This window comes from Cryptomeria japonica, chromosome 3 (assembly GCF_030272615.1).
Source record: "Cryptomeria japonica chromosome 3, Sugi_1.0, whole genome shotgun sequence".
Classification (NCBI taxonomy): domain Eukaryota; kingdom Viridiplantae; phylum Streptophyta; class Pinopsida; order Cupressales; family Cupressaceae; genus Cryptomeria; species Cryptomeria japonica.
Genome location: NC_081407.1, coordinates 241,069,109 through 241,141,197, shown reverse-complemented (window position 1 = coordinate 241,141,197; position 72,089 = coordinate 241,069,109). Strand labels below are relative to the sequence as shown.

General features: G+C 34.7%; 1 protein-coding gene and 1 pseudogene across 1 annotated transcript; one reads left to right on the top strand and one right to left on the bottom strand.

Annotated features, from left to right (window-relative positions):
* Positions 1 to 34,101: 34,101 nt before the first annotated feature.
* LOC131074431 (BURP domain-containing protein 16-like) lies at positions 34,102 to 35,440 on the bottom strand. The gene is made up of 2 exons (XM_058011060.2): positions 35,369 to 35,440; positions 34,102 to 35,127 (listed from the first exon to the last, which is right to left on the bottom strand). Exons 1-2 carry the CDS (start codon positions 35,438 to 35,440, stop codon positions 34,102 to 34,104), a joined length of 1,098 nt encoding a protein of 365 aa, XP_057867043.2.
* Positions 35,441 to 53,150: 17,710 nt separating this feature from the next.
* On the top strand, positions 53,151 to 66,576 carry LOC131074432 (putative leucine-rich repeat receptor-like serine/threonine-protein kinase At2g14440; annotated as a pseudogene).
* The last annotated feature ends 5,513 nt before the right edge of the window (positions 66,577 to 72,089 follow it).

Below are 72,089 nucleotides of genomic sequence, written 5' to 3'. Positions count from 1 at the left end.
AAGGACAACTTAAGTGATCCCCACAAATTCCTTCATGTACCTCTTCTAAGGCCTCTATTATCTAATCTTGTTCCAGACATCGAAGGAGAGTACCATCAAGACTTTGCCTGTATAGGGTGTAAAAAATGATGGTGTATAAAATGGTTTGGCAGATGTTGGTTTTTCGTTGGTTATTGGATTGGTTTGGAGGAAGTGTGTGATCATGGAGGTAAGTGAAGAATTCACCATACCATGGGGATTCGAAACCGACAAGGCAACATATCATTTCAGTTTCAGGGATATCATACATGGGGATCCAAAGTTGTTCTACCAAGAACTCATATCATGTCAAATTTTGCAGAAGATGTAGGAGAGATGCAATTGTAGCCATTGCATTGGCGGATCGATTCTGATTTCTAGGTACTTGCTCAAATGTGATAGTTATAAATGATTCTTTGTAATTATCCACTATCCTTTCATATGGCATGAGCTTATCATCCTTATTTTGGTACTCATCGGTGACTTGTCGGATGAGTAGTTGAGAATATCCATATACCTGTAGCTCTTTTAGATGCCATTGTATAGCCAATATGAGTCCTATGATTAAGGCCTCATATTCTGCTATATTATTGGTGCATGGAAAAGTGATCCTGTATGACTTCAGGATGCTATCACCTTGAGGTTTGATGAAAAGAATACTCCCCCCTGAGCCATGTCTAGTGTATGAGCCATCAAAATAGAGCTTCCAAGGTTGTGATGTTGTGATCATGAAGATCTCTTAGTCTAAAAAATTGGAAACAAGAGGATGGTCACCTGCGAGGGGTGTATCAGCCAATTGATATGCAATAGCTTGCCCATTGATAGCCTTGCAGTCCAAATACTTTATATCAAATTCACTCAAGATCATAACCCATTTGGCCAAGTATCCTGTTAATGCTTCCTTGTTGAGTAGGTACTTGAGTGGATCGATTTTGGTGATGAGTTGTACCTTGTTCATTAGCATGTAGTGCCTTAATTTGGTGGCTGCCAAGATAACTGCTAGGCAAGATCGCTCAATAGGTGTGTAATTGAGTTCATATCCTACCAATGTGTGACAGATATAGTATATAGCACCTTGTTTTCCTTCTACATTGTGTTGTGCCAGTAGTACTCCTAATGTCGTATTTGTAGCTAAAATATATAGCAATAGAGATCTACTTGGATCTGGTGGGATAAGCAATGGTGTATTCATCAGGTAGTCTTTAAGCATTCAGAATGCTTACTGGCACTTTGTATCCCATTGAAAGTGGATATTCTTATGTAATAGATGTGTGAAGGGATGACACTTATCAGCCAATTATTCAATGAATCTCCAAATTTATTGTATACACCCTTGTAGTGTTCTTAACTAACTAATGTTCTTTGGAGGTGGAATGTCCATGATTGCTTTGACTTTCACTGGATCTACTTCAATGTCTTTGGTTGAGAAAATGTATCCTAGGAGTTTCCCTAAGGTTACTCCCAAGACACATTTCTTTGGATTAAGATGGACATGATATTGCTCTAATCTATCAAAGATTTGACCTAATATTGCTAGATAACCTTCTCTTATTAATGATTTAGCTAGTAAATCATCAACATAATCTTCCATTATGGTGTGCATCATGTCATGAAAGATGGTAGTCATAACTCTTTGATAGGGTGCCCCTACATTCTTCAGACCAAATGGCATCACATTCCAATAGTAGGTTCCCCATGAGTATGTGAAAGCAATTTTATGTTGATCTTCTGGGGCAATCTTGATCTGGTTGTACCCTGAAAAGACATCGATAAGAGAAAGCATTGCATGACCCACTATTAGATCAATGATCATGTTGATGTTTGGTAAGGGGAAGTCATCTTTAGGGCATGCCTTATTCAAATCTCTAAATTATATACAGATACAGATGCCCCCATTAGGTTTGCCGATAGGTACAATATTGGAGATCCAATCTGCATAATCGATTGGTCGGATGAAACCAACATCTAAGAACTTTTTGATTTCTACCTTGACAAGAACAAAAATTTGTGGTTGCATCTTTCTGAGTCTTTGTTTTATAGGTTTAGCTCCTTTTGCCACTGTTAGGTGATGCATGACCAAATCAACATCTTAGTCAGGCATGTTTGCATAAGACCATGCGAAGTTGCTTTGACGCTTCTGAAAGAATTCCATAAATTTTGGTTGTTCCTCTGGAGTTAGTAGTGATGCCAAATATATTTGGTGAGGAGTCTTAGGGGTCCCCACATTGAATTATTTTTTTTCTTTGATTAGGATCATCGATCTCTCCTAATTTGTACTAGAGGGGAGGATGTCAAACTTTTCATCCCTAGGCGCCTCAGAGAGGTTTTCACCTTTGGATACACTCTTTATTTTTACTTTTTTGGGATCAATAAGTGCCATGGTGTTGTTTTCACTAGAAGATCCATGTTTTATTGTGATATTTTTGCAACTGAAAGGTTTGGCAATTGCCCCAAAATATGTTGCGCTATTAAGTTCAATAGCAAATCTAGCTTTATGATCCCCACTTGGTATGTTATCCCGTATTTCTAAAAAGTTGATGAGCGCCTCATCCTTTTGGAAGTAATCAAGACATGGGGCATTTGGCTAGTTCCAATCGATGAGTTTAGGGTGGATGATGGGCATGACCTCATCGATTAAGTTGAGTTTAGAGAAGGCTTTAGTGAGGGTTAAGATAGATGAGTGAAGTTTGTCAATGGTACTCCCCTTGTCAGATTTTGGTGTAGGATTTGATGTAGGGCCTGTAGAAGTTGTTTCTTGCTCACGAACCCAAAAGGTTTTAATAAATATTTTCTCTCTTTTGTAGGGGATGTTTCTCACACCTTTTTTTTCTCCTTTTCTCTAGTTTTGAGAGTTTTCATTAGTTTGCACATGGGTAACTAATAAAGCCTTTATTGTCGATACCTTTTCATGCTTGCATTCTTCATTATTACTTTAGCTTATCACTAATTTTATCTTAAGGGGTATCACATGTATTATTTTCTTTTCTTTTTTCTCTCTTTTTGAGAGGATTTTCTCCCATTAGGCCTTTCTCCTTCTCTTTGATTGTGATATGTGGGATTAATTTGTACATGGGTACATAATGAAGACTTTATTGTTTGGACCCATTCAAGTTTGCATTTTGTATTAGCTCTTTTTCTTATTCCTAAGTTAATCTAAGGAGGGTTGTTGGAGTAATTAGGAAATTTTTTAATTAATTCTATAATTAGGTCCCCATTACATTATTCACTTAAGCTAAAATTACGTAATTTTTTCTTTAATTAGATTAGGCTAATAATGGCTTGTGTTGTCACATTCATTTTGATTATGACACTTGGCCCTAGCAAATTTAATCTTACTTTACGGTTTGCATCTAGGGTTTCATTCATCCTTTTTATTGGGATTCATTCATTGATTATAAAATTAATGTGTGTTCATAAATACACAATTATCAAGATGTTGAGAAATTATTCATGCTTTATCTCTATTTCTAATAAGTGTTGTGATTGTAGGTGATTCATGGACTTGTAAGGTTGAACAAATAACTCCAACAAAAGGAAACCACTTTTTGAGAAACCATGTTTGTAGGTGGTAAGCTATAATAGTGAATTATTTACCATTGGTGGTTGCCACCCCAATTTTAGATTTGAGAAAATAAATAAAAATTAGGAATAAACCCCAATTCAAAAACCTAAAAGAGTGTTTGACACATTGGATTTCCCAAAATAAAAAGATAAAAATGAATTATTTTCAAATATGTAGGACTAGTAAATTAAGTTGAGAAATCAAATACAATTAATAGTGCATATATAAGTCTTTGGACATGTAGTGTCGCGGTTAAAACACTTCGTTGGTGTAGCAGTCACCATGGTTCAAATTCCTGCTGGGCCTTTGTGCTCGCAAGGCCTTCTGCCTTCGCTTGGCCGTTGTGCTCGCGGATTTGAACAAGTGAAGTGTGGGGTGTTGGTATTTTGGTATGGTTTTGTCATTGATGTCAACACCTACTAAAACACTAGCACTTTGGAGATCTAGCAGCATTCATTGGCAAGCAAGTAACTATTGCACAGTTACTAGTATATAGTTCATCAGTAGTATATAATGATCACCGGCACTTGGAATGATATGGAAGACACCTGGTAATGTCAAAGACATCATGTGGACACTTTTTTTTGAAGAATTAATCATTGATATATTCATATTTGCATATTTTCTTTTATCGGTAAATAGGTCTAGGGTTACCTAGGGTTACACCGGCAAGTTTATCTTTTCCAGATCAGCATGGCATGCTATGAAGATGATTTATTATTGTTGTAAATGCATTAAGCCAACATGTTTAATCAGTTATTGCATCAGATATTATATTGATTGTAAAATGTTTTTATTGTAATATCTTATAGAGCTGACCTACAAAAATTGGTCTTAGGTTATGGTATAAATGTAAGATCTTATTTGTAAGATCAAATGTGGAATGCAAAAAAGAATTGTGTGAAGGTATATGCAAGATTAAGCAGAGGTATACATGAAGACATCATTTGAAGGTGAAGCTAGGTTTTTGTGAAAGCATATCAACATTACACCGGTACTGAATCCAACGTATGAAGATGCTATTTTGGGCAGTACATTCTTATTGGATTTAACCATCCAACTGTAGTTAGTGTGACTCCCATTTTGTGATTGAGCAGTGAGCTCTAGGTTGTTGGCCTTTCTGCATGTGCAGACCCAATTTATGTACTTTTACTATATGCAGTAGTATCATCTGATTGTGAGTAAGGTTTCCAACCATAGTTTTTCCCCTTATAGGGTTTCCACATACAAATATTGGTGTTATGTGTTGTTCATGACTTTGTATATATGTTTCATGCATTAATCTTTACCGGTATAGTAATTTATTGTTAACACTATCTACCAGCATACTTAACTGGTTTACTAGTATTAAGCATTAAGTTGGTTAAGTGGTTTCTGGTTTACCGGTATTTTTAAGCATCACTTTGTTTAAGCATATTCAGTACAATGGGCCACTACCCCATCACTGCTTCGGAAAGCAAATCTAAATGCCATCAATAATTCACAATCAGATAATCACCCTTGTGATATGTATGCACTTCTTTTTTTACTGTCTTAAGCTATCAAAACATTACAAAGAGTAGTAGAAGATATTTTTGGTTGACATGTGATTTCTTATACATCCCCATTTTTAAGAGTTGAAAGCTCAATGAGTTCTTAGGTTATTATTAATGATGGAAGGTGATTCACAGTCAATCAATAGGAACAAAGTGGGCTAGGAGTGGCACTGGGGTTTCCCATTAATCCCCATATTTTTGGTTCAGAAACGACGTGTGATTTCCTATCCATCCCCATTTCCAAGGATTGAATCGAATCACAATATCATTAGAAAAGATTTTTTTGGTTTTGAGATTTTTTATATACTTTAATTAGAGAGAGGGATTAGAAATATAATTAGAATTAGAATAAGTAATTGAAATATTTCCTTGTAGCCCAAGCTTGAGAATGGTAGTGCCAGCCATAGTGATGAGAAACGCCAAACACCACAAATAATCTAAATTGAAAATAAATGAGTCCCTTTCAAAATAGACTGTCTTCATTGCATTAATGTTGTGGGTGGACGCTTATCATAATGATAATTTACAAGTAGCGCTAATACCAATTAGCAATTAAGGTAAATTCATTTATCTTATCTTGATTGCATTATTGGGAGACAAGCATCACTATGCTTTTGTCTGAGCATAAACGGTACAATGGACCACCAGCCGTCACTTAGGAAAGTATACAAAAATGCCATCTCTTAAGCAATAATTCACAATCAGATATTCACCCATGTGGGTGGCTTGGGTAAGGTCTTTTGGAGGTATCTATTGTACTTTATGTCACAAATTGATTAAAAACTAGGTGCATGAGAAGAGTATCTTTCAAGATATTTTATATAGAATTGTTTATTAACATGATAATTTTTAATTTGTCAAGAGTCAAGGGAGGTCACAAATGGGGGACTTCATCCATAGCATGAAAACACAATCTTAAATGAATAGTATTGTAGGACACAAAGCCCATGAGCACACTAATCTAATGAGGGTTTGAAGAACTAAGTCACTTGGCATGAGCACCAACAACATCAACCTAAACGTTCAAGATCATGAACACAATGGATTAGTAAGGGCACAATATTTGTAATCACAATGACCTCACAAAAGTTCGAACAATAATGACTACAATAACAATGCTATGATTTATATAGATTATTGAAACATATGTATGTTAACATCACTAAAATTATTATAATATTAGTATCATAAATATTACTAAATAGTATTATTATTATTAGATAAATCTAACTCTAACCTAACTTATTTCCTCACAAATTTTCTCTTTTTCTTTTACTCTATTAAGCTTTCTTCATTAAAAGTAATTACCAATTCCATCTTAGTGCCAAATAGATATTCCAAATTGGTGTGGAAGGTCAATTAGGAAAAATTTTGGTCTATTTTTTGTCAATTATATTTTTTTCTTAAAGACTATTATCTATCTAGCCCATAGAAAGTACATTTGAACACGTTTATTAACTAATTAATTTTATTTTTTTTTAATTTTCAATAAGTTAATGAATATGATCACATGTGCATTCTAGAGGCTGCATAGACATGACATATAAATGATACTATAAATCTTAATTTTAGTTTAATTTTTAGTAACATTTATGATAAACATTGAAGTACAACATAGATTTTTCAGAGAAAAGAGTGGTCATTTCTATAAAAGATAGACATCATGAATATGATGGAGAAAAATCTGTCCAAATAAAATACACCAAAACATTTCTAAAAAACAAAGAAAAAAATGAATAATCTACCAAAATTTAATAACATATTCAACAATATGATATTATTAGCTCCTTTGGTCTTGCATAACCCTTTAAAATTTTGCCCAAGTATGAAGCCCTAAAACCCCTAGCAGACGGCGTAAACCCTAAGTCTTTTTTGTTGTCTATTTAATCAATGTCTTGCTATGTTTGGTTGCTAGTTTTAAGTTGTGGCATAGTGCATGCCCATGGGCTCCAAATATCAATTATTTATCAGAGCTGTGTCATTGTGCGATGATGCCATCTATGGAGCAGGCCCCAGTCCTTTGCAAAGTCGATCAAATAGATAGTCCAACAAAGGAATTTTCAATTGCTTATGTGCTAGTGCAAAGCCTTTGTGTCAAAGATGACTGGGTGTTGCACTATTGCGTTTTGGTAACATGTGTCCTAGGCCCACCATGGTTGTTCAAGAAAAGAAAATGGTTTTAGAAAAGTGGAACCACATTTCAAATGTGAGGTTGTGAAATGTTAAGATCTAGAGCCCACCGTGCACCAGGGTGGAAAGTGCTATCTAAATTCGCATGTTGTGATTGCCTCTGATCTTTCAATGTACATGAAGGATTTTTCAAATCTAATCAGACCAATCAAAATCGTTGACATTGCCATGCCAATCTAAAATCAACAAACTACATTAAAAATTTATAATGGATAGTTGCAGTCACTTTGTTCGAGCATGCACGCAGTAATGGAAGAAGTGATTGTTATTGTTCAAATTGTTGGTCATTGGAGGTAAATAAATAATGCAGCTTGATCATCATAACATCTAGTTTTATCTACATCCAAAATTTTTAATTGAATTGTGCTCTCTACGATATTTATATCAAACTTAAGGTTTGTTGTGAAAATCAAATGAGTGGTTGTTTTGTGTTCGAATTTCTTCAAATTGTATGCATTATATATATTTGATCTCGTATATGATAGTATAATTCAAATTTATGTGAAGTAAAGATGAAATCAAAGAGAATTTCAAACTTTAACTATAAAGAAAAACCCTAACATCTGCAACTACGTAAAATGAGTTACTCAGTGAACTAGTCATCTAATTCAAAGAGAGAACTCGTTGAGCAATTTTTTATGCAATTCCATAGATCATTGAAAAGACTAACAATTGTCTGTGGCCCAGGTGGTCTAATGTATTGCTAATGTAGATAATAAGATGAAAGTTCATGCTCTTATTGTGACTAATGTTGATCGATTTGTAAGATGGATACTTCACTTTGGTGCTTTAGATTATTTGACAAGATCATTAGACCAGCTCTTCTCAATTAGGAATTCGTGGATAACTAAGTTCTTAATGGCTAATATTGGCTATATTGATGTTTATACTAAGGGGGATATCGATATGGGTAATAGATGTTTTAATGTTGTTGTTTTCCTATCTGATTTCCCATTATCTTATTTTATTATATTAAATAGCATGGAGCATTCAATAAATTGATTTCACTCCAAATTTAATGTTCATTTGTGATCTGGATAGCAGACATCTTGTTGCAATGGGTAAATCTAATCCTAGAATCAAATATGTACCTGATGCACTGTAAAAATGATGTTAGGAACACAATACAATTGATTCAAACATTAGTATTAGTATCAATCAACAACGAAAGATGAAAGAAACTACAAAACTAAGCATGCATATCAAGAAAGATCAAACATATTATAGAAAACACACAAAAATGGAGGAAAGGCACTAAACCCTCCCGAATGCTCTCCAAAATGCTCATAGTTGCTCCTCCCTTGTTCCTCTCCTCTCCAATTTCCACATGAGTGTATCCCTCAGCTTTTTGCACTACTATGGGTGTCTTATGCAAATTCAAGATTTATGACTATGAAAATGCAAACAAACTAGATATGCGAAAATACTTAATTAATCTATATTGATTTTAGTCAAAATAACAAACTAGATATGATTTTGCTCCTAAATGCTCTCTCAATATCACTATAGGTTAGATGCATACAAGATTTCTGAATCTGGATTAAGAAGGAATGGGCTTTATTTATAGGAAAAACAGGGCAATGGATGGTTGAGATTGAGTAATCTTAACAAGGCACAAAATTGATGGGTTTATGATCCATGTGAGGGTTTTGAACCCAATCCCAGGATGAAAAATGTCAACATGAGATGGCTTGAGACGAGAGGGAAGAAGCATTAAATGCTTGAAATAATATGAAGCTTACCTTAGGAGGTAAGGTTAGGCTTAAGTTGAATGAATAAATCCATTTATGAAATAAATAATGCCTTTATCCAATGGATAAACTCTTGTGCAAGAGTTAGTGAGGATAATCATGGTCAAAGCAATAAATGTTTGAAGAGACCCATGAGTCAAATGAGGGTTGAGTAAGAGGGAAAGTTTCTAACCATGTGGGTGACTTGAGTTAACCATTAATGGTTATGTAAGAGCCATTAATGGTTTGGAAGTCTTTAGGGGTTAACTTGTTGAAGACATAAAACTTTTAATGCTTTTCAAAGACTTTGAGGCTTTGAGAAATGACTCCAAGTTGCTTAGGAATGTGATAATAATTAGGGAGAGTGATTAGGCTAATTAGAAATGGTTTAGAAGAATCTAGAATGGGTTAGAAGAGTCTAGAATGATTTAGAAGAGTCTAGTGGGTTTGGTGGGTGAGAGAAAATAGGATTTTAATTAAAATAAAATTCATTATTTCAATTAAATAGATGCAACTTGCATTTGTAGGAGAATGCAAGTGGGGGGTAGTTTAGGGATTTAAATAAATGTTTTATTATTTATTGAAAAGAGGAAAGGGGGTTAAATTAACTAAATGTGTTTTATTCATTTAATTGATTTAGAGTGTGTCTTAGTGAATTAATTTAAATAAATTCAATAATTTAATTAATTAATAGGAGAAGAGCCTGAGGATGAATTAATTAAATATTAATTTAATTAACTGATTATTGATGGTTAAATAATCAAATAAATACTAAATATTCATTTAATTAAATGGATAGATTTATGTGACTACATTTGCCCCTCTTTCAGATGGTGCAGTCTATCACGTCATTTCAAAGAAAGAAAAATAGGTGTAAAAAAAATTGCCCCATTATTGTTAATTTAGTGGCTGGTATACCCCTTTAAGAGAGGGGCCAATTTTTGTTGAAAAATTACGCGATCTCTTGAAAAAAGAACAAGAAGTAGAGGGGAGGTAGAAGAGAATAAATTAGCAGTAATTGTGAAAGAATGGGAGAAAAGGGGGGCAAAACAAAGAAATCAGAGGCATTGGAAGTTCACAGGGACCATGGTAGTGAGCGAGCTGAATTAGGGTTAGGGTTGGAGGGTATATATGTAGGGGAGGGGTAAAAATGGGATCATTTCCACCTATCTCCCTAGCTGTTTGGAGCTTTGATAGTGAATTTTGGCGAAGGACTGAGCAGCGGTCATCATGCCTATGTCTATAGCAGATCACTAGCTAGAGCAAATCCGTCAATTCCACCGGCCAGACGACTACGGACCAACGATATGCAAATTTTGAAATTTCCTTTTTATGCATTTTTGTCATGTTTTTTCAAGCGTCAAAGTCCAAGCAAGACAATAGCTCTAAAACCATGTTTTAGCACTATTGTCGCCTAAAGTAGTGCTACTGTGCTGCAGTGGCGCTATTGCATAGGAGTGTTAGCGCTATTGTCCCTTTAGCGCAATTGTGTCATAGTAATAGTGCAATTGGACTTTTAGAGCGACCGGGTAGAGGTTGTAGTGCATTTATCATGTAATAGCACTATGGGGTAGTTGTTTGAGCATGTTGGTTGTTTGTAGCGCATTTGTGCACAAGTTGTAGCGCTATTGTAGTAAAAAAAGTCCTAGTGTTAGAGAAAATATCTCCCGATGCTTGTGTTTGAGTGATTGATGAGTTGTTTTGATGAATCATAGCAGCCCCGTTGAGACTAGGTCATTTATGATAAATGTCTATTGTAGTCTAGGTTTGCCATGATTGATTACCTATTGAGACTTGAAGATACTTGATAAAAGTGTTTGGTCTAGGTTGAAACTTAAGAAAGTTTGTAACAAAACAACTTATATGTGTGTCGATATGTGTAGGTGGAGCTTTGCATTTTACAGATGCAGGAGAGGCATCCTGCCACACAATAGCTGCAGCCATAGTTGACGGAGGTAGAGATAGATTGTGTCTATGCAACTGGCTTGTATGACAAGATGTACCTACCTATGATTTAGATGAATTGTGGTCTACTGACGGCCTTGGCGGAGCGATGGCACCGTGAGACATGCACGTTTCACTTGGCGATGGGAGAGATGACAGTGACTCTGGAGCAAGTATGGAGGATTTTGCACATCCCAGTCAGAGGGGAGCTAGTTACATATGATTTCCATTTAGGAACAGTAGCCATAGAGAGGATCTTTGCAGATGATGTATACATAAAGGATGATGCACGGCAAAAAGGTTGTTAGGAACACAATACAAATCATTCAAATGTTAATTGTTAGTTAGTATCAATCAACAATGAAAGATGAAAGAAACTACAATCCTAAGAATGGATATCAAGAGAGATATCAAACATATTATAGAAAACACACAAAAACAGAGGAAAGACACTAAACCCTCCTGAATGCTCTACAAAATGCTCATAGGTGCTCCTCCATTTTTCCTCTCCTCTCCAAGTTCCACATGAGTGTAGCCCTCAATTTTTGCACTACTATGGGTGTCTTATGGAGATTCAATATTTATGAATAATGAAGATAAAAGACTATGCAAATGCAAACAGACTAGATATGATAAAATACCTAATTAATCTATATTGATTTTAGCCAAAATAACAAACTAGATATGATTTTTCTCCTAAATGCTCTCTCAATTTCACTATAGGTTAGATGCATACAAGATTTATGGATCTGTATTGAGAAGGAATGGGTTATATTTATCAAAAAAATAGGGCAATGGATGCTTGAGATTGAGTAATCTCAACAAGGGTTAGGACTAATGGGTTTATAATCCATGTGAGGGATTTCAACCCAATCTCAGGATGACAAATGTCAACATGAGATGGCTTGAGAGGAGAGGGAATAATTATTAAATGCTTGAAATGACATGAAGATTACCTTAGGAGGTAAGGTTAGCCTTGAGTTGAATGAATAATGTCATTTATCTAATGAATAATGCCTTTATCCAATGGATAAACTCTTGTGCAAGAGTTAGTGAGGATAACCATGGTCAAAGCAATAAATGCTTGAAGAGACCCATGAGTCAAATGAGGGTTGAATTAGAGGAAAAGCCTCTAACCATGTGGGTGAGTTGAGTTAACCATTAATGGTTATGTAAGAGCCATGAATGGTTATGTAAGAGCCATTAATGGTTTTGAAGACTTTAGGGATTAACTTGTTGAAGACATAAAATTTCTAATGTTTTTCAAAGACTTTGAGGCTTTGAGAAGTGACTCCAAGTTTCTTAGGAATGTGACAATAATTAGGGAGAGTGATTAGGCTAATTAGGAATGGTTTAGAAGAATCTAGAATGGGTTAGAAGACTCTAGAATGGTTTAGAAGAGTCCAGTGGGTTTGGTGGGTGAGAGAAAATAAGATTTTAATTAAAATAATATTCATTATTTCAACTAAATAGACGCAACTTGCATTTGTAGGAGAATGCAAGTGGGGATGTAGTTTAGGGATTTAAATAAATGTTTTATTATTTATTCAAAAGAGGAAAGGGAGTTAAATTAACTAAATGTATTTTATTCATTTAATTGATTTAGAGTGTGGCTTAGTGAATTAATTTAAATTAATTAATTAATAGGATAAGACATTGAGGATGAATTAATTAAATATTAATTTAATTAACTGATTTTTGACAGTTAAATAATCAAATAAATAGTAAATATTCATTTAATTAAGTGGATAGATTTATGTGACTACATTTGCCCCTCTTTGAGACAGTCTGGTTTATCACATAGTTTCAAAGAAAGAAAAATAGGTGTGAAGAAATATGCCTCATAAATGTTAATTTAGTGGGTGGTATGCGCCCTCGAGAGATGGGTCATAAAATTTTGAAAAATCGGGCAATCTCTTGGAAAAAGAACAAGAAGTAGAGGGGAGGTAGAAGAGAATAAATTAGCAGTAATAGTGAAAGAATGGGAGAAAAGAAGTGTAAAACGGAGAAATGAGAGGCGTTGGAAATTCATAAGGACCATGGTGGTGAGCAGGGTGAATTAGGGTTAGGGATGAAGGGTATATATGGGGGGGAGGGGTAAAAGAAGGCTCATTTGCACCTCTCCCTGGCAGTTTGGAGCTCTAATAGTGACTTTTGGCGAAGGATTGAGTGGTGGTCACCATGCCTGTGCCTATAGAAAATCACCGGTTAGAGCGAATTCGTCGATTCCAACAGCCAGACGACTATGGACCATCAATACACAAATTTTAAATTTTTATTTTTATGCATTTTTGTCATGTTTTTTCAAGCGTCAAAGTCCAAGCAAGACAATAGCGTTGTTGTCACCTAAAGTAGCACTGTTGTGCCACAATGGCACTATTGAATAGTAGTGTAAGTGCTATTGTCCTTTTATCGCAAATATGTCATAGTAATAGCATTGTTGCACTTTTAGTACGACCGGGTAGAGGTTGTAGCATGTTTGTCATGTAATAGCACTATGGGGTAGTTGTTTTAGCACATTGGTTGTTTGTAGTGCGTTTGTGCACAAGTTGTAATGATATTGTCAGTAGAGTAGCATGATTGTAATAAAAAATGCCCCAGTGTTAGAGAAAATATCTCCTGACACTTGTGTTTGATTGATTGATGAGTTGTTTTGATGAATCATAGCAACTCCATTGAGACTAGGTCATTTGTGATAAATGCGTGTTATAGTGTAGGCTTGCCATAATCGATTACCTGTTGAGACCTGAAGATACTTGATCAAAGTATTTGTTGATAGTTTAGGTTGAAACTTAAGAAAGTTTGTAACAAAACAATTGATATGTGTGTCGATATGTGTAGGAGGAGCTTCCCGTTTTACAGATGCAAGAGAGGCATCCTGCCACACAGCAGCTGCAGGCACAATTGATGGAGGAAGAGATAGATTATGTCTATGCGACTGGCTTGTATGACACGAAGTACTTACCCATGATTCAGATGAATCATGGTCTACTGACAGCCTTGGCGAAGCGATGGCACTGTGAGACATACATGTTTCCCTTGGCGATGGGAGAGATGACAGTGACTCTGGAGGACATACGTAGGATTTTGCACATCTCAATCAGAGGGGAGCTGGTTACATATGATTGCCATTTAGGGACAGTAGCCATAGAGAGGATCTTTGCAGAAGATGTATACATCGAGAAAGATGCACTGCAAAAAGGATGTTAGGAACACAATACAAGTCATTCAAACATTAGTGTTAGTTAGTATCAATCAACAACAAAAGATGAAAGAAACTACAATCCTAAGCATGCATATCAAGAGAGATATCAAACATATTATAGAAAACACACAAGAACAGAGGAAAAACACTAAACCCTCCCGAATGCTCTCCAAAATGCTCAGAGCTGCTCCTCCCTTGTTCCTCTCCTCTCCAAGTTTCACATGAGTGTAGCCCTCAATTTTTTGGACTACTATGGATGTCTTATGGAGATTCAAGATTTATGAATAATGAAGATAAAAGACTATGAAAATGTAAACAAACTAGATATGAGTAAATACCTAATTAATCTATGTTTATTTTAGCCAAAATAACAAACTAGATATGATTTTGCTACTAAATGCTCTCTCAATTTTATTATAGGTTAGATGCATACAAGATTTTTGGATCTGGATATGAAGGAAATGGGTTCTATTTATAGGAAAAATGGGGCAATGGATTGTTGAGATTGAGTAATCTCAACAAGGGTCAGGATTGATGGGTTTATGATCCATGTGAGGGCTTTCAACCCAATCCCATGATGAAAAATTTCATCACGAGATGGCTTGAGAGGAGAGGGAAGAAGAATTAAATGTTTGAAATGACTTGAAGGTTACCATAGGAGGTAAGGTTAGGCTTGAGTTGAATGAATAAATCATTTATTCAATGAATAGTGTTTTTATCCACTAGACAAACTCTTGTGCAAGAGTTAGTGGGGATAACCATGGTCAAAGCAATGAATATTTGAAGAGACCCATGAGTTAAATGGAGGTTGAGTTAGAGGGAAAGTTTCTAACCATGTGGGTGAGTTGAGTTAACCATTAATAGTTTTGTAAGAGCCATAAATGGTCATGTAAGAACCATTAATGGTTTGGAAGACTTTAGGGGTTAACTTGTTGGAAACATAAAGAATTCAATGATTTTCAAAGGCTTTGGAGGCTTTGTGAAGTGACTTCAAATTTCTTAGGAATGTGACAATAATTAGGGGATGGGTTTAGGATAATTAGGAATGGTTTAGAAGAATCTAGAATGGGTTTAGGGTGTAAGTGGGTTTGGTGGGTGAGGGAAAATAGGATTTTAAGAAAAATAAAATTACTTTATTTCAACAAAATAGGTGCAACTTGCATTTGTAGGAGAATGCAAGTGGGGGGGTGGTAGTTTAGGAATTTAAATAAATGCTTTATTATTTATTTAAAAGATGAAAGGGGGTTAAATTAACTAAATGTGTTTTATTCATTTAATTTGGTGGTTAGTGTGTGGCTTAATGAATTAATTTAAATAAAATGAATAATTATTTAATTAATAGGAGAAGAGGTTGATGATGAATTAATTAAATATTAATTTAATTAACTAATTATTGATGGTTAAATAATCAAATAAATATTAAATATTCATTTAATTAAGTGGACAGATTTATGTGACTACGTTTGCCCCTCTTTGAGATGGTGCGGTTTATCGAGTCGTTTCAAAGAAAGAAAAATAGGTTTTAAGAAATATGCCCCACAAATGTTAATTTAGTGGGTGGTATGCCCCCTCGAGAGATGGGCCAAAAAATGTTTAAAAAATCAAACCATCTCTCGAAAAAAGAATAAGAAGTGGAGGGGAGGTAGAATAGAATAAATTAGCAATAATGGTGAAAGAATGGTAGGAAACGAGGGTAAAACGAAGAAATGAGAGGCATTGGAAATTCACAAGGACCACAACGATGAGTGGGGTGAATTAGGGTTATGGCTGGAGGGTATATATTGGGGGGGAGGAGTAAAAACAGGCTCATTTGCACCTATCTCCTTGGCATTTTTGAGCATTGATAGTGACTTTTGGCGAAGGAGTGAGCAGCAGTCATCATGCCTGTTCCTATAGGAGATCACCGGCTAGAGCGGATTGATCGATTCTAATAGCCAGCCGACTATAGACTAGTGGTACACAAATTGTGAATTTTCTTTTCTATGCAGTTTTGTCAAGTTTTTACAAGAGTCAAAGTGCAAGAAAGACAGTAGTGCTAAAATTGTGTTTTAGTGCTTTTGTCGCCTAAAATAGCACCGTTGTGCTGTAGTGGTGCTATTGCATAGTAGTTTTAGCGTGATTGTCACTTTAGCGCAATTGAGTCATAGTAATAGCACTTTTGAAATTTTATTGTATTTGAGTAGATGTTACAGCGTTGTTGTTAGGTATTAGCGCTATGGTGTAGTTGTCTTAGTGCGTTTGTTGTTTTTAGCATTGTTGTGCATAAGTTGTAGTGCTATTGTCATAAGAGTAGCGGGATTGTAGTAAAAATGTCATAGTGTTAGAGAAAATATCTCTTGATGCCTGTGTTTGATTGATTGATCAGTTGTTTTGATGAATCTTAGTAGCCCCATTGAGACTAGGTCATTTGTGATAAATGGTTGTTGTAGTCTAGGTTTGCCATGATCGATTACCTGTTGAGACCCGAAGATACTTGATCAAAGTATCTATTGATAGTCTAGGTTGAAACATAAGAAAGTTTGTAACAAAACAATTGATATGTGTATCGATATGTGTAGGAGGAGCTTCCCGTGTTATAGATGCGGGAGAGGCATCCTGCCACACAATGACTGCAGGCGTAGTTGATGAAGGCAAAGATAGATTGCGTCTATGCGACACGCTTGTATGACATGATATACCTACCTGTGATTTAGACAAATCACGGTCTACTAACGCCCTTGGCGAAGCAATGACATAGTGAGACATGCATGTTTCACTTGGCGATGGGAGAGATGATAGTGATTCTAGAGAACGTATGGAGGATTTTGCACATCCCGATCAGAGGGGAGTTGGTTACATATGATCGCCATTTAGGGACAACAGCCATAGAGAGGATCTTTGCAGATGATATATAGATCGAGGATGGCTCTGTGGCATGGGAGGAGATAGCAGCATTGTATGAGCTTCTAGCAGTAGTTCTAGCAGGTATCGTTGGGGGTTTGTGTTGCCCCGATCGATGGTCACATGGATTGGCAGTTGGGTGGGGTATAAAGAATATGGCAACAGAGGGGACCCGCTATGCATGGGGGCCATGTGTACTAGCACACCTTTATAGGGACTTACATGAGGTAGTGTACCGAGAGGCTAGATCACTAGGGGTAGGGATCACATTGCTGCATGTCTGGGCTTGGGAGCACCTGTCAGTCACACGCCTGGTTAGCTTGAGTTTTAGGGCGATAGATCAGCCCTATGTGTATATGTATGGAGGGTTGATGAGCTAGCCCCATCTAGGGAAGTTGGAGTTTTGGCAGCGGGCTTTAGATGATTTAGATATAGTCATATGGAGTTCATACCTTGAGTGCCAGCCCTAGGAGGATGGAGAGGCTCTACCATATGTATTTATGACTCAATTTTTTATTGCGCGGACATCCTGCTTGGTAGAGAGACAAGTGCCAGGGAGAGTGATGAGGCAATTTGGATGAAGGCAGGGTTTGTCGAGGGGTTCAGAGGAGTATGCACGGGTAGTACGGGAGAGGTTTCAGTGGGGACTAGTGTTACCTTATGATCAGGCCCTGGCAGAGTTTCGTATCTTACAAGCGAGACTATGGCAGATGAGGCTAGAGATTGTGGATGCAGGAGTGATAGAGGAGTACACACAGTATCGTACGACGCATTTGATTCCACACATTTCAAATACATCTGAGGAGGAGGAGATGGAGGAGGAGGAGATGGGGGAGATTTTGGTGGAGTAGAAGGAGGTGGAGGTGGTGGGGGTGTGGGATTTGGGGGTTGGGGTGGATTTGGAGGTGGAGGTGGTGGAGGAGGACGATTACAAAGGAGAGGTAGAGGGGGACAACCATTATGACTATCACAGGGTCCACTTATACAGGGGGCATCTAGAGAAGGAGGTAGGGATGTTCGAAGGGGTGCAGAGCCTATGGAGATGGGAGAGGGAGCCACAGGTGGAGGAGGGGATCCTATGGATATGAGAGGGGGAGGTAAAGGCGGAGGAGAGGGATATCTGCAGGAGTTTATGATTATATAGTTGTAGACTCGGTTAGAGGATAGAGAGGTAGAGATTATAGCCAGAGATGTCCAATTGTTTGCACGGGAGGCTGAGTTGAGTGTAGTGGTGCAAGAGAGAGATGATCTAGTGGATAGATTGAGGGAGGTACAGGATAGAGTCCAAGTATTCGAGGGAGCATAGGCATAGGGTCTGACTGAGGTGGTGTTGAGGGAGATGTGGCAGGCAGGTGGAGAGATTAACTATTGGCGGGCACTATATGAGCAGGTTGTGCTAGTTAGTCAATGAGCACTGAGCTATTCCCAGATGTGGCGGGTGAGATTAGTGCAGTCGTAGAGGGCTTAGAGTAGTGGTGGTGTTTTGGGTCCTCGTTGGTGAGATGGTGGGGGAGGAGTAGGGGTTAGTGGTGGAGAAACATTTGGCCAGAGTGCTATTTGAGAGTTTCTATGCACTTGTTACTTTGTTATTTAGATTGTTACTTGGATGGCTCTTGGTAGCCGATATATTGTGACATCTTTGTACTCTGATATATGTATTCTTTTGTGATGCGATATATGAGCAGATCCCATGTTTAGTGATGATGTGATAGGCATATATATAATGACATGTATATTTTTATGCAGGATGATGATTTATGAGTTATGCTTAGATTCATGCTAAGGATGATTTTCTTTCTATATGTACATTGATGATGATATGATTTGTATATGCATGCTATGGATGAATTTTCTAATCATGTGGATGTAGGTAGAAGATGGATGATGCTTGTGTAATGATATAAATATGATGCAATGGTGATGATGTATGTTAAATGATGAGATGAGATAAAATGATATTTGTGATAGAAAATAATTGCTTATGTTGATGATATGATTTGATGATGATATGAGTTTTTGATGCATGTTTTTCAGATGAATCTAAGTGAATCTAAGTGGATCAAATGTTTATGTATGCAACTAGATGAATGCACTTAAATGGATGAACAAATGTTATGTATGAATGCCCTTAAATGGGTGTATCTAAATGATATGATGTTGTTGAGATGAATCTAAATGAATTTAAATGATTATAATGATTCAAGATATAACTAAGTGATAATGAGATTAAAATGATAATGCAAATAAATGCAACTAAGTGATAATGAATAACTGCACCTTAATGCAATTAAAAGATAATGAATAACTACACCTTAATTCAATTTAAAAGATAATGAATGTATTTTATGAATCTAGAGGAAACTAAAAATGCACCTACTAAATGAATCCTAAATGAACTTAAAGGATAAATATTTAATGTTTTTAAAGAAATGCACTAAATGGATGAAGGAATGTTCTTAATAATGGAGAAACAAATCCACTTAAATGAAATGCAAGTAAATGATAATAAATGCACATGATGTGTTAAATTCCCTAATGTGATGAATAAATCAATGCACTTAAATGAATATCTAAATGAATTGAAGTGCGACTAAATGATAATGAACTGAACGCAGTTGATGTAACTAACATGATAATGACATGCCTTCATGATATATCAATGCAAGTTGGTGAGAATTTTCAGATGTGGAATGCAGATGTAAGATGATGTACCAGAGAACTCCATCATGATTTTGTACCCAAGACAAATTATATTAGGTTCTTTCTCATATAAGCCTGAATTACTTGCATGCAAACAATAGATATGAATATTGAATGAGCAAATGGATGGGTGATATGCAATGGAATGCAATATACACATATGAGATGAAATGACAATCCATAGAGTATTCATAGTGCTTTATTTTCCTCATCGAGCATGGTAGTATCGTTCTTGGCTGAGGTAGCAGGAACCAAGTTTGAGAATTTTACCTATAAGCAAGCATTTATAGACAAGGAAAAGTTACCCTCCATTCCGATTCATGTGCAAATGGTTGAGGTATACGCTGTAGTGAGTAAGCCATAGTGATCTATGACTGTATTTTTGCATATGATCGTGTAGCTTAGTGAACTTCCCACATAGACACCATTAGTAAATGCCCCAAAACTTCATTGGAATAATTCGTAGATAGAAAACAAAATGATATTTAGCAACTATCCTAGCTACTCTAATCACTTGTTGATATCCCAGAGTAGCGTAGGAAGTTGATATGAATAAATAAATAACAAACCGACCAAGTGCTTATTAGCTTAAACAGAATTTTCTTATCAAAGAAAATGTTATCATGTCTCTGTTTCGTGAGGAAGGATGCCTCCTTGTGAAGACGATTGTGTGTAGATGTTTTGACTTGGTTGATTGATTTGATAAGTGATCATTGTTTGAGTAGCTCAAAATGTATGTTTGGTGTCTATTGTGGTGCGTATGTACAAAGAATATTATATTTGTTTACCATGATTTTTATTTTTGATGTGTTTGACATGTTTTTGGATTTTGTGAATATTTTTTAATGCTTTTGAATTTTGTGAGTGTTTTTTAATGTTTTTTAATTTTGTGAGTGTTTTGAATGAGGAACTCAATGAATCATAAGTAATGTAGAATCCACTTCCATTAGTAGGTTAAGAGCATTGCCCCTAGTTTCAAATGTCACTATGAAAGTGGGATGTAGGACACATAGAGTACTAACCCTGATTGGAGATCAATGACAAGCCATGGTTTAAATAATGGATGGATGGATGCAATGGATGTGATCGCAACAATTCTAAAAGATAATGGAGCCATCGCTTTGTACGAGTGGCACCTGTTTGCTAGGTTTTCACCATCGTACTTACCCAAGGTGCCAGCACAGTGATTTTCATTGTTTGGATGTATGATTTTGCTTTACTATTTTCTGAATGCTTTTGGTATTTTTTGATATAGTGGACGAGCTTGATGCTCTGCACAACTTATGTATGAAACCGTTTGAGGTGCATGTTGTTGATCGGATCTGCTAGCGGTTCTCCTTTTGAAGTTGCCAACTGATATGCCCTAGACCCAAATACAACAGTGATAACATATGGACCCAGCCAATTGGATTCAAACTTGTTGGCAAATGCACACTCCAATGAGACATTATAGGTGATTGAAGGTTTTTTCATTGATGGAAACCTTACAATCCTATGACACCGGCAAGGCAATTCACTAGCACTAGCAAGATCAGACTTTACACTGGCACACAGACCACTAGCACCGACAGTGAAAGGAAGCATACCGACATAGAAGCCGACAGGGATTTTGTTTATAATTTATTTTGTTTATTATTGTAAAATCATTGTAAGCCAACTTGGCAAGTTGTAAAATGCCTCTTATATAAGAGAGTTCATTATAGAACATTGAAAGAAGTATAATATAAGCATGGAAGAATGTAATTAGGCAAAATAAGGCAGACCTATTATGCGAATTATAGGTTAAGGGTTTATGTAATAAGCAGAGCTATAAACCGGTACTAGATTTGGCATAGTAGATGCTATTTGAAGCAATACATCACATTGGATTTATATAATCCTTTTTATAAGTCAGTGAGACTTCCCATTTTGTAATTGAGCAGTGAGCTCTATGCACTTGGCCTTCCTGCATGTGCAGGCCCCTCTTGTAGCAATAATATTCTCTTATTGGCCAGTAAGTGAATATTGTGGGTCACAAATCCCACCGAGGTTTTTCCCACACCGGGTTTCCTTGTTAAACTAACGTGTTATGGTGTATTTTTCATGTGGTTGTTTCTATCTTTGTTTATTGCATTACTTTCTATTTACCGCTACATAATTTTAATTTGCTCTACATGTTTTAAGTTAAGAAATTCATCAAACCGGCTAGATACTAATTCACCCCCCCCTCTCAATATCTGTAGGAATCCTAACAATTGGTATTAGAGCCTGGTCCTCTATTTTCAAAAGCCTAATAGCTTGAGGAAGATCTTGACACCGGTAGAGATGGAAAATTTAATGAAGCAACTAGAAGCAGCTCTCTTAGACTATGATACAGAAAAGTTGAAAAATATCAAACTTGAAGATGATCTAAAGGCAGCTCAGGATATTATTCAAGCACTTCAAGAGAATTTTACCATTGCAAGAAATAAGATAAGAGAACTTTGTGAAAAGATGCAAAATGAGAATGATGAAAAGGAATCTCTTAATGAGTAGATAAACAAGTTGAAACAAGAGAACATGACAATAAAGAATGAGATGCAGGATATGACTACAAGATTTTGTAAGTAAATTGAAGATAGAAAGAAGAATGAAGAAGATTTGACTAGAAGACTAAGTGATGTAGAAAATGAGAACACCAGACTTAGCTATGAAAATGATTTGTTGAAGACAAATCTGATGCATACACAAAATGACTCCAATGAACTTATGAGGCAGAAAGAGATCTTAGAAAGAGAACTGGATACTGCAAATCAACACAAAGAGAAATTCAAGAAAAGCTCAGAAGAACTTGGTGACTTGTTGAAGAATCAAAAACCTAATGGTGACACTTGTGGACTTGGCTTTGAAGTTGGTGAAAGCTCTGGTATTGCAAACACACAGGATCATAGCAAACCAGTAAGACAACCTACTACTTATAAATTCAATGGAAAATGCTTTAACTGTAATAAGTATGGTCATAGAGAAAATCAATGTAGATCTAGAAATTATCAGAATACTAATACACCCACCGGTCAATGTTCAAAATGCAACAAAGTTGGTCATAATTCTGAAAATTACAAAATGAATGTGAGATGTTATGTTTGTGGAAGATTTGGACACTTATCTAATCAATGCAGAACGCAAACCGACATAGGTTATGGAAAGGCTATTCAAAAAAATAATGTGACTTGTTATGCATGTAACAAAATTGGGCATATTGCTAAATTTTGTAGAAGCAAGTCCTCACCGATAAACAACAAAGGTCCTAGTTTGAAAAGAAAAGAAATAGTTGAAGAAGTTAAGCATGAATTTTCAAAATAATGGATCAGGAAATCAGAATTGAATGTGGATAGGAATACTCCTCCACCTGCAGAATAGAGTAGCACTCCACCAGTAGGAGACTCTTCATCTAATTGAAGAAAATTCCCTTGAGGGTTTGGCAATCAAATGTGAAATATGCTATTATCCCCTCGGTTGATGGTAAGAAGTTGAAATTACTTCTAAACCAGCAGATAAAGTTAAGTGATTACTTAACTGACATGCATTAAATATGGTAGTTGACAGACTAACATTATAAATCATTGTTTTTGGCTCCATTTTACTTCACCTAGAATTCAAACATTCGTAGAGCGCGAAATTTCCAGAGCTAAGGCATTTCGAGCAAAGAAGCAAAGCAATTCAGCAATCAATCTTTCCAAATGTAGAAAAAGGTATTTATAATCATGGCATCTTCTTTTGTACCTGAATTCATAGCAAACCCTACTATAGTGGAAATAATCAAGCACCCTAGGCCTGTATTTCAATTAGTTCCCAAAATAGCAAAGAAGGATGATAATGTTGGTGTATTTTCTCAAATCCCCAAAGGAGTAGTTTTTGCAGAAGACCCTAGAATGTATATTCATTGCCACATAGAAGAATTAGGTGATGAGGAAATTTAAGACATGTACAAGACTATCATATGTTACGATTCCGGTAATGTGAAACCTGAACACAAAATAATTGAAACCCTAGGATTCACTGAAATTCTTAGCATTCTGGATTTCCCTAAGGAAGTTATAAGAATAGTATTGAGCAAGGTACATGGTGCATTCTTTTGGCTAGATTCAGTTCATAAAATTAATAAGGAGGCTGTAAAAGCTGTAACAGGGTTACCCTCCACCGGTAACAGACCTGACAAGACAAAGAAGGTCTCAAATGACCTAGTAATGAACCTAACAGATGCAACATCCAACAAGAGATCTTTAAGGTTGAATGTTATAACTAAAATCAATGTGAGATTCATTAGCATGATTTTAGGCTACAAAACAAGACATGCAAACAGACTAAATTCAGTTTCCAGCTTATGCATAAAGAGTGCTTATGGCATGATCAATGATAATGTGAAAATTGATGTGTGTGAATGGTTGAAGGATGAACTTATTGACAATCTGGGAAAGATCAAGAAGGACAAAAAGGGGATATTTAGATTTGGTAATTTTCTTGTCTGTTTAATGCTACATATAACAAAACAGGTGCCCAATATAGGTAACAAAAATATTGGTTTTGACATACTGGTAGGCAAACAACTGTCCGACTTATTGAGCAACATGGATGAAAACAAAGAAAAGAATATTAATGAGTACTTTCAAGCATTAAAGGCCCAGATGAACACTAGAATCAGATTATCACAATAAATTGTAAATAAATATTAGGGTGACATGCTTTTTGTGATTAAGAAGGATGAGATCTGGATGGAGGCGGTTATCCCAAGAACAATTTGGGTTACTGAAATGGGTTATGAAACAGATGATCACATAATTAAAACTTATGCAAAAGCCCTTCTGGAAGCACCCAAGGAACTTGAGGAAAAGGTATTTGGCAGTGCTAAAACCATTGAAAATCAAATTCAATCTAAGAAGAGAGTGAAGAAGGTAGAAGCAACTATGAGAAGAGGATCAAGGTAGGTTGAGGCTATCAAAGAAGATGTACTTAAACAAACCGGTATCACTGAAGATGAGTTAGAAGCACTACAGCTTGAAACTCACCTTTCACCGGTAGCAACTTCTTTAGAGAGTGATATTCCAGCCACATTTAAAAGAGTTGTGAGGAAAAGAGAACCTTCACCGGTAGCTACACCTTCGCCTAGAAGAACTAGACAAAAACAATAGGCAGTGAGGCTCCCGGTTAAGAAAATAACTCCTAAGAAGAAAAAGTTAACACCAAAGAAAAAGACTCAACAAAATATTGCTCCAATTGACAGACTATTGGATGAAGTAACAGAGGAAGGAAAGATTCTGAACATCAACAAATTATATGATTCATTATTAGTTGATGACAAAGAAAAAGTTGAAAACAGTGTAATTCTACACTTGGATATCTACAAGAAATTCTTGATGCAAGTTGTGGATGAATTACCAGCTGAACTGTTTAAGAGACTTGAAGCAAGAAGGCAAGCTGTTGTAGAGCTTGACAAGAAAATAAAAGTGGAAAAACTACTTGTTGTTTACCCAGTAAACTCATCCAAGGAAATAGATGATCTAATTGTAGAGGCTAACCAATCAGTATTCTCTACTACACACCAGCATATTGCACTCATGGTTGGTAGAGTAAATTAGGTTGCAGAGGAAACTGCAAATGCATGGGACATATTCCTTGTTGAGAAGGAAAAATAGGAAGAGTATAGAAACCCCAAACCAATCAAAGTATATTAGAAAGACAAGGATAAGGGAAAAGGCAAGGTTGGTGGACCTCTAAGCATCAAAATAATAGATAATCTACCCCCACTACCTCTAGATACTCCACCAGTAGTTACAATTGAAGATCAACTGACTGATGAGAGTATGGATATACCAAAAGAGGATACAAATCCTAATACACAGTTGATATTGATACTTAGAAAGTTAACATTGTGGTAGATAAGGACACAACTGGTAAGACAAATATGGCTAGTGAGCCATCGATAACAGATAAAACAAATAACACAGAAGGAAAACCGGCAGATAGTACCATAGAACAACAGGCAGAGAAACAGGCTGATCAACAAATAGAACAACAAATAGAGCAACAGGCTCCAGCACAGCAACAGGTTAATACAAAATTAGTGCCACCGGTAATAGCAGAGCAAGACAAACCATTGCTTAAGAAAATGGAAACACAGAATGACCTACCAGAGGTCACCACAAGCAAGGATATTGCTCCCACCGGTGGAATTCAAAGTGTTGGCTCTTCAACTGCAGGATTCAAATCAACAAATGTAACTAAAGTTCTTTTAGACTCCATAAAGAAAATAACAGATTGTAGCTCTCAGGCATACAGAGCTATAGATGATACAATTCCAATTTTGAAGATGATAGCTCCAAAATGTAATGTAGATAATAAGGATTCTTTGAGTCAACTTGACACTTTGTCTAAGTATATTACTAACAACACTGTGATAGTTGAACAAATTAAAGAGGAAGCATTCAAGGAGAGGTTAGAAAAGGAAAAACAGAAATTCTTTGAGGAACAAATAAAGAAGTGTACAAGGCATTTTGACACACTTCTACCAGAACTGTGTAGCACATTGAAGGAATTCAAGACTTTGTACAGAGACACTTGTAAGACTAACTTTTTGATAGTTGACATAGATAGGAAAATGAGCAAGATACAGCAAGAAATTAATAAACTAGTTGACAATTTCATTAATTCATTTGATTCATTATCAGTTTTTTAGCAGAAGATAATAGGTTTTGAGGAAGAACTACTAAATCTAAAAAGAGAAAAAGAGAGAATAAAAAGTAAGGCTAAGGATCTGAAATGGAGACTAAGTCCAAAACTAGACTACCTAGCATCCTTAAGGAAAGAAATATATGATGCATTGGTACAAGGACATAAAACACCGGCAGAGCAAATGCAACACCTCATCGGTACAGTTCAAAGGATAGAGGCAGCAATAAAAGATAGTAAAAAGTTTCTTGAAAGCCTAAATTTGGTTTTGGCGGATCTTTTTCAAATTGTAACAAACCGGTTACAAGGTTGAGACAAGAAACCACACTCTATTGACACTTTGACAACCTTTGTCATTGATGCCAAAGGGGGAGTAGTGGTATGAGAAAAATAATCAACAAAAGACTCATCTGCTCAAGGGGAGCTCACATATTCTTTTGGTACACATTCTTCGTAAAAAAATTTGGACTACAATTTTTGGATACACTTTTGAATTTTTCTCATGAGTGTTGCCATCAATGCCAAAGGGGGAGATTGTTGGCAAATGCACACTCCAATGAGACATTGTAGGTGATTGAAGGTTTTGTCATTGATGGCAACCTTACAATCCTATGCCACCGACAAGGCAATTCACCGGCACTAGAAATATCAGACTTTACACCGGCACACAGACCACCGGCACTGGCAGTGAAAGGAAGCATACCGGCACAGAAGTCGACAGGGATTTTGTTTATAATTTATTTTGTTTATTATTGTAAAATCATTGTAAGCCGACTTGGCAAGTTGTAAAATGACTCTTATATAAGAGAGTTCATTATAGAACATTGAAAGAAGTATAATGTAAGCATGGAAGAATGTAATTAGGCAAAATAAGGCAGATCTATTATGTGAATTATAGGTTAAGGGTTTATGTAAGAAGCAGAGATATAAACCGGTACTAGATCTGGCATAGTACATGCTATTTTGAAGTAGTACATCACATTGGATTTATATAATCCATTTTGTAAGTCAGTGAGACTTCCCATTTTGTAATTGAGCAGTGAGCTCTAGGGACTTGGCCTTCCTGCATGTATAGGCCCCTCTTATAGCAGTAATATTCTCTTATTGGCCAATAAGTGAATATTGTGGGTTACAAATCCCACTGAGGTTTTTCCCACACCAGGTTTCCTCATTAAACTATTGTGTTATGGTGTGTTTTTCATGTGGTTGTTTCTATCTTTGTTTATTGCATTACTTTCTATTTACCGGTACATAGTTTTAATTTGCTCTACATGTTTTAAGTTAAGAAATTCATCAAACTGGTTAGATACTGATTCAATGCCCCCTCTCAGTATCTGTCGGAATCCTAACAAAACATTCCCTAATGTTCTTTGTTTGGTTGGTTACAAGGATTTTCTTTGAGAACAAGATCACCTACCTCAAATGTGCAAGGTTTGACCCGATGATTGTAGCTTCTTCTCATGCATTGTTGATAGGCTTTGAGGTGGTTGTATGTGGCTTGTCGCCTTTCATCAAGAAGTTCTAAGTCCTGAAGATGGGAGATGCGGTATGCTTCATCATCTATCAGATTGTGCAAGGGGACCCGTAGAGATGGTATTTCAACCTCAATAGGCAGGATGACTTTTGCACCATAAACTAGTGAGTAGGGAGTTGCACCTATAGGGGTTTGAATGCTAGTTCAATACGCCCATAGTGTTAGATTTAATCAAATGTGCCAATAACGACCAACATCATTGACCATCTTTTTAAAGACCGTCAATATGTTTTCATTTGATGCTTTGGCTTGACCATTGCCTTGTGGGTAACATGGGGTGGAAAAGTGGTGTTGGATGTGAAACTTCTCACAAAGCTCATGGACATCCTAATTTTTGAAAGGAAACCCGTAATCTGTGATGATGGACATGGGTACACCATACCGGCAAATGATGTAATTAAGGATGAATGAGGCGATCTTCTAGTCTGTGACTTGGGTAAGTGGAATAGCTTTGATCCACTTTGTGAAGTATTCGGTGGTGATAATGATAAATTTATGGTTGTTGGATAAAGATGGATGAATTTTATCCGCAAGGTCAAGTCCCCATTGACAAAAGGGCCATGGTGTTGTGATTGGTTGCAATTCCTATGCTAGTGCATATATCAAGTCTCTGTGAACTTGGCCCTTCTTGCATTTTCTAACAAAATAGTAGGAGTCTTTTTCCATGGAGGGCCAATAGTATCCAGCACGCATGATTTTCTTTGCTAGCAAAGGACCACTTGAGTGAGCCCCACAAATTCCTTCATGTACCTCTTTTAAGGCCTCTATTATCTCATCTTGTTCTAGACATCGAAGGAGAATACCATCAAGACTTCGCCTGTATAGGGTGTCAGAAATGATGGTGTATCAAGTGGTTTGGCAGATGTTGGTTTTTCATTGGTTATTGGATTGGTTTGGAGGAAGTGTGTGATCATGGAGGTAAGTGAAGAATTCACCATACCATGGGGATTCGGAACTGACAAGGTGACATATCATATCAGTTTGAGGGATATCATACAAGGGGATCCAAAGCTGTTCTACCAATAACTCATATCATTTCAAATTTTGTGCAAGATGCAGGAAAGATGCAATTGTAGCCATTGTGTTGGCAGCTCAATTCTGATTTCTAGGTACTTGCTCAAATGTGATAGTTATAAATGATTCTTTGTAATTATCCACCATCCCTTCATACAACATGAGCTTATCATCCTTATTTGGGTACTCATCGGTGACTTGTTGGATGACTAATTGAGAATCTCCATATACCTATAGCTCTTTTAGATGCCATTGTATAGCCAATATGAGTCCTATGATTAAGGCCTCATATTCTTCTATATTATTGGTGCATGGAAAAGTGATCCTGTATGACTTCAAGATGCTGTCACCTTGAGGTGTGATGAAAAGAATACCTGCCCCCGAGCCATGTCTAGTGTATGAGCCATCAAAATAGAGCTTCCAAGGTTGTGATGTTGTGATCATGAAGATCTCTTCATTTGAAAAATTGGAAACAAGAGGATGGTCACCTGTGAGGGGTATATTAGCCAATTGATATGCAATAGCTTGCCCATTGATAGCCTTGCAGTCCACATACTTTATATTAAATTCACTCAAGATCATAACCCATTTAGCCAAGTAGCTTGTTAATGCTTCCTTGTTGAGTAGGTACTTGAGTGGATCAATTTTGACGATGAGTTGTACCTTGTGCGTTAACATGTAGTGCATCAATTTGGTGGCTGCCAAGATAACTGCTAGGCAAGATCGCTCAATAGGTGTGTAATTGATTTCATATCCTACCAATGTGTGAGAGATATAGTATATAGCACATTCTTTTCCTTCTGCATTTTGTTATGCCACCAGTACTCCTAATGTTGTATTTATAGCTGAAATATATAGCAATAGAGGTCTACTTGGATCTAGTGGGATAAGCAACATTGTATTCATCAGGTAGTCTTTAAGCATTTGGAATGCTTACTGGCACTTTGTATCCCATTGAAAGTGGATATTCTTATCTAATAGATGTGTGAAGGGATGACACTTATCAGCCAATTATTCAATGAATCTCCAAATTGATTGTAGACACCCTTGTAGTGTCCTTAACTGACTGATGTTCTTCGCAGGTGGAATGTCCATGATTGCTTTGACTTTCATTGGATCTACTTCAATGCCTTTGCTTGAGACAATGTATCCTAGGAGTTTCCTTGAGGTTACTCCCAAGACACATTTCTTTGGATTAAGATGGACATGATATTGCTCTAATCTATCAAAGATTTGACCCAATATTGCCAGATGACCTTCTCTTATTAATGATTTAGCTAGTAAATCATCAACATAATATTCCATTATGGTGTGCATCATGTCAAGAAAGATGGTAGTCATAGCTGTTTAATAGATTGGCCCTACATTCTTCAGACCAAATGGCATCACATTCCAACAGTAGGTTCCCCATGAGTATGTGAAAGAAGTTTTATGTTGATCTTCTGGAGCAATCTTGATCTGGTTGTATTTTGAAAAGACATCCATAAGAGAAAGCATTGTATGACCCACTATTAGATCGATGATCTTGTCAATGTTTGGTAAGGGGAAGTCATCTTTAGGGCATGCCTTGTTCAAATCTCTAAAGTTTGTACAGATATAGATGCCCCCATTAGGTTTGCCGACAGGTACAATATTGGAGATCCAATCTACATAATCGATTGGTCAGATGAAACCAACATCTAAGAGCTTTTTGATTTCTACCTTGACAAGAACAACAATCTATGGGTTCATCTTTCTGAGCTTTTATTTTACAGGTTTAGCTCCTGCTGCCACGGTTAGGTGATGCATGACCAAATCAAGATCTAAGCTAGGCATGTCTAAATAAGACCATGCGAAGTTGATTTGACGCTTCTGAAAGAATTCCATAAATTTTGGTTGTTCCTCTGGAGTTAGTAGAGATGCCAAATATATTTGGTGAGGAGTCTAAGGGGTCCCCACTTTGAATTCTTTTGTTTCTTCGATTAGGATCATGGATCTCTCTTTATTTGTACTAGAGGGGAGGATGTCAAACCTTTCATCTGCAGGCGCCTCAGAGAGGTTTCCACCTTTGGATACACTCTTTATTTTTACTTTTTTGGGATCAATAAGTGCCATGGTGTTGTTTTCACTAGAAGATCCATGTTTTATTGTGATATTTTTGCAACTGAAAGGTTTGGCAACTGCCCCAAAATATGTTGCGCTATTAAGTTCAATAGCAAATCTAGCTTTATGATCCCCACTTGGTATGTTATCCCGTATTTCTAAAAAGTCGATGAGCGCCTCATCCTTTTGGAAGTAATCAAGACATGGGGGATTTGGCTGGTTCCAATCGATGAGTTCAGGGTGGATGATGGGCATGACCTCATCAATTAAGTTGAGTTTAGAGAAGGCTTTAGTGAGGGTTAAGATAGATGAGTGAAGTTTGTCAATGGTACTCCCCTTGTCAGATTTTGGTGTAGGATTTGATGTAGGGCCTGTAGAAGTTGTTTCTTGCTCACAAACCCAAAAGGTTTTAATAAATATTTTCTCTCTTTTGTAGGGGATGTTTCTCACACCCTTTTTTTCTCCTTTTCTCTAGTTTTGAGAGTTTGCATTAGTTTGCACATGGGTAACTAATAAAGTCTTTATTGTTGATACCTTTTCATGCTTGCATTCTTCATTATTACTTTAGCTTATCACTAATTTTATCTTAAGGGGTATCACATGTATTATTTTCTTTTCTTTTTTCTCTCTTTTTGAGAGGATTTTCTCCCATTAGGCCTTTCTCCTTCTCTCTGATTGTGATATGTGGGATTAATTTGTACATGGGTACATAATCAAGACTTTATTGTTTGGACCCATTCAAGTTTGCATTTTGTATTAGCTCTTTTTCTTATTCCTAAGTTAATCTAAGGAGGGTTGTTGGAGTAATTAGGAAATTTTTTAATTAATTCTATAATTAGGTCCCCATTACATTATTCACTTAAGCTAAAATTACGTAATTTTTTCTTTAATTAGATTAGGCTAATAATGGCTTGTGTTGTCACATTCATTTTGATTATGACACTTGGCCCTAGCAAATTTAATCTTACTTTACGGTTTGCATCTAGGGTTTCATTCATCCTTTTCATTGGGATACATTCATTCATTATAACATTAATGTTTGTTCATAAATACACAATTATCAAGATGTTGAGAAATTATTCATGCTTGATCTCTATTTCTAATAAGTGTTGTGATTGTAGGTGATTCATGGACTTGTAAGGTTGAACAAATAACTCCAACAAAAGGAAACCACTTTTTGAGAAACTATGGTTGTAGGTGGTAAGCTATAGTAGTGAATTATTTACCATCGGTGGTTGCCACCCCAATTTTAGATTTGAGAAAATAAATAAAAATTAGGAATAAACACCAATTCAAATACCTAAAAGAGTGTTTGACACATTGGATTTCCCAAAATAAAAAGATAAAAAATGCATTATTTTCAAATATGTAGGACTAGTAAATTAAGTTGAGAAATCAAATACAATTAATAGTGCATATATAAGTCTTTGGACATGTAGTGTCACGGTTAAAACACTTCATTGGTGAAGCGGTCACCATGCTTCAAATTCCTACTGGGCATTTGTGCTCGCAAGATTTGAACAAGTGAAGTGTGGGGATGAGGTCCCCTGTTTGTGCCCTCACTAGTTCATAGCTCCAAGTCAAAAGTGTTTACCCCTTAAGAAAAAATAGTGCATATAAGAGCACATATAGTAAAATGTAATTAGTCAACCATGCTTTATAAAATGAGAAAATATTTATTCACTTATCTCTAGTTGTGGCTTGGTAGTGTTGTAATACAAAATATTTCTACATAATTATTAACAAAATACATGCTTGACTTATAGTAGAATGAACTCTATTTTGACTTTTAGTAAGATCAAGATGTAAAGTTGATATGTTCTAATTTCATAGGAGAAAATTAATTTGAGTTTAGTAAATAAATTTGAGTTGAGTAAATAAATTTGAATCAAGTGAATAAATTTGGAGATTCTTGCATTTTAATTCCTATTAAATCCCCTCTTTTGAGTATTTAAAAAAAATACAATTAAGAAATATTGATATTTATTTAAGCACATTTAAGGATTTTCCTACTTGTAAGATTCATATTATCCTTAGTTAAAACCTTGAGTAGACAAATTAAATGTCACACAAACTAATATAGAAGACAATTTTATTATATTTTTTCTTAGTCTCTTTAACCAAAAGACATAAAGTTGCTATGCAATATTCTTATTTGCTATTACATATGTTAATGATAATATAACATAATAATAATGTTATACTTTTGTGATAATGTTATGTAACAAAGTTTGATGGATTTGGATTGTCTAAAATGAGTTAAAGTTTGTTTTTTTTATAAACATTCTATTAACTTTTTTATAAACATTTTATAATACAATTTAAAATACCTTTTTTTTGCTTGGAGTCACACATAATGTCTAACAGGAGTTGGCTGACATGAGCACAATTTGAATTTTGAATTTGGACTTTTCAAAAGATAGGGGTCAATTTTATAGTTGAATTTCATAATATAATTTTGAATTAGACAAGAAAATAGAGAAATTAAAGATTAGAACCAATTCTTAAAATATATTGATACAAAATTAAATTAGATTAAAAAAATATACTCTCTAAAATTAAAGTATATCATATATACTAATCATTCATAAAAAACTAAAACAAAATTTAAATATATATATATATTTCACCTTTACACATTTATAAACAGTATTGCTAAGTGGACTTACCTATGTATAATTTTCAATTAATTGAAAAACACCAAATAACTATAAAGAGAATAATAAACAACAAATAATAAATATTATTATCATAATTGAAGCGAATCTCATCCTTGGTCTTGTGATCTTTTACCAAAGATTTCCAAGCTCCTATTTGAAAACTATAGATATTATTGACATAGGTTGAAGCCGATCTCATCCTTGCTCTTGTAATCTTCTACCACAGGATTTCCTAGCTCCTATCTTGAAACAATAGATATTATTGACAATAAGTTGAAGCCAATTCATCCTCGCTCTTGTGATCTTATATCACAGGATTTCCGAGCTCCTTTATTCAAATAGGATAGTATTATCACTTGACATTCAAACCTTCCCAATGAAAAGAAGAGTATCGCTAGGAACCCAGTGACAAAATTCGCCCTCTCCTGGTTTTAGTTTGAGGTCGAGCAGCTCCAGGCTTTCAGCAGGATAAGGTTTAGTATCCATATGACATTCAGCAACCACGTTCTGCTCAATTCCACTTTGCTCATCCTTCAATGCTACCAAATACATATTTGTACTCTTCACATAATGACAGTAATAAACTTTAAAAGGAAATAACATAGAGTGACAAGCCACATGTTTGATTGAGGATAGAGCCAAGAGTTTTGCGCCCTTTACTGTAACCACACGTTTGGAGAGTTTTTCGGTTGAGGCAATGCCCTCCACCACTTCAACATTCTGCTTATGGTTGGACCCACCAATGACACTGGACAGAAACTTTGCCATAAACTCTATAGAAATAACACATCTTTTGGTCTCTATGCTAGAAGGAGGTGCTTCATATACCTTAAGAGTTGAAGCCATTTCCTTTATTAGAAGCTCCCATCCAGTGGATGGAATGTGAAAGGCCTCTACTAAGTTCAACACTTGTTGGCTTTGGAAAGGAATGTTTTGTGCAATTTTATGTGGGAGAAATGACACATTCTCATTGACAGCATCGTCATGAAAATCAGGAAATATCAGCTTTTCTCCAACTGTAAGAATTTCTTTTACTCGGAAGAAATTACTGTGTAATTGCTTCCCCTCCACGTCATTTGGCATTACTGTTTGTGGGCAACCAGTCACAAAACCATCTTGTACAAGGTCTAGTAGCTTTCTTTTCTTGTATGGTTTCCTTGCATCGCATGGATCCAACTTTGATATCTGAGTTTTTTCACATAAAAGCCCTGCTCTTTTGCACAAACTATTTTCCTCCGCAATAGCTTGCAGGCCTTTTGTTGCAAACCCCTCTGCAAGCAACAAAGTTTCCTCATGGTTTAAGGGAGACATAAACCGAGCCAGTTCGCTGGGCATCCTTAGCCCATGGAGTTCATCTTTCCATACAGACAACTCTGACACATCACCAGCCTGCCAAATTTGAACATGATGCAAATAAACGAACATATTAAATTTCATCCTGATAATAGATCTTTGATTTAAATATCAATTATATTAATTGCTATAATTAGAGATCTTTCTCATGATAGATTTTCAAATTTAAAGAAAATAAATAATACAGATTTTTCTAGAAACGGTTACTTTCTATCTACTTAACTATAAAAATCTCATATACAGTTTTCATGGGTGCATATATTTAATTACGACATACCAGAAGAAGATACATCATCAGACAGAATATGCTTCCACAGAGCCCAAGCTTGAGAATTGTAGTTCCAGCCATAGTGAAGAAAATCACCAAAACGCCACAAATAGTCTAGAGTGGAAGTAAATGAATTCCTTTTAAATAGAGTATCTTCATTGCATTATTGTTGTCGGTGGACGCTTATCATAATTATAATTCACAATCCGCGGTAATACCAATAAGGGAGATAAATTCATTTATCTTATCTTCTTTGCACTATTGGGAGACAAGTACAGTGGGCCACTACCCGTCACTGCTTCGGAAAGCAAATCTAAATGCCATCAATAATTCACAATCAGATAATCACCCTTGTGGTATGTATGCACTTATTTTTTTACTGTCTTAAGCTATCAAAACATTATAGAGAGTAGCAGAAGATATTTTTGATTGACATGTGATTTCTTATACATCCCCTTTTTTAAGAGTTGAAAGCTCAATGAGTTCTTAGGTTATTATTAATGATGGAAGGCGATCCCATTATTAGAAAACTGGAACCCTATTTCAAACGTGAGGTTTTGAAATGTTGAGATCTAGAGCCTACTGTGCGCTAGGCTAGAAAGTGCTATCTCAATTTGCATGTTGTGATGTCTCTGATCTTTCAATGTACATGAAGTATTTTTCAAATCTAATCAGACCAATCAATGTCGTTGACATTGCCATGCCAATCTGAAATCAACAACCCACATTGAAAATTTATAATGGATAGTTGTAGTCACTTTGTTCGAGCATGCAAGAAGTAATGGTGGAAGTGATTGTTATTGTTCAAATTATTTGTCATTGAAGGTAAATAAATAATGCAGTTTGATCATCATAACATCTAATTTCATTTACATCCAAAATTTTCAAGTGGATTGTGCTCTCTACGACATTTATATCAAACTTAGGGTTTGTTGGGAAAATCGAGTGGTTGTTTTGTGTTCGAATTTGTTCAAATTTTATGCATTATATATATTTGAGCTCGTATATGCCAATATAAGTTGAAATTATGTGAAGAAAAGGTGAAATCAGAGAGAAATGAAGAAAAACCCTAACATCTGCAACTACATAAAATGAGTCACTTAGTAAGCCAATCATCTACCTCAAAGAGAGAACTTGTTGACAAATCTTTTATGAGCAAATGTGTGTGGCCCAAGTGGTATAATGTATTGCAAATGTAGATAATAAGATGAAAGTCATGCTCTTATTGTGACTAATGTTGATAGATTTGTAGGATGAATACTTGACTTTGGTGCTTTAGATTATTTAACAAGATCAGATAAGGACATCATGAATAACTAAGTTCTTAATGCCTAATAGTGGCTATATTGATGTTTATGCTAAGGGGGATATTGATATGGGTAATAGATATTTTAATGGTGTTGTTTTCCTACCTAATTTCCCATTATCTTATTTCAGTATATTAAATAGCATGGAGTGCTCAATTTATTGAGTACGCTCCAGATTTAATGTTCATTTGTGATTTGGATAGCAAACATCTTGTTGCAATGGGTAAATCTAATCTTGATAATCCAATTCATACCTTATCCAAAAAAAAATTGATGGTGAATGTTCTAAAGTGGATTCCTTTAGGTCCAGCATGGGTAATTCTTCAAAGGGCCATATTGATCATTTGAACCTCATTGTTCTTCATCGTTTTGATGAGGCTACATCATCTCCTACTTCTATGACATAATCTGAGTAGGACATTTTTTTTTCTATAATTTACAAGTTGTGGGATAGCTACATGACAAGTATATCAGATTTATTTTGTCATTCTTCTTTTGCAAATTTGGAGGACATGTTTAAGAGGGTTTGTCTCCTATTTATTGATATTTCATCATCCAATGTTTTCACATTTATAGTGTCTTTGTAGATTTTTCCTAAGTTTCCACACATTCATGTTTTGTTTTCTTTGATTGGGGTAACACCTAAATTTGTTGAGACATACTCAGAGGCACTTGATCAGTTTCTAGAGATACACTTTATGTCTTATTTTCTATTGCATCTTCATGGAGATGGAATTTCTTTAGCATCATCTAATGGATCTCTTTCTTCCTAAGGGGAGACTTGTTGTTTGTATGCATTGGAATCTCTTTTTATTTAGACATTCTTCATTATCTCTAGAGATACTTCATTACTGAAGGGCTATGTATGTAGTCTCTTTCTCTCCTATGGGAGGAATTTATTATTGTATCTTCATTATGGATTTGTTTCTTGGGGGTATTGATGAGTCCTACATATATCATTCATTTCATCACTTGTACATTATTTCTTTTTTAATTCTTTCTTTTTTTGAGAAGTTTCTCTCATTTGTCTTTTCTAATTTACTCCAATTGTCAAAGATATTTTGTACATGGGTAGCTAAAATGGTCTCATAGCCAATACATCATCTCTATCTCATTTGTATTGGTTTTTACATACATAATTTGCACTTAAGGAATGGTGATAGTGTGAGTAAGATTTTATACCTAACTAATTCCTTAGCAGGTTCCTATTCATATGTTAACTTAAGTCCTTGCTATCTTTCTAGAAGTATTAGTTGTCAATGGGATCTTATCTCATTTACTTCTTGTGTCTTGGGTCATTTAATATTTCATTTAGTTAGTTGTTTCATGTTATAATATTAACACACATTTAAATATCTTGTTTAATCCTATCCTTCACCTTGCCTATATAAGCAAGGATATTGTACACTTTATAACATGTTCCATATATATTAAAACTTATCAAAATCATTTATTGCATACTCTCTTGTGGGAGGTTCTCTTTATTTTTTTAGGTGATCTTAGGGTGTTAAGATAATATTTAGCTCCTGCAATTGATGTAACACCCCACCAAGGAACTAGAGGATAAGAGAAAAATACACATTTATGATGTGGGAAAATAGGGTTCAATAGCTTGTATGGGAAAACTAGTAAGTCTAAAGCCTATTTTTGCTTTAATTACTTTGAGAGGAAGAATGATCCACTTGGCCCAATATGTTATTAGGCACAAGGTGAATTCAGTGGTCCCTTGTGGGGGTACTTGAAGATGGCTCTTTAATTTATGAAAAAATATGTAAAAATAGGGTGACAAGATGACCTTTCAATGTGCACAAGGAGATAGTGAGTTTGCTGACTTATTCCGATAGAACATCTAGTAGAGAAGATTGCAACTAACTCGGAGTCTAAATTTTAGGCAAAAGTGGAGGGAGCATGGTGATCTTCTCAGCTTGCCCTTGGGACTATGGTGATCTACTCAACATGCTCCCGACAGTTTCAATTCCAACTAATTGCAGACTATAGATCTCCACCTGCTTGTGGTATACTTTTTTTTTAAGGTTCCTCACCTGTTCTTGAGTACAAAAAGAGAAAAATGTGGGGTAGAAAAGGGTTTGCCAAAGTCAAACCCTTGTTTTGGAATTAACCATGAAATTTAATTGAAATACACTTGAAAGGAAAGCATGTTGATATATAGTAGATGCTAGATCTAAGAATTCAAATGTCTTATACACTGATGATGAAAATGCTTCTTTGAAGGTGGTCACAAATGTTGGAGCAATAAAATAACTCCAAAAAAGACCTAAAAAAGCATCATAAAAGGCATCCTTGCATGAAGGTTGTTGAAGGTTACTACAATGAAGAATATGGTGGGATGAAATTTCTTGAATGATTGAATTGAATTGTCTATATTTCTCCTCATGTGCTCTTCTAAGCATTTTAGTGTGAGAAACTCAAAGCAAGCTAACATGGGAAAATATTCCCTACTTAACCATGATAATCATTATGTGGTTTAAATTTGGGTCCAAACATGGGGGAGCATATCAATCTAATTGGCATGTTTCCTTATAAGTGGCCCCAAATTTGGACTCAAGGTCCAAAATGAGATGGAGAAGCCAGAATGAGATACAGAATAATTTTACATGCACCTTCAATCACCAAGGAGATATCCATAACAATAATTTTATATGCAACCCTAGCGAAAGAGGCATAACTCTTATGAGCCAAGGAAAAGATAATTGTGATATATCTTGCAACAACTATAAAGGGATCATTTTGAGGGACAAAAAGGAGAAAGATATACGTTCTCATAATTGACCAAAAATAATATCATTGATGAAAAGAGAGGAGGGAGAACAAGAATTCACACCTTCCTATCATTTCTAGGTAAGTGGATTCTTGGTGAAGGATATCACACATTTTGGCTCCAGGTGAAGGATTTGTTTAAAATAGACATACATTGTCAAGTGAGGAAGAGGTTGTACCCCAAGATACACACCTCTTGTATAAGAGAGAACCCTTGACCAAACAAACAATTCCACACAAGAAATGATATCTTATCATAAGAAAATACTACCAAACCAAGGGAAAAGTAGATCCTTAGAGAAAAAGATTGTAAACATCACTAAGTAAAGATCATTCATAAGAAGATGGCCTAATGCAAAAAATGAATTTCCAACCAAGGGTCATATATGTACTCACATGGAGAACCACCTTATGTGACAAATGAGCTCAAATTATGGAAAATACAACCCAAAGGAAAAGGAAATCTTTGAAAAAAGGGAGAATTGAAATATTATCCTTTCCCCCAAGCATGGAGAAGAGGAAGAATGAGTTACTATGTTTCTCAAAAAGTAAGATTAAAAATGAATTCATAACACCATGCAAAACAAAGAGTACTCTTAAAGGTAAAATGCTAAGATTAAATGGTGTGCAGGAACATAATAGGCAAAGCAGGTGCTTCTAGCTAATTCTGCCACTAGCCAAAAGAAGTGCTTCTGTTGGGTGATTAGCGAAATCCTCTTCATCAAAAAAGGGATAAAAGATATTATAAACACCTTTACTGAGAATTTGATGCCACATACAATTGACAAGCTCCTGAATATGACTCAGAAATTAACTGAAGATGTGAAGATCATGAAAATAGAGCATGAAGCTCGAATAGCCAATCTAGAGAAGAGTATGGATGAACTAAAGGGTAATCTCAAGGCTTTGGTGGAGATTAGAAAAGAGGCTATGAACAACAATGTTTAAGGCCTCAAAAAGGTGAATGAGAAAATTATCATTTAGAAAGCCCAACCACTCAGCAGTATGCTGCCTTCTACTACCAAGTCTAAAAATAAAAATTTGGATATAAATCCATAGGGAATGGAAGTGCAAGTGTCTATTGGACCTTCTTCCAAGACTGGGAGAAGGAGCCAGGAGAAAACTGGCACAAAGTTCATCATGGAGGAGCTCGAAGAAATAAACAAAAATATAATTTAGAAAAAAATTTGAGCTTATGAAAGCTCTTGGTTAGTTTTTTGGCTAGTTTTTTTGGTAATTTGGCCAAGGTTTCTATATATTTCATGTTAGGCTCCGAGGGGTGTCTCCCCTATTTTTATTTTCATTTGTCTATTGTTTCTTCTTTGGTTCATTGCTGGTTAATTATTTTATTTTTGGATTTAGATTTCGAGACCCTGTAAAACCTGTTTATCTTAATCAAAAAAATACAACATGTATAAAAGCTTTGATAAATGATTTCACAGTAGAAAATATCTTTAAAATCTAATGATTCCATATACTAGATTACTATGAATGAAAAGAAGCAACATAAATTGAAAGAAACCATTAAGTAACACATGATTTTGATAATTGTAACTAAGAAGGAATGTAATCACATGTGAAATAGAAAACCATTTAGATCTAGTGAATTCCATTATGAAACACCCCAAATCAGATCTGAAAATTATAAGATGGAAGAATAGGTCACGTTGTGTTCACCAAAATGTGATGTGGAGAAATAGGATTCAGTAGCTTACAATATTGGCAAACTAGGAAGCTTAAGACTTATTTTTTATTTAATAACTTTGAGAGGGAGAATGATCCACTTGGCCCAACATGTTATGAGGAACAAGGTGAATTTAGTGGTCCCTTGTGGAGCTACTTGAAGATGACTTTGCAATTTAGGAAGAAATATGTAAAGAGGGTGAGAAGATGTTCTTTTTGTGTCCACAAGGAGCTAGTGAACTAGTAGACTAATTCCAACAGAAGATCTAGTAGAGTAGAATTTAACTAACCCACTTGATATTTGGATGTGCACTTTGCATACCTTTTGACTAATTTTTTCCCTAGTGAACTTCACTCTAGTGAACTTCACTTGATCCAGTCACACTTTTAAATTCTAACATTTATGACAAAAATAAATTAAACAAAAATGAGAACATGAGAAAAACAATTACATAAATTTTAACCCATTAAAGATGAACAAAAATATAATTACTTTACTAGAAACACTACAGGAGACCTCTGTTTCTCATTTCAATGGTTGAAATAGGCTTCTCGTCACATACAACCATTTCCAAGCAATTGCAATTAAAGTTTGAACATAAGAAATTATTATCTAAGATTTTCCCCAACTTCAAGGAGTCTAGGAATAATAAAGCCAATAAATCTTGATTTGTTGAGAATTAATTTATAGATTTTTTGGGCAAATAACTAAGACATTAACTTATTCTTTTTATAATAATAGTAAGATTTTTTATAGATTAGGGGTAGTTAACTATTAGGTGGATTTATTCTACTTTTTCTCATGCATGTGAGACATTTCATATAAATTATTCTAAAATAAAATAATGCATAGATTTTTAAAATGTTTTAAATTTTATATTTTTTTAGTTTCTAAATAATATTTTTTGTTTTTTAAATTTTTATTTCTATTATATGTTATAATTAAAGTTCTGATTAATTAAAGTGGGATATGCCTGAACCTTTTGCATAATTAATACAAAGCACCTACTTAGGGCTCATGAGGGATGAGAACCCAACAAAAGACCAATACCAAAATACACCGAAAACTAGCAGATAAGAAAAACTACACCAAAATACAATTAGACAACAAAAAACCAGAAAACTAACCACCCACCAAAGACACAAAGAAATAGTCTACTGTGTGAGGGTATTATCAACTTGCCAATCATTGAAAATCAATTTCTCTTTATCAGCAAAAGACAAATTTTTATTGGAGCCTTTCTCAGAGGATACAATAGTCGAGTTCAAATTAGCCTTGACTCTAGAGGTGATGGTCGACACAATTATTAGAGACTCTGGATATCACTTCCTCTTATCCATCTTTCATATAGAGAGGGAAATTTATTCATAGCCATATCTTTGCTAACGGCAGTCATCTCCTCCACTTTACATTTTAGAGCATCATGATTTTCATTTAGTTCTTCAATATCATTTCTCTCATCCCTCTGATTGGTCCTTACATTGATTTCTTTCATTTTCTCCTCCACCACTTCCCAGTTTCAAGTTTCTTCACCATGTCGTTGGATGCCAACCATACCCTCTCGTCTTTCTCTTCCATAGCCCAACTGGTAGCATGTGCCTCTTCCTCAACAACCACCTCAAACTTGTTAATCTATTTTTAGCTACATTCAACTAGGAAAGAGTTGGTGAATGATAACATATTGTCTATTGTAGGTCTCATAGAGACCACTGACGTTATCGATCAAAGTAGTTAAATCAAGGTTGCGGGGATAATCAATAGGGAAAGAGGGAGGGGTACCTAAATGAGGCATGAAGGGGGCCTTCTCAACAAAATTATTTGGTGACCAATTAGAACTAGTGGACGTGGAAGAATCAAATTCTTGAAATCCCTCTTCCTCCTCCGAACTCACCACCCCAATTATTTAGAAGGGGGAGTAGGGGGATTTTTTCTATTTGGCCAAATGAATTGGGTTGACTTGGGAATATTTTTTTTATTCTTGGATGATGAGGCCAAATTAAGGTCAACCTTAGAAACTAGAGTTCTAGAAAGGTTCACCACAAGTGTGGAAATAGAAATGAGAGTAGAGGACACCTCATAGGGGGCCCACTAGATGGGGTAGTAGCCAAATGAAACTTATAAAGTTTCAAAATTAATCCCTAGTGTAGGAGGAGATTATTCTTGGCTCTAGATGAAACAACCAACTAAGATAATGAAGAACAAATCTAGAATGAGAAATTCATTTTAGTTTAATACCCAAGATGGTTCTACAAGGGGAAGAGTTGGGTGTGAAAATATTTGAACCTCCTATCCAATGTGATATACTTTATGAGAAAAAGTGCCACATCTTTCTAGAACCCAGGGAGATCCTCTTTGTTATAGCCACTCTGAAGTAGTGAAATGCCTTCACTTGATTTAAAGAATCTCTTAAAATCATCCTTATAACTCCCCTTAGGCGTTTTGGGGAAGGTCACACCATCTAAAGATATGCTAGTAGCAACAACAATAGTCTCTACATATATTGAAAAAACCACTCCTCCAATTTGAACTTTACCTTTCTTGCATGACTGAGAAAATTGCTCTCAGAGGACAAGGTCAAAACCCCTCATTCCTTTGACATATTCTGCTAAGTTACCATTCACCACCATCTACCACAACTCTCCATTATTTTTGAATTCATCACAATTATCTGATTTAGTTTGGATTAGGTCACCACCCATAGCTAGATTCTCACAATAAAAGTAGAGGCTAAAATAGGTAAGGGGATCTATAAACCAATAGTAAGAAAGGGAGAACATCGGATGATATTGGGGGACGTGTTTACAATTTATTCCAGTATTAAAAACCCACCTCCAAAACAATAAATGATTGATAGATAAGGTGGCTATGACAAGAAGTAAAATGGCGATCTTGGGATTATTTTGCATCATTGGAACTTATGTTAGCTAGGATAGTGGCATAAATATCTTCAGATACTTTGTGCAAAACCATCCATATTTTAAGATGATTGGATAAAGGTCCAAAATTAGCTAGCCTATCCGATGACTTATTTCCTTCCTGTTAGGTGTGATTAATTTTGATGTGGCCTAACATATGAAGAAAATTAAGACATTTTGAGATGAGGTTGTTCAAATTTCCAATTTAGCCTATCTTTCCTTTTAAGCACCATTATGGCATTATTAGAATCATCTTCTATGATGAATTTTTCAAATCCTCTGTCCTCCACAAGCACTTTTGCAAAGCTTGATGTTTGAACTCCAAGGTTAGCCACATAGGCTAAAATCGGTCTTCCATTTGAATCCCTTATGACCCCACCTAACCTAAGTTTCCTCTTGACGACCCGTCAAAATTCAATTTCAGCCAAGTAGTGTCGAGTATATTATAATGAAAGTTATATAAAGATGTATGTTTTATAATTTTAATTTTTAAATTAATTTCATTATATTTCTTACATATATACTCATTATCATGAATTTTTTATAGGCAACCTTTCAATATATCATTTCTGATCATATTGTGCTGTTACAGTTTTCGTTTCTCATTTCTCTTAACATAACTCTATTATTATCATAATTAAGTTCTCCCCTATTATCGCAATCCATAAATGCATGGTTCGATAGATAGTTATAATGGCAAATTTCACCTATTCCACTATGTGAAGTAGGTGAAGATAACACTCTTATCAATCAGAAGACTTTGACATACAAGTACTTCTAACTTTGAGCTGAAGAAGAATTGTAGAATACGTATTAACATTTTCTCGATAATACAAATAAAATTTTGGTCATTCATTATTCGGGCATTACACGAAACTAAGCTATCCCACTGCCCACGAAGTATAAGTAAAGCGAGATTACAATTTTCTGCCTGCAAACATTTCTTCCACTTTCCACAAGCATCCGGTTTCATGTGGAATATAATTTTATCTGGAAAATAGTATCTTGGAAATAGAAAAAATCAAGATTAACCAGAACTTAAATTTGGTGAACGAAGTGAAGAACGGAGATGATTTGCACGTTTTTCTCTCTAGTAGAAATATTTGTCACTTGCATTTTCATTGTTCTGAATGTACGACATTTAATTTGCACAACTTTAGTTTGTTTTCATTGTCATTAATTGAATCTTGACCCATTCTCACTGCCCACAAAGTAAACAGGCCGAATGAAAGCTCGCATGCTAATTTTTCCTTTCCGTACGAGAAAGAGTAGAGTTACGTTTATGGCCGTCTCATTCCTGGAAGCTTCACACTCTTCCACTGACATGGTAACTTTCCTCCCATTTTCTCTGTTGTTTTTTCCATGCGAGAAGAGTCAATACCTACCATAATCAGCGTAATGAGTGAAGATTGCTAACTTGGCAGCTTCCATTTGTATGCTTGTTGACTTGGACCACGCGAAGCAGACCATTTTGACGGTGCGTTTGCTTCTCAGAAGGCTGTGAAAGCAAACAAACAAATTAAAATCCTTTCTTCCTGCTGTTTGTTTTCTATGCCTTTGCATTTGTGGTATAAATTTGATGGTCTCGGTAAAACTACGAATGGTCTTTCACGCGGCAGCGCTTATTTCGCAGTCACATTTGACCGTTTTTAATATGAAATTGAAATTTATGTTTTATTTTGAATTTTAATTAATTAATAAATATCATTAAATGAGCATCTTGATGTTAGATAGGCAAAGCTTTTGAATAGAGCTATGAATCAGTGATAACACATTTTTGAGGGGCCTCACTATCAAAGTGTTCACACTCTCAAATACCTCCCATGTAGGAGTCTTGCAGTTCCTTAAAAGCTAATTATATTTGTTATTATTTAATATAATTTTTGTATTTTATTTTAGTTATGATTTTGTAAGTTTGATTTTAATAGAAATTATTTGTTTTAGTCAATAGCTTATAAAATTCAATTTATTTGTGTTGTAAGTGGTATTTTTTTCTTAACAAAATAATAATAAATTCAAGTGATCTTTATCTTCATTACACAATTTATTTAAATTGTACATATATCCATATTATGCAAGAGCCAACTTTAGTCACATTTATTTGACACACATTAAAATTACACAAATTTTTAAACGTGAAAATAGTAGATTCAATCTAGAGAGATTGTGTTAATTCGACAACGCTCAGAGTGCATGTACATCATTAATATGTAACTCAATTATTTATATTCTCATCTAAAATAGTAATTTCAACTATAAACTCCTTGAAGAATAATTAAATGGTTGCAAAAAATGATCTACACACTTGACAATGTTACATTGACTTCTCTACTCTACATTCTAATAAGCCCATTGTCTTAGTCAAGAAAAATAACTTTTACTTGGCAATCTTTATCACCACTCAATACACAGTCTTTATCACCACTCAATACACAAACTAGCTAATCACAAGAACTAGATGCAATGCATCTCTTATCATTAGATTTATATTCTATTTTGATACATAAGATAAATTTGTTTGTGAAATATTGTATATAACTTTATTTGGACATTTATAAATTGAAATTTTATTTTGATAGATTAGATATATTGGGAAAGGTGCCTCAACCTTGCATCCTAATGTTTGTATTTATTTATCACTTTTTCTTCATATGAGAATGGAGTGTTTCACTGTGAGTAGGCATGGTGTACCATCTGTTAGGTATCTCATGAATGTTGTAAGAGAATATATGTTATTATGACATTGTAATATGACAATTACTTATGACAAATTATTATGACACGTATGACAATATTATAGGGAAGCTATGTTAGAATCATGAACAATATTATGAAAATTCATAAGATCATATTTGATTGGAAATTATGGAATCAAAAATAAAGCATCGTATTTATGATTGCTCTTTACTACTATGAGGAATTTACTACTTTGTGCACGATAAACACTTTGTGGACATGAGGTGTTCAAATTTGACAAATTTTGAATGCCACATTTAAGGCTGATTTACTCATGATATTGGTCTTTCATCTGGTGTCTAATTGTATTGTATATTCTATGAATTAGGTGCTTGGGCTAAAGCTCTATATGGTTTTAATTTTACATGTATTGTCATGTTGTTGAATTTCCTCCAAAAGTTCAATGCTAGTGATGCCCTTATGTAGTTATAGACTATAGGATGTATCATAACCTAGTTTTCACTAAATAATACAATTGGTTTATCTTGGAGTGTGAAATTTTTATCTTAATTTTTTTTTCCTCATGCAAATCATCACTTAATAGTCATATGTTTTTGTGGTTTTTATTTTTGCAACTATGCAATCAGTTTTTAATTTTATACATTCTTCCTTCATAGACTTGTGTGAGAAAGTATATTGTGTAGAATTTCTTCCTTTCATACAATAATAGAGCTTGGTCCCTAAGTGTGTGCACAAAAATAGAAGATATGAATTCATTGTCTTGGGACATAATATTATATAGTTTTCTTATAATTTTTATTTTTTAGAAAGTAACTTAATCCCCACCCACTTATTAATTTCAGCTTACAAGGAGGACACAAATGTGATGGCTAATCAATTTATTTGGAAACGTATTTATTAAATCAATTTGAAGCCAACTGATATAGTTTGAGACTTACATCTCTCTAGTGATTTTTCCAATGTTGTATAAACTCTTCACATTCAGCATAGAAACTTGCTTGTGTATTGTTTGTAGTGTGTTTTATATTACCATCAATTTCTCACTAACCAAGCATATAGATTTTATAAGACGTATCTTATGTATGCATTATTTTTGTTTTCCTAGCTTGACAATGATGCTACATGATTTGGAATTATAAACACCATGACACTTGCATATGTATAGTTTCCCTAATAATATATCACACTTCTAAAGGTGTCACATCACATATTAATGCAACTTTGAATGGTCTAATAAAATAGAGTAAAATAAATTACCTACTTACTTGAATATTTCACCCCTCGATTACCCATCCCATACAGTATGGTTGTGGATGAGGTATTTTCTATAGGTTTATTCTTTAGACAATATCAATAGAGATAAAATTCTTATGACTTTTTCTATCAATAATAAAATGTAGGCCCTTTCTATTCACCAACACCTATGAATAGAAAAGATATTCCTCATCTTTATAAGATAATATTTTAGTAGTTACAACTATTGCATATGGATTGACATTAATTATTTGATCACCATCTTTCTTATCAAATGGTTCTATAGGTAACAAGTCGAGTTTCATGTCTACTTCATGTGTCCCTACTATTAGGGCATTAGAAGCTTAAGGATCATTCCAGTGCTATACCAAGAAATCTTCTAAACAATGCATTGCATACCTATGACTTTATATATATTTCCAATACCCTTCTTCATTGTTGATCACTATGAGGAGAATTTCTTGGTTTTCCACTTTCTCAGATACTTGCTACTACCTTTCCCATTTGATTTGTTATTTATGAAATCATAATTCTTTACTTATTGTTTAAATTTTTCGTTAATGTATGTTGCAAATTTGAAGCTATTCTCCAAGGTCTTAATATTCATAAAAACTATCTAAATCTAAATATATTAATAAAGATCACTATATTAATCTAAGACCTATTATTTCTCTATATCTTAGTTGTTTAGATTTGTTAGTAGTGCATGGAATGTATTGGTGTACTCTTTAATAGACTATTATTTTTCCTATAAAAGAAGTTACCATTACATATATATTTTTCCTCATATGTACCATTAGGAAAGTACCCTTCCTTGTTGTATTCCATAAAGTCTATCCATGTGGGGTTGTCATTCATCTCTATATCATATTATTTGCTAGCAAGGTTTCCATTAGATAACAACTTAGACTTCCATATTTTTTAACATGACACTCAACTTTGGGGAGGGAGAATCTTATTTCTCGGCATGTAATGTGTGATTCATAGAAAAATATGTTTTAAATTTTTGAAAACCAATGATTAATAGCATCTACATCAAAATTTCTTCAAACTTTAGAATATTGAAATTCACCTAAATATTTAAATGGGTGTGAACACTAAAGGGTATTCCATTCTATTAATCTCTACATTATCTTGATTTTTCTAGAGTAGTCAATAGATTTGGTTCTTAATCTCCTCATATTTTATTCTCATCGAAGTATTTATAAGTAATACCTTCAAGGGATATGATGAGTACCCTCATTATTTATCAAATCATATTTTTGTGTATCTTAGAGAAAGGTAATCTAATTGATCTCTTGTATTCAATATAAGCCTTTGATTTCTTTAATACATGTTATGTAACATACAAGATTCAATAAGCCTTAATGCTAGTGATTTAAATTAGTATAATAATTATGGAGAATGATACCAAGTGAGAAACTATTGGTATTATAAAACACACAACAAACAATATTTGAACATATTTTTATTTATAATGTGAAGAGTTTATAAAATTTTGGAAAACTCATTAGAAGAGATGTATGACTACAAATATGTATGCATTACATTTTAATTAAGACCATTTACATATTTTCAAACAGATAAAAGGATACCATATTCGCATCATCCTTAGAAGTTTACATATATAGTTGAAAGGAGACAAAGTTAATTATAAAAATTAAAAATTATAAGGAAACTATTTAATTGTGGTTCCTTAACCTATTCTCACAATTAGCTTTTGATGATGATTAAGTTGTCTTAACAATAAAGTTATAGTGTAGTATAAATAATAAATGGGCTTAAAATGGTCTAGGTGAAACCAAACTAAATTATGTTCCATATAGAGTGTGAAATTGTTTAGTTATACAATTTATGACACTACAATTTTATTTTTCCCTAAAGCTCAAGGACTACTCTCCCAAGATTATCTCACATTAATTTTTGGCCCTAAATCATTCACTATCGAATCTTGAATCTTAATTCATTCCTTATACACTAGTGTCCCACATATTTAGTAATTGAGAATCCACTCTAGTCTTAGTAGAAATACAACTAAGATTAGCACCAAGAAATAATGAGTCTACTAGTCGCAATTTTTAGTTTAGTTGTACCATGGCCAACTTTTTTTTTAATCAATTGTCTAAGAATTGAAATCCATTATTTTTATTTCAATTTATTCTTTGAATTTAATGTGGCAACTCTAATTAGGTTTAGACTATTATATTTCTATTTTAGAGTGTTGCAATTTTTGCATATATACAATTGCAAAGATTAATGAATTAAAAGGTGCATCATTTAAACTATCATGTTCTATCTTAATATATGTGTGGGCTATGTATTCTTAAGATAAAATTTGTGTGAGGATAATAAATATAAAAATGATAACTTTATGAATGATAAAAATGATATTACAAAACATGTAAATTTTTTATTTAGTTTTCTTTTTTATGGGTAAATAGTTTTAATAAAATAAAGGGGTATGATTTGATGTATCATCTTAACTCGCTACGTTTGGGAGCATTCCAATATTACAATGTGCTTGTCTTTGAAAGTATACTACCTTAAAAAAATTGGCCCTGGTTGATGTACACAATCACTTTAAGGTGGGGGCATACATTCCTTTATGTGTTTCATTTTTTGCACACACCACGATATTGGTTTGTACAATTTCATCACACTCTATGAGTTTTTGGTGCCACTGCAACACCCTTTTTGTAGTATTTTATTAAGATTATCCAACAAATAAAGGAGATTTTTTGGCCTTGTAATATCTGTTGGCATGAATCTCATATAGTATAACACAATTTGCAATTTCATGTAAGAATTTCACTTGTGTATGAGTCACCTAACATACAACAACTTGCTAGTCCTTATGACTCCCTTGTGGATATGGCTCTTAGTAGGTATCTAAGGATTATTACTAGTCCTAGATATCATACCTTTTTAATATGTCTCTTAGTAATTTTCTATAGATCTACTAGCCCTAGATGTGAAACCATTTGTTTTTTCATGCTCCATGTGTGTTGCCTATGTTGATCATATTGCTCACTTTGTACTTGTCTTTTATCTTGATATTGTAGATTGATAAGATCTTAAGTGTTGGGAGCTCCTAACTTGTCAAACTTGGTGTTTCCTTGTCTCTTTGATATCTTGATGAAAGAATCTTTTGCTTCTCCATACTTTACCAAGTATGAGTGTAAGTTCATACTCTTGCTAAAGTGGGGGGTAAATGTAGTGTAATAAATTTCATCTCTTTACAATTTCACACTCACTTATGACCTAATTTGGTGGTTGTTCCTAACTCATGTTTGATTGTTCCCAATTTTGGGACTGTTTTTGGAAACTTAGCACAATCCCCTACTCACAACCTTTATTCTAGCTGAAATTGCTAGAACTAGGAAACCTAATATCCTTATCCTAAACTAGGGCACCCAACACCACTATCCAAGTTATTTGGCCCCAATTTTTGAATCATAATTGTCGGCTTTGCAAGTGGTGAGAAATTGCTCCTTGGTGTCATCCTTCCCCAAAAATTAAATACGAGAAGGTGTAAGTTGCATATAAATATAACCTGCTCTCTCATTTAAAACTCATAATGATCATTCATCATTCAATGAGAATTAAATCAAGTATAATTGAGTACAAGTCTACAATAAAGGATTCAAGCATTTAAGTTTTAGTAATCATGATCAATCATAATGTGTTCCTCCATGATGAAGGCATGCATTAACATCATTGAAGAAATATCAAGGCTTATTTCCAAGCCTTCAAACCAATGATTCCATATCTAAGGTAACATTTGTCAATTTGAGAATTTCTATTATGGCTTCAACCCCTATACTTTTTAACAATAAGTTTTGTTTTCATCAATCATTATTGTAGTAGAGGTGGGAAAACCAACATGGGGTTTGACTTAGGGAAGCCTATATACAACACAACATGTTTCCTTTGTTTTCATGTGTGCAAGTTCATATCCAACTATAGAGAGTGTTATAGGTGTGCATATTAGACAATGACAAATGATCCTAGACTTTAAACTAGCTAGAACACCTAGACTAGGGCACCCTCCAACCATGTCCAACACTTTTTGGCTAATTTTCAGAGAGATAGATCTATAGGACCTCTCTATTTGAAATCTAGAACTTACTGTTAACTTAGAAACCCTTAAATTGGGGTGCCCTCCAATCCTCTCTAACATTTTCAAGCCTAGATTGCAACTATAGGTTCATCTCTATCTCTTCTTTTTAGATTTGAGCTTTAGTATTGTTTTTAGTTTTGCATTTTCCTTTTATTGTTGAATGTTGTTAGTTTGCTATCATTTAACCTAGTTCATTCACACACATTTCACAATCTCAAACCCTTTGTAGCAAAGGAACAAAATTCCAAGTGTTCACCTCTCCTCTCAGGACTGTAGTTGAACCTAAATCGTGCTCTAATGAAATGGCTTGGAAGTTTGAGATCTCAGATTACATTCCTAGTCTAGGATCTCATTTTCCACCAATTTCACTCATATGAAACTCCTCAAACCATACAATCCTACACTTCTTAAATTAATGTAAATCCAATATCCTTTAAACTTGAATGCTAAGCACCTATACATGAATATTAAAAAAGAACATAAAAAACATTTACTAACCATGCTAGCTAATTATATAACATCTTTTTAAAATACTCTATATATATAATCTACAAAACTTCATATTTGCTTTCCACAATCTTAAAATATACAATGAAAACCATCACTTCTAAAAAAAGAATTAATAATTTATCTCTATTTAACCTTTTCTATTAACATCACGAAAAACAAAATTTTAGCTGGCGTCTTTGATATATTTGTATATGGAGCATTCGAAACGTGTTCTTCTGATTGAAGTCTAGCCAGAACAAAAATCTGATCGCTTAATCTTTTCTTCCGTATTTGAGAAGAGATGCGAAACAAAATCTGATTGCGTAATCTATGCTTCCGTATCTGACTAAAACACAGTCAACAAGAGGAAAAGAGAACGAACATATCAAAGAGTAAAATAATGGTATTTAAAAAAAATATATATATTTGCAGAGAAAAAGTTGGAATTTGGTCAAAAAAACGTGAACATCTAATTAATGGTTCCCGTCCCGACCTTTTCGGCTATAAAGAAATTGTTTTAAAGAAGTATCCAATGATTTGATATCCTATGGTTTCCAGCTGTGCCTTGTGTTCGCATTTCTCGCGGTTGCCACGGATCATCATGAAGTCCACAAGTTTAACATTGTTAGTTATCACGAGTTTCATCCTCTTATTCATTTGCTGTACACAGTCGAACCCAGATGGTAAGTTCTAACTTATTTCCCCTAATTTTACCGTGATTAAAAATAAGATCTTAGTTTTCACAGTCTAATTCTGCTGATTTTGATTTCTGCGCAGGCTTTCTAACCATCAACTGTGGCGCTTCCACAAATCGAACCGACGATGAAGGTATACTGTGGATTTCAGATATCCCTTTCACCAGAAGTCGGAACGCTTCCTTCATGAATGATTCACCGACATTTTATCTTCCGTATAAGACATTTGCCTATTTTACAAATTTGACAGCGAATAAATATTGCTATCTAATCCCAGTAAAGCCTACTACGCTTTACTTGGTCAGAGCTACATTCTATAATGGAGCATTCGAAACTGGTATTCCTTTAGCTGGTGTCTTTGATATATTTGTAAATGGAGTCAAGTGGACTGTAGTGAACCTAACGGATTTGCAAGGTAATGCGTTACTGGGTCGCGAAATTATCTTAGTCGCTAAAAGCAACAGTCTAAGTTTATGCCTAGCTCGAAATTCACAAACAGAGAAGACAAACTATGTTTTCATTTCTACGATCGAGTTGAGGCCGCTGAAACGTTCGTTGTATAATTCAACTGACTTCCACAACAACGCGTTAGTTATGCTCAGTAGAAAAGTTTTTGGCAGTGGCAATTATATAAGGCAAGTTTAATTATCACTGACTTTTGTTTTCTTGTGATTTTTCCTGATTTTGCGAGAGGCTAGCTCGGATTAATTACATATGATGCCACTCTCTTCAGCTAAAGAATTGAATAATTGACCTATTAATTATCTATTCTGAATATTTTATGACTCTGTTTTTACAATTGTAGGTACCCACAGGATGAATTTGATCGCATCTGGGTCTCATTTTCATCATCGACCTTTGATAATATCAACATAGAGGACGAGAATTTCGGGAAGGGCTTGGCGAACCAACCACCTGTAGCTGTATTACAGTCGGCCTTTACAACGCAAGAAGAGGGTGTTGACCCCGTTTTGACCTTGATGCCAAAAAGTGTACATCGTGGCTAATCTTTATCATGGTTAAGTTTGACTCCTATCTGGCATTATGAGTGGTTGCGTGGCAGTAAAAGGTGAATGCGTATGTTATTTGACTAAGCGCTTATGTCACTTGGAAATTATGATCCACGTGGTGGGCAATGTGATATGGATTTCAAATGAGTTTCCTTTTTCATTTTTACGGATGCTTAGTCTTGGTTAAGCTTGGAAAAGAGAAGTTTGGTTATGTTCACATTCCTTTCTACATACTTCAAACCCTAGCTACCACTGTATCTTATGCTGTGAATGCGGAACGTTTCCTTGAGTTTGCACATGGTTTTTTGATATGTTTACCAGTCCAGTGCAAGCTTTCGGTTGATAGAATTCTTGACTCTGTTCGTTGGAATAATATGAAGTTTTTATGTGGATTCTGCTGCCGCATTTCTACAGGTGTTTTTGTGGTCATCAATGACAGGTATTATCTACATCTTTATTGTCTTTTTCACAAGAGCAGATTAAAGAACGAAATAAAGAAATCTTGTTACTCTTTGGTGGTTTTCGAATCAGTTATGGTAAATTTTTTTTGTTCTTTCCGTTTTTTTTCGGAAATGAAAAATGAAAGAGCTTTTTTTGTTTTATCTTCTGTTAGTTGAAGAAGAGCTGTTTATTTAAAAAGAAAAAGAAAAAAAACAGTTGATGTAACTGTGTATTGTAAAACAGTTTTTTGTCTAACCCTAACATGGGTTTGGAAACTCTACTTCGAGAGTTTCTCATGGAGATTTGTTTTTGTTTTTTGGGTATAAAACAGTTTATACAGAACAGATTTGTGGAGAGAAATAGAGCGAGAAGAGTATGAATAAAGTGATAGCATTTGTTAAAAAGAAGAAAGTGCTGTAGTTTACCTAGTCGAGGGTTTCTTGAGAATCAATACTCTGTTTTTGTTGCAGAGTACATGAGGCTTTATTGTTTGAAACTATATTGTTCAGAGATTGAATTTTTTTTCCCTCTGATAGTGTTGATTTCATCCTTGAAGAATATTGTTGCAAAATTTTTTCATCTGTACAGACTGGTAAAATATTCTCGCTTCAATCCCTGATGGTTTTGTGACTGCAAGATTTAAAGTGCATGCATAAAATCACCAGTGGCTATAGCTCGAGTTGAAATATTTATTGATAAGAAGAGGGGTTGGTTCTCCTTGAGGCCTTGTGGTTTCTAAAACTTGTGAACTGAGTTGGTGCTCCTTTTGAATTAATATAAGGGATCTTCCGAGTGGTTTTTCTACCCCAAGAGGGTTTTCCACTCATGAAAACTATGGTGTTATGTGCATTGTCTTGTTTCATTATGTTTTACTAGTTTATGCTCTGATACATCATATTTTAGCTCTCTTTATTTCATACTCTGTTTTTGTTGGGTTTATGTAATGCAATATTTGAAGTACTCATTTAGATGTTTCAAGTTTGTGTAAAAGATTTAATACCATCTTTTTAAAAGTCTGAATCAAGTGTTTTAGTTGGTTATATGGTATATTTCATGCTTCATTAATGTATTTCATCAAGGTGTTAAGTCTCAGTCATCTGTGCATACTGTGAATTAAAATTGTCAGGTTCATAAAAGTATATCTTGTTAAAATTTGTCACACTCTGATTCACCCCCCCCCCTCTCAGAGTGTTTCCACTTCCAACAAGTGGTATCAGAGCATAGGGTCCCTCATATAGGTCTGTCCTAGGGATTGTTCTTGGTCACTTGGAAGTTTTTTTTATGGCTCAAACTCAAGAAGGTGCTTCACTTTCAAGAGCTCCTCTTTTTGATGGAACTGATTATGTGTTATGGAAGATTAGGATGGAAACTTATCTCATTTCAGTTGATCTTAATGTGTGGAATATTGTGACCACAAAATATACAGTTCCTTCCATTATTCCTACTGATCCTGATGGCAAAACCAAGTATGAGTTAAATGCCAAAGCTAAGCATGCTCTCTTATGTGGTCTCACTAAAGATGTTTTTGTTAAAGTCATGCATTGTTCTTCTGTTTATGATATTTGGAAAAAACTTGAAACCATTTATCAAGGGGATGCTAAGGTTAAGGAGTCTAAAATCCTTACACTCAAAAATCAGTTTGAATCTTTAAGAATGAAAGAAGATGAAACAGTAGCAAGCTATTTTCGTAGAGTTGATGAAATAGTAAATTCGAGAAAGGGTCTTGGTGAAGAGGTTGAAGAAAAGGAGTTGTCAATAAAGTGATTAGAACCTTGTTACCCAAGTTTGAAACTAAGGTTTCAACCTTAGAAGAAAAGAAAAATTTTTCTACCATGACACTTGATAACCTTCAAAGCATTCTTACTGCCTATGAGATGAGGATAGGTAATAATCCTTCTTCTTCAAAAGAAACAGCTTTTAAAGTAGAAAAGAAAGAAGAACTTGATAGTGAATCTGAACTTTCAGATGCTATAGAAGCCCTTTTTGTTAGAAAACTAAAAAAGAAATATAAGGGCAAATTACCTTTTAAGTGCTTTAATTGTGGCAAAGCTGGACACTTTGCTGCTCAATGTCCTCTAAGTGATCAAAACAGTGAAGAGGAAAAACCAGAAAAATTCTACAAAAAGAAAATATGGAATCCTAAAAGGAGGTTTAATACCTTCAAGAAAAACAAGAGTCTTTTTACTAAAGAAGACTCTGGAAATGAATCAGATGATTCACCTTGTGAAGGTGATGAAACTCTATTTATGGAAGAATTAGAAGATGTAACTAGCAAAACAAAAAATGAATTTGAAGATCTAGATCAAGGAGAAATTGATCTTGAAGGAGAATTGCTTTGTGCTTTAAAAGAAATAAAGAGGTCAAAGAAACTTGTAGCTTCACATGGAAATTCAAATAAGATTTTACAAGTCAAGTTGATTGATGCAAATTTAGTGACTTCAAACTTGAAGTCCCTTCTTGAAGAAAGAGAAAAGAAAATTGAAACATTAGAACAACAGTCCACAAAACTTCAAAAACAAATTGAACAGTATGAAAGTACAATACATCTAAATGATATCTTGAGCAAGCAAAAGTTGCATAAAGATTTGGCTAGTTTAGGGTTTGATAAAGCTGAGTCATCAAGACAGAACACTAAGCCTGCAACTAGAAAATCATTTCAGACTTATAACAGAACAAAACCTTTTAGGTTTGGCTTCTTTCATGGATACTGTTTCTATTCCAATAGGTTTGGTCATAAGGTTAATACTTGCAGATTTCTGCAACAAAGATCTCCTATGTTTGGTTACAATCAAGGATATGACTTTCCAAACACAGTAAAGTGTAATAAGTGTAACACTTTTGGGCATACTACTATACAGTGCAAAACAAAGGCAAGTCCTAATAAAATATGGAAACCTAAGTTTGTATCTGGTATTGAGCAATCAATGATAGTGCAAACTGCACTTTTCTCAAATAAGAAATCTTTATGGGTGTTGGACAGTGGCTGTTCACACCATATGACAGGAGATAGAAATAAATTTCTGCATCTTGAAGACTTTAATGGTGGCTTTGTACGCTTTGGGGATAATTCAGGAGCCTATGTACGAGGTAAAGGTACATTACTGCTAAATGATGATACTCCTATACATGATGTGTACTTTGTTGAAGGGTTAAAGCACAATTTATTGAGTGTCAGTCAAATTTGTGATAGTGGTTACAGTGTATTTTTTAGCTCTCAAGATTGTACTATCAAAAATAAATCTGGTAAAACTGTTGCTGTTGGTTTGAGAACAATTGGCAATGTCTACAGTCTGCTTGATTCCACTGACTATGAGAATAATGAAGGCATTTGTCTTATGGGTCAAATTGAAGAAAATTGGTTATGGCATAAATGCCTAGGACATATAAATTTTGACAATCTGGTTAGAATCAGTAAAAATCAGAATGTTAGAGGTTTGCCTATTTTGAATAAACCATTCAATTCAGTTTGTAAAGCATGTTTGAAAGGAAAGCAAACAAAAGTGTCTTTCAAATCTAAAGAACATTCTTCTACTAGACCATTACAGCTTGTACACACAGACTTATGTGGTCCTACAAGGACACAGTCAATAAATGGTGAAAAATATTTTATGCTTTTTGTTGATGACTATACCAGAATGGTATGGGTCACTTTCCTTAAACACAAATCCGAAGCATTTGATAGATTTAAGATTTTCAGAAAAATGGTTGAACGAGAATCTGATCTAAAATTGAAATGCTTAAGATCAGACAAGGGTGGTGAATTCACTTCATAAGAATTCATTGATTACTGTGAAAGACATGGTATTAAGAGACAATATGCTGCTACTCGTACACCTCAACAGAATGGAGTAGTTGAGAGAAAAAATAGAACAGTCAAAGAAATGGCTCGCACAATGCTTAATGAGGCAAATCTACCAGACAGGTATTGGAAAGAAGCTGTACACACAGCTGTTTACATTTTGAATCGTGTACAAATCAGGGTAAAATCTACCTTTACTCCTTATGAACTTTGGTATGGAAAAGCTGCTTCTATCAAATATTTCAAAATTTTTGGTGCCAAATGTTATCTAAAAAGAGATGAAGAAAATCTAGGAAATTTTGAGGCTAAAACTGATGAGGGTATCTTTCTTGGATACTCTACTCATAGCAAAGCCTATAGATGTTTCAATAATAGACTGAATAAAATTGTTGAAACAATAAATGTAAGGTTTGATGAACAATTTTTGTTAAGTAATGATTTGCAGGATATTGAGGAAGAGGAAATTACTTTAACAAAGGTTGATCAAGTTCCTAAACCTGCAGAAACAGAAAAGAAAAATGAAATATGTTCATCAAGTTCTGATGAAGAAAATACAGAGAATTCAAATGCAGAGACAGGTATTCTCCATTATACACCCTCAAAAATTATAACAAAGAGACATCCTCAAAGTCAAGTTATTGGCAATATAGATGCAGGTATTTTGACTAGAAGAAGGGCAAAAACAACTGAACAAGCTCAACTGGCTGAACATTTTTGTTTGGTAACTGATTTCAAACCCAAAAATGTTTCTGATGCTTTATCTGATGAATGTTGGTTAAATGCAATGAAAGATGAAATCAGTCAAATAGAGAAAAACCAAACTTGGGAATTAGTACCTAGGCCAGATGATAAGAATGTGATAGGAGGCAAATGGATCTTTAGAAATAAGCTTGATGAATCTGGGAAGGTTGTTAGAAATAAAGCTCGTTTTGTTTGTAAAGGTTATGCTCAGCAGGAAGGAATAGATTTTGGAGAAACATTCGCACCAGTAGCTAGATTAGAATCAATCAGAATTTTTCTTGCATACTCTTGCTATAAAAAATTTAAAGTTTATCAGATGGATGTCAAAACTGCCTTTCTGAATGGTTATCTTGATGAAGAAGTTTATATGGAACAGCCGGAAGGTTTTGAAGTTGCAGAAAAATCTGATTGTGTATACAGATTAAAGAGAGCACTCTATGGCCTTAAACAGGCTCCAAGAGCTTGGTACTCTAGACTGGATAATCATCTTAGAGCAAATGGATTCACTAGAGGTGTTGTAGATAGCAACTTATATGTTAAACTTGAAGGTAATGATGTCCTAGTGGTTGTGATATATGTAGATGATATCATTTTTGGCTGTAATAATGACTCTTTATCCAAAAAGTTCTCTAAAATCATGGAATCTGAGTTTGAAATGTCTATGTTTGGGGAACTGAATTTCTTTCTTGGTCTTCAAGTGTTACAACTTCAGCAAGGTATCTTCTTGTCACAAACCAAATATGCCAAAGAGATGATTAGAAAATTTAATATGGCAGATTGTAAACCAGTCAGCACTCCAATGGAAACAGGCTGTAAATTGACCAAATCTAATGACTCACCTGCAATAAATCAATCTGAGTACAGGTCAATGATAGGAAGTCTATTATATTTAACTGCATCCCGACCAGATTTAATGTTTGCAGTATGTCTAGTCTCTCCCTTTCAATCTGCACCTAAACAATCTCATTTGAATGCTGTAAAACGAATCTTTAGATATGTTCAAGGCACACTAGATTATGGTCTTTGGTATCCCCATAATAATGACTTCACTCTTGTTGGCTTCACTGATTCTGATTGGGCCGGTTGTCTAGATGATCGTAAAAGCACCAGTGGAGCTGCCTTCTTTCTTGGTGATTGTCTTGTTGCTTGGCACAGTAAAAAGCAAGATTGTGTCACTCTGTCCACCGCAGAGTCAGAATATATAGCAGCCACTGCATGTTGCACACAACTGATATGGATGTCTCATCAAATTACTGATATGGGCATTTCTACTATTAAGCCCATTTCAATCTATTGTGACAATACTAGTGCAATTGATCTTTCAAAAAATCCTATTATGCATTCTCGCACTAAACATGTTGCCATTAAACTCCATTTTTTACGAGATCAGGTGTTGGCTAATGAGTTTCAATTAGTGTTTGTTCCTTCACAAGCTCAAGTTGCTGATATATTTACAAAAGCTTTATCTAAAGACACATTTGAGAGGCTTCGCGATAGGTTGGGAGTATTCTCTCAGTCTTCTCTTCTTAGTTCCTACACATATTAAGGGGGAGCATAGCTCTCTTCTGAGCAGCACTGTGTTGTTCTGTTCCTTTGTCCTTGAGACAAAAAAGGGGGAGAAAATTGTCAACTGGTACTCTATACAATTACTCTATACAATTGTTTGCTCTGTCATCTGGTACTATATACAATTGTTTGCTCAGTGTTTGCTCAGCTCAGATTTTGGTCAGATTTTGGTTTTGGGATTGAGGCTATACAGGTTTTTGATGTTACAGTTTTGATGTTACAGTTTTTGTATTCAGCTCAGATTTTGGGACAATTGTTTGCTTAGCACGATTTTGGGATTGATGCTATACAGGTTATCATTGCATCACAGGTTTTGGTATCTAACAGGTTTTGGTATCTACAGTTTTTGGTTTTTGGTATCATTGCATCACAGGTTCTGGTATCTTCAGGTTTTGGCACTTTCTTTTGGACATAAGCTTAATACTTCAGTGACATATCTTGGCAGATTGATATTGGTATTCTTGACAGACTGTTTTTGGTTCTTGATAGTCAAACCATCATATCTTAATATTTTTCTTTGGCAGTGGCTATAACGTGACATATTACTGTGACATTCTCTTATTAACAGGTCTTATGGGCAGCATATTGTGTCATTTTTTTGCTTGACACTTGATCTTTCTATGATATATATTTGATGATTACAGTTTTCCAGATTGCCTATTCTGTTTAGGTCATTGTTGGTATGGTTTTTGTCATCAAGGACAAAGGGGGAGTTTGTTGACCCCGTTTTGACCTTGATGCCAAAAAGTGTACATCGTGGCTAATCTTTATCATGGTTAAGTTTGACTCCTATCTGGCATTATGAGTGGTTGCATGGCAGTAAAAGGTGAATGCGTATGTTATTTGACTAAGCGCTTATGTCACTTGGAAATTATGATCCACGTGGTGGGCAATGTGATATGGATTTCAAATGAGTTTCCTTTTTCATTTTTACGGATGCTTAGTCTTGGTTAAGCTTGGAAAAGAGAAGTTTGGTTATGTTCACATTCCTTTCTACATACTTCAAACCCTAGCTACCACTGTATCTTATGCTGTGAATGCGGAACGTTTCCTTGAGTTTGCACATGGTTTTTTGATATGTTTACCAGTCCAGTGCAAGCTTTCGGTTGATAGAATTCTTGACTCTGTTCGTTGGAATAATATGAAGTTTTTATGTGGATTCTGCTGCCGCATTTCTACAGGTGTTTTTGTGGTCATCAATGACAGGTATTATCTACATCTTTATTGTCTTTTTCACAAGAGCAGATTAAAGAACGAAATGAAGAAATCTTGTTACTCTCTAGTGGTTTTCGAATCAGTTATGGTAAATTTTTTTTGTTCTTTCCGTTTTTTTTCGGAAATGAAAAATGAAAGAGCTTTTTTTGTTTTATCTTCTGTTAGTTGAAGAAGAGCTATTTATTTAAAAAGAAAAAGAAAAAAAACAGTTGATGTAACTGTGTATTGTAAAACAGTTTTTTGTCTAACCCTAACGTGGGTTTGGAAACTCTACTTCGAGAGTTTCTCATGGAGATTTGTTTTTGTTTTTTGGGTATAAAATAGTTTATACAGAACAGATTTGTGGAGAGAAATAGAGCGAGAAGAGTATGAATAAAGTGATAGCATTTGTTAAAAAGAAGAAAGTGTTGTAGTTTACCTAGTCGAGGGTTTCTTGAGAATCAATACTCTGTTTTTGTTGCAGAGTACATGAGGCTTTATTGTTTGAAACTATATTGTTCAGAGATTGAATTTTTTTTCCCTCTGATAGTGTTGATTTCATCCTTGAAGAATATTGTTGCAAAATTTTTTCATCTGTACAGACTGGTAAAATATTCTCGCTTCAATCCCTGATGGTTTTGTGACTGCAAGATTTAAAGTGCATGCATAAAATCACCAGTGGCTGTAGCTCGAGTTGAAATATTTATTGATAAGAAGAGGGGTTGGTGCTCCTTGAGGCCTTGTGGTTTCTAAAACTTGTGAACTGAGTTGGTGCTCCTTTTGAATTAATATAAGGGATCTTCCGAGTGGTTTTTCTACCCCAAGAGGGTTTTCCACTCATGAAAACTATGGTGTTATGTGCATTGTCTTGTTTCATTCTGTTTTACTAGTTTATGCTCTGATACATCATATTTTAGCTCTCTTTATTTCATACTCTGTTTTTGTTGGGTTTATGTAATGCAATATTTGAAGTACTCATTTAGATGTTTCAAGTTTGTGTAAAAGATTTAATACCATCTTTTTAAAAGTCTGAATCAAGTGTTTTAGTTGGTTATATGGTATATTTCATGCTTCATTAATGTATTTCATCAAGGTGTTAAGTCTCAGTCATCTGTGCATACTGTGAATTAAAATTGTCAGGTTCATAAAAGTATATCTTGTTAAAATTTGTCACACTCTGATTCACCCCCCCCCTCTCAGAGTGTTTCCACTTCCAACAGAGGGCAACCTCAGCCTAACTCTGCCACTTCCCTCTATCTATGAGGGCGGCTCTTATTATTTTGCACTTTATTTTTGCAACATAAAGGAAACAAACCTGTCACTGAGCGACAGGTTCCAAGTCTTCATTAATGAATATCGAATAACAGACTGGCTACAATTCACTTCATTTCTGCAATGCCTGGTTGTACAGAAGAATTTAGAATTTGGGGCAATTGAAAATGTAAACATAACATTACATCCTGGGGAAGGATCATACACAAGACCTTCTATAAATGCGGCAGAAGTATATCAGATCATGGACATACAGAATATGACACACCTCGCAGATGGTAAGTTATCTTTATTTCTCTAATTGAACTCACTAATATGTTGCCAAGTTCTAATATGTTGATGATACAGAAATGGCTATCAGGAAAATAGCGAATTCAATTAATGTTCCAGACGATTGGTTCGGAGGAGATCCATGTTTGCCCTCAGGTTATGCATGTACGGGTATTGTTTGCAACGAGGAGAAACCATCAAGAGTGATTATCCTGTAATTTCTTTCCTTAAAACACTGAAAATAGGGCTTCTTTTGGTTAGTAAATATTTTAGAGTAAAAGCCTCTGATATGTATGATTTGAACTTATTGCAGTAATTTAACAAACTTTGGTCTCTGTGGTCACATCCCTCCAAGTATAGCAAGCTTAGCAGCATTGACTCAGTTGGTAAAATTTCTTTAATCTGCACTTATTTCTAACTATTAGAACGTAAGGCATTCATCTCGTTTGCAGTTGTAACAGGCTTCTTATAAGAAATAGGCATGAGAGATGAAATAGCAGTGATTAAATTTACGGTTTCCATGTCAGCTGCTAGGAAGCAATAATTTGTCAGGTTCTATACCAAACCTCAGTTCTTTGAAGAATCTTACAACATTGTAAGAAATCTGACTCCGTATTACTTAGTAAACATTCATATATTCTGTTGAAAGGTAATTACAAAATAATCAATCTTTATGGTAATGTTTAGTTATTTTTTGTTATGTTGAAAGGCAATTGCAAAATAATCAACTTACCGGAAGAATCCCAAAGTCATTAGCGAAGCTTCGCATGCTAAATCAATTGTATGCTCACCCTAACTGTTCTTATCTTTTAAGATTAGTAGAAGTTAGTCTCTGGGCAAAAACAAAATTTTGCTAGCAAAAGTCGAACTTTACTAAGTACTTCCAGTATTCTACAGATATTTGCAGAACAACGAATTGGATGGAACTTTGACACCAGAGTTAACTAAGCCTGGATTAGACCTTCGGTGAGTCGAATAGAGGATTTTGCTTATTTTGCATGTCTTATTTTATGTAGATTTCAAGTTGCATCATTTTCGCATCGAACATAACGCGCAGATTTAATAAATAAAATTAATTTTAATCATTAATACTTATTTCTCACTGTAGAGTTACCCCTCAAAGTAATCTCTCGGTGGGCGACAAAACCCACAAAATAAAAAGTTGGATTGTGGGATGTTTGATTGGTGCATCGTTAATAATAGTCGTTTTCTCAACTTTTCTATGGAAACACATTCGTAGACAAGAAGCTCACATAACAGATCGTCCAATTATGCCACCTCGAGAAACATATGGAGGTATTATTTTATTAATTTCGTCCCATAATCAAAGGAGGTATTAATATCATCAGATTTCTACAAGCTATAAATGTATCATTTGTTGTAGATTCAATTGTGCATAATTTTTTCCTATCAAATTTTGCGAATCAAGTTTTCCTGCTTAAACGAACTGAGGAAGGTTCATATCTGACACCATTCTACTAGATGAAGGTCATGCAAAGGAGTATCATAGATTGGCAGTAGAATATACAGAGGAAGAAATTAAAGCTGCCACAAATAATTATTCTACATTAATTGGCAAGGGAGGCTTTGGCTCGGTATTCTTTGGTACACTTTCTGGGTATGATGTCGCAGTCAAAATACTTTCAAGCACTTCCAATCAAGGTCAACAAGAATTTGAAATTGAGGTTTGCTGTCCCTCCTCAATTCTTAAATCCATCATTAAATACAGAATTTTGTTTATTTCTTATTCCATATTAACATATTTTGTTTGTACTCTTCTTGATTCCAGGTAACTCTGCTTTGCAGGTTATATCACAAGAATCTTGTCAATCTTATTGGTTATTCAAAACTGCCATTTGGAGCGCTGGTATATGAATATATGCACTGTGGAACGTTGAAGGATCATCTATATGGTAATACCATATTCAACTTCACAATAGATAACGTTAAAACAGAATGCATCCCAACGTCGTTAAGATGATTAAATGCCTAATGACAGGAAAAAATAAAGTGGAGAAACCACTTGAATGGAATACCAGGCTCAGCATTGCATTCCAAGCAGCAGAGGGTAATTTAATTGATAAAATTATTTGATTTGTATTTATTTATCGCTATACAATAGTTAACTTGTATGACATAATGTCACTGTTTTACTTTAATTGGAGTTTATTTTTCTAATGGTACATTTTTTATGTTATTTCAGGTTTGCTATACTTGCATCAAGGTTGTAATCCGCCAATCATACACTGAGATATAAAGTGCACTAATATACTTTTGGATGGAAGAATGAATGCAAAGGTAGCTGACTTTGGTCTAGCCAAGCTTTTGGACAACTCCCAAACCCATGCTTCAACATCTGTCAAAGGGACCCTCGGTTATCTTGATCCTGAGTATTTCCTTCATCGCTGACACAAATGTTTGAAATTATCTGAATTCATTTTTACCGTTACATTCTTTCTATCTCTAAACCAAATGCTACCATCCAAAAAATTTGAGATTGATAGCACTACATCTGAATTTAGAAAAGTTAATGCACATACTTTGGGACGTCCTCGCTAACTGAAAAGAGCGATGTATATAGTTTTGGAGTGGTTTTACTGGAGATAATTTCTGGAACTCCGCCAAGGGAAAATATTGTGGCCTTGGTAATTTACTGAATTTGTCAAGAGTTAGAAATAATCTTTTGCAATATTTATTTTATGCCCTAATTGGGTGTGTTTACAGGCAAGAGAGCTACTCTCATGCGGTAAGGTAGAGGAGCTTATTGACTCTTCTTTGTGAGGCCGCTATAAATTATCAAGTGCTTGGAAAGCTGCAGAGGTGGCATACGCATGTGTGGCACCAAAATCAATAGATAGACCGACGATGAGAATGGTGGTAAAAGACTTGGAGGAAGCAGTGGCACTTGAGTTTCATGATAGCACTCAATATGACCACATTTCTGCTAGCACATTCCATGAATCTGACATGCCCACAGCGAGGTAGTTATGATATTATGGATACATATAACAGAGAAGGCATTATGAATCATGTATAAACTATTTTATATATTATGCTTAGCTCCTATTGACAGCGACAAACTTACTCTTCTTGTTTTCAATATCTCTTTCCTAAAATGACTGTTAAAATTTCAGCATAATTGAATGCGATTTAAAAGAAGGCCTGCATTTTATACATTCTATTTCTATTCACCTGGCTTTCCGTGTAGCGTTTATAAAGCATCAATAGAGATTTATTTTTTAATAGTTTTTTTTTTTAAATAATATGGAGTTTAATGATTAAAGGCAAATTTTGATTGACAAAAAATAAGAGAATTATTAATCTTTTTAATATTTTAGTATAAATTAGGTGTTTTTCTTATATTTGACTTTTGAAACAAATCATATTATGTAGAGTGTTTTTAGAGTAAAATTTCAATTACATATAATATCACTTATAGTTCAATATATAGATGTGATTCTTTTTAATTAGATCATTGTGGATGTGTATGAAAATGTGTACCAACATAGAAGTAATAAACGAGTGAATGGAATGAATGTATAAGGATTTCTCAAATATGAAAGAGAAAGTAATTGGTGTATAAAAAGATGTGTAATAAGGTAGATAAATAACATAAAGCAAGGGATCCAACTTTGCACAAAATTATGCCACATCAACATATCTATGTTTCAAAGCACTCTCCTCGAAATAGATACAAAACTAAATAGTGAATGGCATATGTATTCAAATTTTACTCTTAAAATATTCTAAATGCATTATAAAGACATCAAGATTACACCATATCAACGTATCTATGTTTCAAAGCACTTTCCTCAAAATAGATACAAAACTAAATAGGGAATGGCATGTATATTCAAACTTTACCATTAAAATATCCTAAATGCATTTAAAAGACATCAAATTCTTATCTATCATATGTCTGGCTTTATATTTATATTTCTATATCTAAGTAAATAATGTTACTCTATTCTATTAACCAATTGATGTGTACATGTGTGTATGTAATAAATTAAATAGTTTGTATAGATAGATAAATAGATATCACTATCATATATATCTTAAATAAATCTATCTAAAAAAATATGATAGATATTAGTTTCAAAAAGATTAGATTTATTTTTCAGAAGTATGTAAACATGTAGCTAATAATATTTTTGAATCGTTTGATCTAATTTAAACATTACTATATATTAAAAAATATATAATGTAGAGCAATATATAAACAATTAAATATTATATTTAGACAACTTTATCAATCTTTATTCTATCAATTGGTTTTTAGTCTAAAATATAGTCTACTTTGAAGGTTAGAATTGAGTTTTGATGTCATTCATTAAATTTTCTGGCGTAAAGAGATTAATGTTATATTCCAATTTATTGTGTATTGATGACATATTAGTTAAACTATTAAAAAAATATTGCGATGAATGCCTAAGCATTGTTATGGTTGGGTTTCAGAATGGTTTCAAAGGGTTCAAACTATGCATCTATAATTTCTATGCTTGTTGAAAAATTGTATTGTGTTACAAACTTGCACTGTGTGTTAATGATTGTATGAATGTGGTTGCATCGTTAGCCTCTCTAGCACTACCCAAAAAAATTCCCTAGTTGTGCAAAGTTGCTGTCGAAAATATTGAACGCCATACAGAATTGTAATAAGAAAAGTGCTATATAACAATTATGAGGATGTCTTCACAATTGTTATCTTCATATTTAAGTAACCCTAATTTTAAACTTTGTGTCAACATTGGTAATAGTCATAGTACCAAACCCCTCGTAATAATCCAATTGTGCAAAGCATATTTAGCTACTGTAAGAGACGCATTATTTGCCTGATTCAAAGCATTTGTTTGCCTATGTTGTCATGCAAGGTCAGCGGTGCATATTTGTCCATTCATTTTGAACGTATCAAACAAAAATAGTTAGATTCAAAGAATCATTTTAGCTAGAATAAAATGGCTTTACGAGAGTGCCAAAGACATTTAGGCAAAGTTTCAGTTGCAAAATACAATAGCATTTTGGAGATTTTAAACTTCAAATTTATATAAGTTTTGGATACATGGAGAAAAAACAAATAATGGGTTATTCTCTGGGGTTGTTATACGTCATTTGGTTAAGTTTTATTTAAAAACCAAGTTATCAATTTTGATTAATAAAACCGGGATAGGTCTGTACTGTTACATATCCGCAAGGTGACACCAAGAGTGTGTGAGAGATGCACAACCACCAAAAAAGAAACCCCCTACTACAACACAAGAAAAACCCAAATGGACAACCAAAACACCGGCAAAAGAACTAAAAAACTAGCAAAAACAGAAAGAGACAGAACCACAAAAAATAATATGTGATTCCTTTTTCCACCTAATCCTAGCACACACTTAAAACCAAGTCTTCCATTGAGAGTTACAAAAATTTTAAATTTCTACGGGGTCATGGGTATTGAGTTTTAAAGTTTTAATTAAGGTTGTAAATGATCCAAAAGACTCCAAAAATAATATTTGTTTTCAAAATAAAAATTACTTGTAGAAATTGGAAGAAATTAGAAAATTTCACTTGAGCCCAACAAGGTTCTAATAACCTTGTCGAAGCTTGACATGGTTACGAGAACCACAAGAAAACTTGACATTCATTTTAAGAAAAAAAAGTTAAAAGGAAAATTAAAAAATTTAAAATTTGAAGAGGTTTAAAGAGCTCTTGCAAGTCCTAAAATGGTTGTGAGGACGACATGAAGGATTTATCTACTTGTAAAAAATGATTAAAGGCTAAATTTTAAAGGTCATTAGTACTTTGTATTAGATTTAAAACTAGCTTCAATAGATGAAATGTGTTTTAGAACTTCCCATGTCTATCGAGATCTAGCTATGGTAAGATTGAATGCATTTAACAATTGGGAGATTAAAAAAGAGTAATGCTCTCCTACTATCTTTTACCAACCTAAACTTGATATCTTTATGTGTGCTCACATATACTCAAGGTAATGGATTTCCCATATCTTTAAAAATCTAAAGTCGACAAGTTTCTTCAATGATGATAGTAAAAATACTCATGTTTGGCTTCAAAAACTTTTAGCCTACTATATTATCTTATCTAATATGCTTTAACGAAGGTCATATAATTATCTTCTTCTTCAATGTCTTACAAAGACTGAGATACCCCTCACCCTTCAAGAAGCTCATTTAGGCTCTAGGGGTGGACATTTTGGTAGTAAATCTCAGGTTCACAAATTGATTCATATGGGATACTGTTGCCAAATGATAGAACGAGATTCCTTTTCCATTGTCAAGAAGTGTCCTCAATGTCAACAACATAGCACTCTTATTCTAGCTCCTCCACAAGAACTCTGAACTCGAATTTCTTCATGGTCATTTCAAACTTGGGGACTTGATATTATTTGAAAGATATCTCCATGTTCTTCTAAAGGGCATACCTTTATCATAACATCTATTGATTACTTTATGAAGTGGGTTGAAGCTATTCTATTGAGATCCATATTCACTAAAGAAACTTGTAGCTTTCTTCTAAACAACATAATTTCTCATCTTTGATTTCCTTCTACCCTTTATTTTGATAACATTAATTCATTTAAGATAAAGAGGTGAAGCAGTTCCTAGAGAAGTTTCACATCTAACACTGATTCTCTACCCCTTATTATCCTTAATATAATGGTCAAGCTAAGGCATCGAATAAGACCACTAAGCATATTCCATACAAGATGGCTAACAAGCATGGTGTAAAGTGGAAAATTGGATCCTAGTGGTTCCCCACCTAAGAGAGAGAAAGGAAACCACTAGGACGATTTTCACTTGGGAGATACTTTACATTCAAAAGAGGGGCTGGAATCCACTAGATCCAAATCTAAGAATAAGGATGTGAATGCCAAGTGGATTGCAAAGGTTGGAATGTGATTTACCCTCTTTTGTAAATAGATATTGTTGACTTGTTGACTATATAGAAAAAGAGACAAAAATGGATGAAATAGGGAGCTACTAGTTCAGGATCGTGCTATAACTTTGGATCTAAGATATTTAGACTGATGTGGATCTCCCTTGTAAATTTGGAGAAAAGTCATTGGAACCAAGTTGAAAGTGTACTTGGTCCTCTGAAAAATCTGTGCGTCGAAAAGGGTTTTTTTGTCTCTGCAAATGGAGTCCATATCTGTGATTACAGTTGTGCACCTGCAACCTACACACAAAAAAGGAGAGGAAAAGGGTTGTGGATAGGGGTTTGCCTCAGTCAAACCCCGGTTGAGGAATCAACCTTGAATGAAATTAATTGCAAATGTTTAAATATAAATAATAGAAGTGTATACCTTGTAGATCTACAATTGATTGATGATTGTTTCTTTTCTTCTTGAATGTAATCACAAACATTGTATGAAATGGCATGTAACATGACGAAACCCTAACACACACACATGCTTGCAAATGAATGTTGTAATGTTGCTCCAATGGATGAATGAAGAAGACACATGAGAAGAGAACTTGAATGCTTGATGATGATAACGAAGACCTTCTGCTTCAATTTCGCTTATTCTCCTATGCTTGTATATTTTCGCTTTCTTATTCCTTGCTTATTATTATCATGCAAATGAGAGAACTAGATCCCCTTTTATACTATCATAGGAGAAATTTTTTTCATCTCACTGAAGGCTGACATTGGAGGATTTATGTCCCCAAAGAGCAAATTGGGTTCAAGGGTCGGATGGACCCATCTTAGGGCCACCCTAAGAGGAAGGATAGGGATGCCATGCTCCTGTCCAAGGGGGAAAGGGGTGCCATGCCCCTATCCTAGTGGTGACAGGCGCGCCACACCTCTATACTACCCTATTTTGGGGTCCGAACAGGGTCCTAAGGTGATACAGGGCCTGGAATAGGGGAATATTTGGGATGAAGATGCAGAGAGGGGTCTCAATTGAGTAGAGAGATGTAGTTGCATAAGTGAGGACCTAAGATGTGGTCGAAATTGTGATTGTTGCCATTTTATGATGCTACATTTAGCCCCCACTTTAGCAGGAGTATGGCTTACGCCAATATTGCTGGCAAAGTAGAAGAAAGAGAGGGATAAAGATGAGAGAGGCAAAGAAATACCACAAGGAGTATAAGACATCGCTAATCTCTAGGAACAAAGCCCCTAATCTTAGGATCTTAACTCACTCACACATATGCAAGAGCACACACAGAAAAATGAACAAGACAAACAAAACAAGACCACACATCAACTAGCCGAGAGACCTTGATACAAACGTCTCAAACAACTAACTGAAACACAAAGACAAATGCCATCACATAAACACCAATTATCACATAAAAGACAAAAACTGACATCATCCATGAACCATCAATAGTAAAACTATGAGCTCATGAGAGGAAGGAGAGAGAGGACGTGAATACATACTTTGGTGATGCATGAGAAGAAAGGCGAACGAAGGGAACCATGGACATCTCGCCCCTAGAATTAGGTGATCCATGGAGAAAAGAGGACATGGAAAACTAGCCCCC

Excerpts from the sequence above, each read along its gene's own strand:
- LOC131074431 (XM_058011060.2), bottom strand. The coding sequence starts at position 35,440 with ATGGCTGGAACTACAATTCTCAAGCTTGGGCTCTGTGGAAGCATATTC. Across the intron at positions 35,128-35,368 it reads TGATGATGTATCTTCTTCTG|GCTGGTGATGTGTCAGAGTT; the intron begins GTATGTCGTAAT and ends CAAATTTGGCAG.